The sequence below is a fragment of the Dryobates pubescens genome, chromosome 2 (genome assembly GCF_014839835.1).
Source record: "Dryobates pubescens isolate bDryPub1 chromosome 2, bDryPub1.pri, whole genome shotgun sequence".
Classification (NCBI taxonomy): Eukaryota; Metazoa; Chordata; class Aves; order Piciformes; family Picidae; genus Dryobates; species Dryobates pubescens.
The window spans coordinates 1,437,954-1,509,044 of record NC_071613.1 but is presented as its reverse complement, the minus strand read 5'-3'; the positions used below and the strand labels follow the sequence as shown (position 1 = coordinate 1,509,044).

The 71,091-nt window shown below is 43.6% G+C and overlaps 2 protein-coding genes and 1 non-coding gene across 4 annotated transcripts; 1 reads left to right on the top strand and 2 right to left on the bottom strand.

The window, feature by feature from the left end:
* Window positions 1–7,665: 7,665 nt before the first annotated feature.
* On the bottom strand, window positions 7,666–7,738 carry TRNAK-CUU (transfer RNA lysine (anticodon CUU)). The gene has a single exon. It is a non-coding gene; the product is annotated as a tRNA-Lys (tRNA).
* A 4,906-nt stretch (window positions 7,739–12,644) lies between these two features.
* TBCC (tubulin folding cofactor C) lies at window positions 12,645–14,698 on the bottom strand. Its single transcript, XM_054169173.1, has one exon. It carries the CDS (start codon window positions 14,654–14,656, stop codon window positions 13,619–13,621), a length of 1,038 nt encoding a protein of 345 aa, XP_054025148.1. The 5' UTR covers window positions 14,657–14,698; the 3' UTR covers window positions 12,645–13,618.
* Window positions 14,699–14,756: 58 nt separating this feature from the next.
* BICRAL (BICRA like chromatin remodeling complex associated protein) lies at window positions 14,757–69,266 on the top strand. Of its 2 annotated transcripts, none has more exons than XM_054169149.1 (12): window positions 14,757–14,845; window positions 45,410–45,458; window positions 49,475–49,523; window positions 49,606–49,674; window positions 54,727–56,430; window positions 58,152–58,251; window positions 59,477–59,574; window positions 63,196–63,257; window positions 63,380–63,525; window positions 63,658–63,752; window positions 65,184–65,286; window positions 66,912–69,266. In XM_054169149.1, exons 2-12 carry the CDS (start codon window positions 45,415–45,417, stop codon window positions 67,709–67,711), a joined length of 3,270 nt encoding a protein of 1,089 aa, XP_054025124.1. In that variant the 5' UTR covers window positions 14,757–14,845; window positions 45,410–45,414; the 3' UTR covers window positions 67,712–69,266. The 2 variants fall into 2 exon arrangements, with proteins under 2 accessions (XP_054025124.1, XP_054025117.1); XM_054169142.1 differs by lacking the exon at window positions 14,757–14,845 and adding an exon at window positions 23,933–24,269.
* The last annotated feature ends 1,825 nt before the right edge of the window (window positions 69,267–71,091 follow it).

Sequence of the window (71,091 nt, the reverse complement as noted above, 5' to 3'; positions counted from 1 at the left end):
CTGGCCTTCAGATTCATCTGTTTATTAATCACACTCTTCCTTTCACTCTCATAGGTGGCTTCCCAGCCTGCTTTTCCCATACCTCCACGATACAGTTTTCCATTACCCTGCATTCTCCCCTGTACTCTGAAGGTCAGTCTCATGTTCTTTTTATCTGCCAACTCTTGGTTCCCACAGATGTTACCTGCTACCCACTCATGCATGAAACCTGCTCAGAGCACAGGCTTGCACAAAGATTCCTGAACAAAGTAACTCCTTCCCTGTGGATCCCTGAGGAAGACGATTTTTGCAAGCTCTTCCTTGCAGGCTAGGCACAAAGTAATCCTGGCTCTTGGCCCAGAAGAGGCTGCCAGGTATTTTCTTCATGTGCCAGCATGTCTAATTGCTCCATGGGAAGAAACTGAGCATGAGTTGCTCTTCTTTCTCCAAGCTGCAATTAGCAGAGATATGCTCAGTTTGAGCTGCCAGTGTCCACTTGCAGCACAGAAAGCAAACTGTATCCTGGGCTGCATCAAGAGAAGCATAGCCAGCAGGTCAAGGGAGGTGATTCTCCCCCTCTACACCGCTCTCATGAGACCCCACCTGGAGCACTGTGTGCAGTTATGGAAATCCTGTTACAGGAAGGATCTGGAGGTGCTGGAATGTGTCCAGAGAAGGGCCACAAGGACAAGCAGAGGGCTGGAGCTCCTCTCTATGAGGACAGACTGAGGGAGTTGGGGCTGTTCAGTCTGGAGAAGAGAAGGCTCTGAGGAGACCTTCCTGTGGCCTTCCAGTATCTGAAGGGAGGCTGCAAGAAAGCTGGGGAGGGACGTTTTAGGATATTGGCTCTGACCAGGGGGGTGTTGTAGGTTAAGGGTTAATTGCTGGATGCTAGCGTGGAAAACCCCACCCAGGGGGTGACAAAGGATCATGTTATTCCCTTCCCTGCATACCCTCTGTTGAAGAGGCAGGAAATGCTGCAGAGTTCTCTCTTGCTTTTGCTTTTGCTGTGTGGTGGGCAGCTTCTCGCTGACTGGGAGCTGGCCAGGCCTACTCCATTGCTGATTCTGGTTTTGTATATACTTCTGTATCCATTTCCCTTCCCCAATATCTATGTACATCCCTTTTGCCTTAATACCTTTTATTTTTTGTTAGAATTACTTTTTTAAACTTCCAATTAGGTTCAAGTCTTTTTGTTTACCCTTTTACCTTCCCCTGCCTATCTTTTCCCTATGGGGGAAGAGGGGTGTGTGTGTATCCTACAATTCTGCCCAGTGGGTTTTAGCCCTGGAAGCTCAAACCAGGACAGAATTAATTGGTGCCCTATAAACATGGGGCTTGAATACAAAACAGTATCTTCTTTGGTTGGGAAAAAAGAATTGGAAGTTTCAAACTGCAGTTTCTGTTGACTCTGGCATTTCATGGTTTCAGTTTTTTCTTTTATAAGTGGCTGCCTTCCTCTGTGTATTACCATGTGCTTTGGTTTGTTTTTAACTGGGGGATGCAATGGCTGAAGGGTATGCCTGGTCACCTTCTTAGGATGCATTTCATGGGTGCCAGCTGCAGGGGGAACGTTACTAATAAGGTTTACTACTAATTTGGCCTCCCAGAGGCAGATGGAGAGTTGGCATTATGCATTTATTTTCCCACTATGCTTGAATGTCTTTCTAACATTATGCCTTGATGGGTTTTAGCTGCTCTGGCCCTTAAAGGGCTCCCTATCCCCGACGGTGCTGGCAGCACAGTAGCGATGACAGCGGGGGTGGGGGGCGAGCTTTCCCGCCCGCAGCAACAACACGGGGGCCACGGCTTTGGCTGCAGCCGCTCCCGGTGCGGCTTACGGTGCAGTTTCCGCCACGGCTCGCACGGCTCCAGCTGCGGGTGGAGGGGCTGCGTTCCCCACTGCACTGCCGGCAGTGGTGGCGCCAGCCTGGCAGTGCCAGTGCCGGCTGCTCCTGCCGTTCTGGCCATGTCTTCCCTGTCCCCAGCTGCTTCTGCTACAGCTTGCCTCATTCCAGTTACTGGCAGAAAAAGCCTATTAAAACCAGGCCGGTTAAAGATGCCTCAGACAATGAAGTGGAAGCAGGCACTCCTCAGGGGCCAGGCACTCCTCAGCAATGGCCAGCAGATGGCAGCGATTCAGACAGGGAGGTGATGGCAATGTCTGTGCCCGGACAGGAGCTGAGGCATCTCAGACAAGACTTTACACGGGGGGACAGCGATGACCTGGCTATTAAGATGCTGGGATAGAGGTGCAGAGACCCTCAAACTCGACAACAGAGAAGCAAGCAGCTGGGATCCATGTCCAGAGATGGGGGTATTGATAAGCATACAGGAAGGCTTGATGGAATCCACGCCCACTGGGCATGTCTTCTTGCTGCTGTAAAGCATTGTTATCCTTCCAAAGACGCTATGCTGTGGCACCCTTCAAAGTGGATCATCATAGAGCAGTGCATTAAGTGTTTAAGAGAGATGGCTGTGAGAGAAGTAATTCATGGAGATGGTCAGCTCCCTTTGGACCCTGATGAGATCCCTATGCAGAGGTCTCTCTTAAGGAAGCTTATTCTTTGTGCTCCTCCTACATATGCCCATACATTGGGAGGTAGGAACTTGGGAGGAGATGGGGGAAACCCCCATACTGTCAGTGACTTTGCCCACCAACTAAGGCAATTTGAAGACAGTGTTTCATGCTTTGCATTGGTCTTAGCCACAGAGGCTATGGCTGAAGACATAAAGGAGCCGAATGCATCCATGTCCAGATTGGAGAAGGGGAATAACACCTCCCTTTCCCCTTCTGAATGGATTCATGTCTCAGCTATTAGAAAGAGACATCCCCCTAGGAGACCAGCTCAAGCTAGACAAAGGCAAACATGAAGGTCATTGTGGAGAATCTTATGTGACCACAGTGGGAACATGGACAGGTGGCATGGCCAACCCACCTCTGCTCTCTGGGTGAGAGTAAGGGAACTGCAAGGGGGCAGCAATAGAGGTAATTCTTCTAGGAGAGTGCCTGCCTCAGTTTCCCAAGGAAATTCCATTCAACCATGTAGAAGGTCCTCGGAGACAAATGTAAATAGAAGAGATGGCTCTGGCAGTGACACAAGTCTGTGTGTTACCTGTGGACACCATGCTCAGCATTAGGGGGGGCCTGCCTCCAGCCAGGAGGAGGAGAGGGACAACAGAGTCTACTGGGATGTATTTGTTAGATGGCCTGGCACTTTACAAGTACGAAAGTACCAAGCCCTAATGGAAACAGGGGCACAATGCACCCTGATACCTTCGAGTCATAGAGGGGCAGAATCCATAACCATATCAAGAGTTACAGGAGGGTCCCAAGAGTTGCCTGCATTGCAAGCTGAAATAAGCCTGACTGGGAATGATTGGGAGAAACACAACGAGGTGACAATGTTCCTTGCATCCTTGGTATTGACTTTCTGTGGGAGGGAAACTTCAAGGACCTAAAAGGGAGTAAGTGGGCTTTTGTGATTGCAGCTGTGGAGACTGAAGGCAGAGACCAGCTGTCTGCTGCACCAAACCTCTCAGACAACCCTGCAGACACACCTGCAGGATGTGAAACTACCAACTGCTTCTCGTACTGTACACTGCAGGCGATACCGAACCAAGAGAGACTCCCTGCTCCCCATACATCAATTGACCCATGGACTAGAGAGTCAAAAGGTCATCCACAAGACTCACTCACCCTTCAACAGTCCAATATGGCCAGTGTGGAAGCCAGATGGTGAATGGAGGCTGACAATAGCTCACCACAGCCTGAACAAAGTCGCACCTCCAATCAGCACAGCGGTACCAGGCATATTGGAACTCCAGTATGAACTGGAATCCAAGGAGGCTAAATGCTGTGCCACAATAGACATTGCTAATGCTTTATTCCCATAGCAGAATAGTGCACACTGCAATTTGCTTTCACTTGGAGTGGCACCCAGTACACCTGGAATCAACTGCTCCAGGGGTGGAAACACTGTGATAATCTGCCATGGAGTGATCCAAACTTCACTGGAGAAGGGTGGAGCTCCAGAACATCTGCAGTACATTGATGACATCATTGTATGGGGTAACACAGCAGAGAAAGTCTTTGAGAAGTGTAAGATAATTGACATTCTGTTGGAAGCTGGGTTTGGGAGTGTGGTGGCAAGGTGGGCATTGTCACATCCCTCTGGATGTGGTGAGTAAGATAGCTACCATGGTGCAACCCACTAACAAGAAGGAAATACAAGCCCTCTTGGGAGTGGTAGCATTTTTGAGGATGCATATTCCCAGATGTAGTCAGTTTGTGAAACCTCTCTAGGACATAACCCGAAAGAGGAATAATTTTGAATGGGGACCTGAGTAACAATCAGCCTTTGACCAGATAAAATGAGAAACAGTCCATGCTATGGCTTTGGGACCTCTCTGAACAGGAACAGAAATTGAGAATGTACTTTATACTGCTGCCAGTGAAAACGGTCTGACCTGGAGCCTGTGGCAGAAGGCACCAGGGGAGACACAAAGTCACTTACTTGGATTCTGGAGCCAGGGATACAAAGGCTCAGAGACCAATCATACTCCAGCAGAAAAGGAAATTCTGTCTGCCTATGAGAGAGTTTGAGGTGCTTCTGAGGTGACAGGAATCAAGTCACAGCTCTTTCGGGCACTCAGACTACCAGTTCTGACCTGGATGTTTATTTAAAGGGAAAGGTGCATCTCCACACCATGCAATGGATGCCACTTGGCATAAGTGGATGGCTCTGATAACCCAGCAAGCTTGAATAGGGAGCCTTGAATGCCCTGGCATTGTGGAGGTGACTACCAACTGGCCCAACTTTGGAATGCCACCAGAGGAAGCAGTGACTTGTGCTGAGGAAGCATCCCCATACAATGATCTTTCTGATAATGAAAAGAACAATGCTTTGTTCACAGATGGATCCTGCCATCTTGTAGGAGGTAAGCAGAGATGGAAAGCTGCTATTTGGAGTCCTATATGGAGAGTTGCAGAAGCAAGGGATGGAGAAAGGAAGTCAAGCCAATTTGCCAAGGTAAAAGACACTCAGCTGGCCCTGGACATAGCTGAACAGGAGAAGTGGCCAGTCCTTTACCTCCACTCTGATTCATGGATTGTACAAATACCTTTTGAGGGTGGCTGAAGGAATGGAAATGGAATTGTTGCCAGCAAAAAGGGAAACCTATTTGGGCTGCTGACCTGTGGCAAGATATTGCTAGCCCTCTGAACAAAATGCCAGTAAAGGTACAGCACATAGATGCACATATACCTAAAAGCAGAGCCAGAGAGACCTGGTCAAAGTTTATTTCACTCCCACTTCCTGTCCACAAGCCTGTTTAAGAGGGGGTAATTTCCTGCCCCTTGGCTTGCTGACACTGTTGCTGTTAACTGTTAACCGTGTGCTCTGGCCTGTTCCACGCTGTTCCAGACACCTAAGGCAACTGCATCTAAAGAGAATCCATCTTATATCCAGAGAATCCTTTGCCAGCTGCATCTGGTTTTCTATATATTTTTATTTATCCCTTTTCCTTGTATCTTTGTAACCTTCCTTTTACTCAAATGCCATTTATACGTTGTTAAACTTACCCTTTTACTTCCAAATTGATTCAAGACTGCTCTTTCGTAGTTTTACCTCTCTCTTCTCCTTCTGCCTGATTTACTTTTCCCTACTAGGAAAGGGGAGAGAGGAGGCAACCTAAATCTGCTCTGCTGAGCTTTTTGGGCTCCAGGAAGAAAGCTTAAACTACAACACCCCGCCTCCAGCTGCGGAGGTTTGAATGGGGGAAGACAAAGGGATGAAATTCCTTTCCTCTTCCCCTGTGGGCTTGAATGGGGGAAAGTAAAGAGGCGTCCTTTCCTTCTGCCGGTAGCTAAAGTCCCACATGTGTATTCACTTGTGGAAAAGCCTGCGCTGGGATCTGGGATTGGGACTGGCTGGGTTCTTCGCACCCGGCGTATTTTGGCACTGGACACACTGTCTAGGGAAGATCTTACACAGAGTGACCAGAAAGCGCACAGGGACTTGTTTGGGGATTCGTTAGATTTGTTTGATTCGGAATTGGAGAGATTAGTCTGCAGCACCCGGACCTGACTTCCCCCAGGACCTGCACACCCTGGGCTCCCTACCCTGCTGGAGCAAGCCTGCCTCTGCCGTAATCTGCAGCTGTTCACTGGAAACACACCAGCAGTAAGGCTCTTCTTGCGCCGCTAAGGCCGCGCCGCTCCATGGGTTTTGCCACGTGGGAGCCGTGTCTGGAGACAATTTTACTTTGGCGGTTTCCATTTTATTTGGATTTATGCCACGGGATCCACAAACCAGATTATAAATTTACAGCTCCGGAGGCGGCCACTACGGAGAGATCCAGAGACCATCTCCAAGTTTCCACTTCACCCTCATGAGTAAAATCTGGCACTCTCAGATTTTCCCTAGGGTCCTGGCTTGCCTCTGATTTTCTAAGTGGGGTAAAGTTATCTTTGTGGCTTACCCTTTTCCATTTTCTGAATTCTCTAAATGGAACCAAAATTGCCCATAAGCATCCTTGTGGAATTCTTGACCAAACAGAACCTGTAAATAAATCTTACCTAGTTTTGTGCATGGTTTTGGGGTGGGGCTTTGGGGAAAAATAAAGACAACTATATCTTTATAATTCCCACCTCATTAAGTTACTCCAATCAAAACATTCTTCTGGTCACCAAGGAAGAGATACCACGTACCAATGGGCACACAACAGATCAGTGGATATACCTATGGATGCTATAGCACAGGTTATTCATGACTGTAGAATACGTGCTGCTATAAAGCAAGGTGAAACCTTTGTGGTAGGGGGGACGATGGTTGAAATATATCTATGGAGAGGCATGGGAGATTGACTGCATCACCCTTCCCTGAACTTGCCATGGTAAGCCATTTGTGCTGACAATAGTAGAGGCAAGCACTGGATGGCTGGAGACATATCCAGTCCCAAATGCCCATAACACCATTCTGGTCCTGGAGAGGCATGGTACTCCAGAGAGAATTGAATCATATTATGGAACCCATTTATGGAATAACCTTATATGCAACTGGGCCAAAGAACATGGTATGCAGTGGATATATCATACCCCCTACCATGCACCAGCTTTGGGAAAGATAGAGCACTACAATGGTGTGGCCGTTTGACGCTGTGCCTTTAAGAAAGGGGCACACTGGCTAAATGTTTGTAAAATATTTTGGTATTCTAAACGAATTTCATTGGTAGGATTGTGGGAGGTGAGATTGTTAGACCCAGGGTATCTGGGACTTTCTCTCAGTCTTCCTTCCTTCGCTGTCCCTCTCGGCTGGATCTGCTTCTGGGATTCTGGCCAACTAAGATAAGATACTAACTCCTGTACCAGGCCTTTCTTCCTTTCCTGCCCTGTTAACCGTCCACATCTCTTTTCTACCTCTTTTGGGGGAGAAGGGAGGTAGGGGGGTGAAGGGGGCACAGGGGGAAGCCCCCTCTGTGGGGGTCTGGTTTCTGGTTGAGTTCATTTGCTGTATATTCCTGTATATATTGTAAAATACCTGTATTTGTTGTGTCACATATAATCTGTTTCCTTGTAAAATATCTCATTTCTCTGACTGGGTTTAGCCGTGGTCTCTTTCTCAGTGGGGGAGGGAAAGCAGAGCCTTTCCTTTCAAACCACCACACTCCTTTTTTTTTTATTGGCGCCCAACATGGGGCTCAAACCCACAACCCTGAGATTAAGAGTCTCATGCTCTACCAACTGAGCTAGCTGGGCTTGCTGAAGACTACCCTGAAAGCAATGGGGGGTGGAACTTTTAAAAACTGGGAGAAACATACAGCACAAGACACTTGCTTGGTAAATAGCAGAGGATCTGTAAACTGTTCAATCAGACCTGTTGCAAATAGCAGAAGGAGATGGAGTTCCTGTGGTTTGTGAAAGAAATATACTGGGAAAAACTGTGGGGGTTTCTCCTCCTTTGGATGTGGGCAAACCTATCCTAGGGGTGGTTTCTGCTGAAAGGCCTGGCCATATGCAAGGAAATGGTGAAATCCAGTGTGTCTCACAAAGGAATTTAACTTTGGCTGAGAGAGTTTAATTTCCAAGTGTGTAAGTTACTGTGTAAGACTTATGAGTTTCATTTCCAGATAGCAACATGGTGTTCAGAAGACCCAGGATAAACCCACAGCACACAAGCATGAAACATATGTCACTTGAGGAACCCTGTATCATCTCACCTGATGAGAGAAAGGACAGATTCCTGATTTTCCCCACATTCCTGCCCTGCTTGGACACAACCCGCACCAACCTGCACCTGAGAGACAGCTGAGATGAAGAATGACCTGCAACTTGGACTCCATTATTATCATACAGAGATAGTTCCTAATTTGATAAGTGACTGGTGCAGGAAATGAAATGGGATAAAGGGGTGGAATGTTGTGGGTTAAGGGTTAACTGCTGCACCCTAGGGTGGAAAACCCCACCCAGGGGTGACAAAAGATCATGTTATTCCCTTCCCTGCATACCCTCTATTGAAGAGGCAGGAAATTCTGCAGAGGTCTCTCTTGCTTTTGCTGTGTGGTGGGGAGTTTCTCACTGGCTGGGAGCTGGCCAGGCCTACTCCACTGCTGATTCTGGTTTTGTACATAATTCTGTATCCATTTCCCTTCCCTGATATCTATGTACATCCCTGTTGCCTTAATACCTTTGATATTTTTTAGAACTACTTTTTTAAACTTCGAATTAGGTTCAAGTCTTTTTGTTTACCCTTTTACCTTCCCCTGCCCATCTTTTCCCTACAAGGAGAGAGGGAGAGGGAGAGGAGGTATCCTACAATTCTGTCCAGTGGTCTTTAACCCTGGAAGCTCAAACCAGGATAGGGGGGGCATTGCAAAGCCTTCTTGATCTGTGAGAATGGAGACAGCCTGGCACATCTCAAACCAGCTGCCACACAAACTCTACCCAACCTTCCCTCTGAAATTCTTAGTTGCAAGCTTCAGAAGGGGACTTTGGTAGCCTTGCTGCTGGCAGATCAGGGCATATCATGACACACTCCTTACTGTCTTTGAAGGACAACTTCTTCAGAGTGATGTATGAGATCAAGTAATCTAGACAAGACAGCACACAGTTCTCACTTACTGGAACCAGACTGTCTTAGAGAAACTATTTGGTTCCAAACTCAAGATGTTTTTGACCCATTGAAGGATCACCTGCCGAGAGGAAGCAATTTTTCTGATGCCTTGTCAGTTGAGGCAAAAGGGTAAGTGAAGAGACTGTGGACTACACTTTTAGAACTTCTGTGTTTACCATTTGTGGTAGTTTTAGGCTAGGCCTTTAAAATTTAGTTACAGACTTTGAGCAGAAAAATATAAAGAAATCACTATTGGGTGTAAAAAGGAAAACAAAAGATTATCCTAAACAAATTCATTGGATGAGTTGTACCAAACCAATTTTTCCTCTTCTTTCCTGATCTCTGCTGTTTTGCTTTGCTCAGGCAGGAGAGATTAACCTGCTTGTTGGCTGGCCCTGGCTGAAATTGTTTAGTTAAGTCTAACCCACTGCTTTGTCTCTGATTCTCTCTCTTTTGGGACAGGGGAGTAGGGGGGGGAAGAGGGGGGGCAGTGGAACAGTTTCCCCGGTGTCTGACCAGGGGCATTTTCGTGCTGTTTGCTAATTGTAAATATCTATATAATATTGTAACTCCTGTATATTTTGTACATCTTCATTGCATTCCATCATAATGTGTAGCTCTTGCTTGTAAATACAGCTTCATTTGCTTCTGAATGAGTTGATCTGGCAAAGTTAATGCTGGGGGGGGGAACTTCAACCCCCCCCCACTGTTTACTCCATAAGTAGTTCCACTGAAATAATACCGTACAACTCTGTAGTCTGGACATGCTGAAGTATCCCAGACATCTTATTTATAAAACATTAGTTTATGTGATGACATAAAAATATTTTTTTTTCCATCTAGAAAAACAATGCCAGGAAATTAGTTTAAGAAATAGCTGAAAAATTTTAAATAGAATAGACTAGAATAGAACAGAACAGAATAAACCAAGATCATAGCGTCCAAACTATCAAGCAACCCAGCACCACCTAAACAACTAACCCATGGCACCAAGCACCCCATTAAGTCTTCTCCTAAAAACCTCCAGTGATGGTGACTCCATCACCTCCCTGGACAGCACATTCCAATGTGCAATCACTCTTTCTGTGTAGAACTTCTTCCTAACATCCAGCCTAAACCTCCCCTGGCTCAGCCTGAGACTGTGCCCTCTTGTTCTGGTGCTGGGTGCCTGGGAGAAGAGACCAACATCTGCCTGTCTACAACCTCCCTTCAGGTAGTTGTAGAGAGTAATAAGGTCACCCCTGAGTCTCCTCTTCTCCAGGCTAAGCAACCCCAGCTCCCTCAGCCTCTCCTCACAGGGCTGTGTTCCAAACCCCTCACCAACTTTGTTGCCCTTCTCTGGACTCGCTCCAGCAAGTCAACCTCCTTCCTAAACTGAGGGGCCCAGAACTGGACACAGGACTCGAGGTGCGGCCTAACCAGTGCAGTGTACAGGGGCAGAATGACCTCCCTGCTCCTGCTGGCCACACTGTTCCTGATGCAGGCCAGGATGCCATTGGCCCTCTTGGCTGCCTGGGCACACTGCAGGCTCATGTTCAGCCTACCATCAACCAGCACCCCCAGGTCCCTCTCTGCCTGGCTGCTCTCCAGCCACTGACCCCAGCCTGTAGCTCTGCATGGGGTTGCTGTGGCCAATGTGCAGAACCTGGCACTTGGATGTGTTCAATCTCATGCCATTGGCCTCTGCCCATCTGTCCAGCCTGTCGAGGTCCCTCTGCAGAGCCTCTCCACCCTCCAGCAGATCAACTCCTGCCCCCAGCTTGGTGTCGTCAGCAAATTTACTGATGATGGACTCAATGCCCTCATCCAGATCATCAAATCATTATATACACCTAACTACACTGTGAAATATTTACATGTATTTACTCCTAACATGCTTTTAAAAGGCTTTTGTCAAAACTCAATGAGTATATCATTCTCAATACACAGGTGTTGCAGGATGTTATCACTTTCCACTAGCTTTGACTGGGAAATGGATTCTCAAACTGTAGTTTTAAGGTGTCAGCTAATATTCTGTAACTTGCATGGCACTTTATTTCTTTACTGTCTACAGGGGCTTGTAGAATACTGGGAGTTATAGCACAGGCAAGTAACATGTGAGCAGTCAGAAGGAAGCATTCTGGGACATAGAGGTAACAGCTTGCTAGTGCTTATACTAATTGTGACTTGCTTTTTTTCAGACTTGCTGTTTTCCAATTGAATTCTCTTTTTTTCATGTCATGCTTGAGACCCATATTCAGTTAACTGCTCTGTAGTACAAATAATAAATGATTAAGGGAAAGTATTATCTGGAACATCTTTAGCAGCCTCCCCCCAAAATCATGCTCCCAAAGCTTATTACCTAATAACTGTGATTTGACAAAGATAAGCAGCTAAAGAAAGCATTAGGAACTGGGATGTCAGTAACTGACCTCTGAAAAAATATTGTTAAGAATTTTCAGATTGAAACTGAAACCTACATTTCCTTGCTCTGTTTATTCAAGCAGTATTGAACACTGTGAACCAATAGCTAATACAGAAATGCAGTCACATGCCAGTTTTAAGTTTATCAAGAAGTGTGTATCTCTGACACCTCCTACAGCCTAATGGTGGCTTCTTTGCATCCAGATTTGCCAGCGTCCATCTACGCAGTAAGCAAACGTAAATGGCTGCAGCTTTTGGCTAGCAGAACACAGGAATTTCTGTAAACAACCTGCAGTCCCAGGATGAGAGCATGCAATGGGAATTGTTTTGTCACTACCAAGTGACAAGTGGGGAAAAATATTAAACCTTTTAAAATAAATATTGCACAAAATACTACAAAATGAAGTTTTGTACTAACATAGTGTGTTAAAGTACTCAAGGAGCCTCATCGGATCACATCCCCTAAAAAGAATGTTAAAAATCATGTACATTAAGGGAATGCTAAGTTTTTTCTTTATTAAATTATGATGCTGTCATTGCGAAGGGACAACTGAAACAACTCAGAACAAATATATTTGAAGTACAAAAATATATGTATTATGAGGAGGAAATTAACATTAAAGTGGTGAGGAATTAAAAAAACACCCCAACCAACCAAAATCAAACCCTTTTTTTCTCCCCTTTTAGATATGCTGACAACTTAGATGAAAAGTTTCTCTGCTCAAAACCAGTCAGGTACTCAAAGTTTCAAGTACTTCTCATAGCAACGGAGCAGTTTTGATGGTTTGGCTAGTATTCATTTTCTGTTAGAGACACAAGTATGATGGTAGGGCAGCATAAATTTGGCAGTTATAAAACCCCAAGGTAACTCTTAGGCAGGATAACAATTTCTTGTGAAATGTCACAAGTCAAGAAGTGGTTTTGGAAACCTAGAACTATTATGTGCACTTTATGTATGGGTGGCAGTCACCTCACCACAACTAATAAGGCATTGTAAAAATACTGTATTCAGTAAAGCTACTACTCTTATGTAATTTCATTTATCAGGAGTGAAAACAGGGCTTAAGGTACAGTGCACTGTATGCAAGTTTAACATGCAGGTTTGGAACTGGAATGTAGCACCACATATTCTTAACTTTAATTCCCTCTGCCAACACAGCACTTAGGCAGCAGCAATGCTGTAAATCAAGATCACAGCACCATAAAGCCTACTGCCTAGTAGACAGATGAAACAACTGTGATATACCTCAACATCTCTCCCCTGAAGTTTCAGACTGCAGCAGAGCTTCCATAATGTTAATCAGCACTTACTGTACGCCCCCAAAAGCACACTCAAAGCACTCACTTTACCCATTTCTGGTTAAATCTGTTAATGGAAGAAGGATCCTCTCACACAGTATTTCCAGACTGTAAAGATTTAGTATTTATATAGCTTCTGCAGGTGCGTTAAGCAATCATTAATATTAGGAGAGTATTAAACACCCATTAGGTCACTTTCTTTCCTTCAGGCTTCTCTCACTTGAAAGAAAAGCCTACGAAAATAAGACTTACAGATTTCTCCCACGTTGAAAGACCCTGGCTCCTAAATTTATCATAGCCTAAGACTCATCTCAGTCGGATACACTGTTCAGTTACAGCCTTCTGTCCCCATTACCTCACAGAAGTCCTCTCCCGTACTCACCATAACATACAGTGTACTGTTACCTGCAAGTTGAGAACAGAACATGACAAATGTGGTATTTGATCTTTATATTGTACTACCTGCAATTAACTCAGCTTCTATCTGGGTGAGCAAAAGTAGCACAACAGCTGTAATAGATGCTCACTGCTGTATGTGCATCCATGCCCCTTGCCCCACCAAATTAGAAAAGCTCAGCAATGAGGCACCGCAGCAGTTGGCAAATTCCACAGTGCCATATAAAGATTATAGCAGCAACTTGTAAAAGAACAGTAAACTGTATTTGACTGGTATTTAATTAAAAAACCCCACCCTAACCAGTCATACATTTCAATTCACAATTCAAATGCCGACTGCAATCATTTAATGGGATTAAGTCCCACAGTTTATGAATCAATGTGTTTACACCAGATTTCCTTGCTCAGCACCGAGCTGCCTCTCCAGTCTAGTCCCAGCAACTGATTCTCTCTTGCTCGGGGATCAGGCTCCAGTTGGGCGAAGGTTTGTCAGTCGCTAGCCAGTCAAAATCATCCACCAGATTCCAGTTGTTTCTGTTTCTGTCCAGCCCAGAAGACTCGAAATCTCCCTCGATACCAGGGTAGCTCCAGGTGTAGGGGGCAAAGGAGACCTTAGTGCAGTCCTCGATTACGGCTCGGCTGGTTACCTGCACGTAGAACCAGCTGTCACGGGTGCGATGAGTGCGGAGCTGCTGGCAGGCCAGCACTAGGACACAGTCGTTGCAGCCATCCACCAGCACCGAGGTCGAAACGGGCCCGCAGAGCACAGTGCAGCCCTGGCAGTCCCGCACCCGCAGCGTGTTAGCGTTGCCGCGGAGCCGCACCCGGCAGCCGCGCAGCCCGGAGAGCACCACGTCGCGCTGCAGCAGCTCAAGGGAACCCAGCTCCAGCTCTTTGTCCTCGACGCCGCTGAACCCGCAGAGCGGCGGCCCGCCCGGTTCCCCCTCGGCGGCGCCGAGGCCGGGGGCCGGCGCGGCAACTACAGGCCAGGCGGGCTCCGCGGGGCGCGATTCCCTGCCCGGAGCCGCTTCTTTCTTGAGAGCTCGGAAGGCGAATTTCTTCTTGGGCTGCAGCTGCTGGCGTCGGACCGCCAGGTCCCCCTGGAGCCGCGCCACGGCCTCCTGCCCCTGCCGCACCTCGTAGGGCGCCAGGAATCGCACGCTCTCCGTCAGCAGCTTTTGCAGCCCTTGCAAGCGGGCAGCCGCCTCCTCCAGCTGCCCCGCCACAATAAGCGCCTCCACGGCCTCTCGCTCCCGGGCGAAAGCGGCGACGAAAAACTCGCTCTGCTCCTCCTTCACCACCTGCGCCTCCTTCTTCTGCCGCTGCCGCTCTACGCCCTGTTGCCGCTCCGCTTCCCGCCGCTGGAGCCGCTCCGGCAGCACCACGGCGGCGGCCATCTCAGGCTGCAGCGGAGCCACGAAAGCAGCCGGCTCTAGCAGCTCCTGAGCCGCCGCCTCTCCCTCCATCTTGTCTCCTCGCCTGCCCTCCGGGCACTAAGCGCGGCGCCGGTTGGCTGCTGGCAGGCCGCCGTTACGTCGCCGCCCCCGATTGGTGCGCTAGGGGTCCCCCTGCGGGAAGGAAGGCGGAGGAGAGGAGGGCCGGAGGGAGTGGTCTCCTGTGGTTTTAAAGGGGCCGGCGCTTTTCCACGGGATGGGGTGAGTTTTATGGCAGGTGCTGCGCTCTGCGGGGCGTGTTATCCCACTTCCCAAATTAGCAGCTGGGCTATAAATAACCCACTGTCCTCCCTCACTTCCCTCCTGTGCGTGCCCGTTTCTTCTCTCTCCTAGGCCGCGCCCGCTACTGGTAACGCGACGGCCCTTGGCTTCGGGGCGGCCCTGGCTGCTAGGGTACCCCACTCGAGCCTTTCGCCCTTCCTGTGGGCGGTGGGGCCGGGGTCGTCATCTCTCCACCGCGAGGTTACGGGGGAGGGCGTCTCCCGCCGCAGGGGCCCGGCCGCAGCGCGGAGGGTCATTGAGGGCCGCAGACGCCTTAGCTGCGCTGCCTGCCAGAGGCGGCAGCAGCAGCAGCGGCTCTCCACCTGCTGTTAAAAATGGAATTCAGGTCGTGCTGGCTGCTCGGGTTTTGCCTGAGCTGGGTGTGTAGTTCTGGTAGGTGTCAGGCTACGCCATGGGCGAGTGTGGCGCCTGGCCGTGGCGTTCGCCGGCTCGGGTGGACTTGGTGGGAGTCGTCTGGCTGCGTAAACAGGAATGGCTCTGGCAGGCTCTGGCAAGGCAGTGCTTTGATAAACCTCCCCTACTGTTTCCTGTTCTGCAGTAAAGCAGTTACGAAAAAGGCTGCAGGTAACCGCCAAGGTGTTGCCGAGCGGGCTGGTCTTCTTAGGCGCTTGTGTTTTATATTGAGTAGTTTGTTCCAGAAGAAAGTTCAGGTCTTGAAGGGAAAACATGAAAGCAGTGCCTGTGGATTGGTATGCTCTAGAGGGAAGTTTGTATGAGAAATCCACGGAAGTCCATATGGAAACATGCTGGGAATACCTTCTTTACATGATTTAAGTTTTATAATTGGGATACATAAAATTTGCAGTGGGAGGAACCAGAAATTGGAGTATACCTAGATAAGAAAGAAGAAGGTGAGCATCATTCTGGTGTATTCTATTCACAGAATGTTGCTTTTTTTCAAAGTTAACACTAAGCACTCCTTTGGAAGCACGAAAAATAAACTTAATTCCTGTCCAGTTAGACAGATACCATCTCCCTTCTCTTGGCATTTCAAAATGTGCCATAATAACACAGGACCTAAAACTATCCATTGAAACACAAAGGTGGTAAATCCAGAGTAGGTATCTCAAATTTACTGTATTATGCTTGGTGATACCATGGTGGGTTTTGGTTTTTTTTTTGGTTTAATGGTCTTGTTTGGAAGCATAGATGGTTATGCTATTTAAGGTTGGCATTTGAAAGCAGCCTTAGCTTGTTTTCTGTTTCCTGAGACATACTTTTTGTGTTACACATGACAGAACATCATTAGAGAGTAAGGGAGTACTTGAATGTTACATGTGTTATTGTCAGCCCACTTAGGATGGCAGAAGAAAAGCAGTGAAATAGCTTTAATCCTTGCAATGCATGAAGGACTTGGATTAAAATAGAGATTATTCTTTCCTTATCACTGTTACAATATGAAATCAGGGGATTTTCAGGGGTTTATTGTATAATAGTAGTACTTTGGGGCAGGTTGGATGGGTGGCAGTAGGATCAGTTCCCAGTCACAGCTCTCAACACGCCACAGTACTTGCAGTGTTAATCTGTCCAGAATTTTGTTCCTGAAAAGTTAGATTTTGAATCTTAAAAATTAAAAGCTCTAACAGTGTAGAAGGGGAGAATGCCCAGTCATGACAAAGGAAGGATATCTTGAAGTATTCTTGACTTTTTTTTTTCTTTCCCCTAATGTGTTTAAATGATGCCATTAGTCTTAGGCATTTTTGCTAACAGTCAAATCCACGCCTGCAGGAATTGCAGTAATGTTATGTGGTGGAGCAATATGGTGCAATTAATTCACTGTAAGAAGAAAAAAAAAAATCCTTATTTCTGTTGTGTTTCAATAGAAAAATGTGTGTCACTTTATACAGCAGGCCTTTTTGCCTCGTGCTCCCATGAGCTGTAGGTAATGTGGAAGTAGCAATGAAGTGAAGTGCCATACATAGGAATATTGACAGAAAAATGCTTTTGCTGTTTTCCAGTATGCACAAATGTTACTGGAGTATAGCTTTGGTGTTGTTGCCCAGGTGTGACCTGGTAGATGAACTGTAGTAGGTAAAATAACTGTGTATGTGAAAAGATTACAAGAAAACAGTGTACACAGCTCAAAAGAAATGTTAAGTATTTTATGCTGCAGTACAATGATTACTTTTTATTACATTTGTGCACTTAGGTAACTAGGTATTCTAAGCATTTTTTTCCAGATGTGATTGGAGATCTAAATTAATGAGGACCAAATACATTTGGGAGTAGGATCTTCTGTGAGGCAAATTATTTCATGGGTTAGAAACAAAGTAACTCTAGGTGCAAGAAGGTGAAGTGTACGAACACTACGAAACATTAAAATGGGAGCAGTAAATTCTTCCTCTCATCTTGATATTCTAAAGTTACTTTCCACACTTAAGAGGTTGAGGTTTTGGTATAACTGATACTGATTTATATACGTAGAGTTTGGTTTGTGGTAATACAAAGACTGACAATTATCTTCCTGACTTTGCTGGCAGCAACTTTTATGTTTTACAGCTGCTTAGTGTGCTTGATTGTAAATCATCTGTTCTCTGTGGCTTACAATTTCCCAAACAGCAACCACCTGAATAAAATATAAGCCATCTAGCTCAGGCTTGGAGGCCTCATTTGGGTAAGCTGCAACAAGCAGTTTAGCTCTTTGAGGATACTGGGTAAAAGCAAGGTACTTTGTTCTGCCTATGTTTTCTTTTTTTTCCCTATTGCCTCCCCCCCAAGTGTTTTAGTTGCTCTCTGGTTTGAAAGTGGGTAGTAGTCATTTCAGTAAGACCTTTTGCTATTGCTTGGACTGTAGTGTCATTCAGTTTTACACAAAGTTGTAGATTGCGTCTATTTTAGGGTTTTTTTTGGATCTAGCACCATGAAACTCCAAACATAACCTCTGTTACACAGGATGCCAAGCTTAAAGCTGTATCTTGTGGTTATCACCTGAAAATTTTTTTGTACAGTTTTAAACTAGCCCAAAAGCATTTCACTCACAGCCTTCTGGAGTGTGATGTATTGCACGGTTCAGGTGAAGGTTTAAGGTCTTGTCTTATTTCATCTTTTTTTTTAAAGAAGAGTGGGGAGTAAAAGTGAGATCCACAGTGATCACTGGTTGTCTGGTCTCCTAATAATGATGTCTTAAACCAGAGGTTCTTGAGTTTGTGACAGCCAAGAGCCTCATAGTTGTGGCATGGCCTCCAGATGCAGCTTTGCACTCTCTGATGCAAAAGTAAATACAGTGACTCCGTATCGCCAAGATGTATTCCCAACATTCACTTTTTTTTATTCCAGGGGGTTGCACGTCACACACAAACCACTATTTTGTCTTCTAGCTGTGTTTCCAATAAAAGCAGCAGCCCCTTTGTCTTGCATGAAGCTCTTACCTGATAGATGTGATCTCTGCCTGTTAGATTGATTTTTTTCCCAGAAGACATTAGCAGATGAATGTAGTTACTTCTGGCTACAAAACAGGTACTTCAGTGCCTTGTGCAACCACCATATTTTACTGCTGGTTTTGGTAAGGGCTCTTTGAACGTCTCTGACACCATGACCAGGCACTGAAGATGTAAGCTGTATTGTGATTTAAGATACTGTAGACTGTACATTTTTCATGGTGGAATGGCTTCACTAGAAGTGACTGTCACATTACTGTATCTCTATGTTAAAATCCATTACCATTATGTTTGACATGCTGATTTTTTTTTTTAAAAGGTTTTGTTTGGACTAAAATGCTGTGCTTTATGTGGCCATATGGAAAGGCAAGACAATGTAAAATATGTATGTTTTTAAATCACTAATTAGAGAGCTAAAGCTATTAAATCTAACTTGGTGCATCTTAACTGCTGTGAGTAATGCGTAAGCTTTGAAATGGAATCCTTGGGAATGCTTATGATCTAATGATATTCCAACCAGTCAAGGTGCCTTTGTTGTGAAACACGTCTGAGCTAGTCCCATCTGAGAACTTGGTATTCCTAATGTCAAAAGTAGAGAAACACATTCATTTTGACAAAAATGAGTTCTCTTCCAAAACCAGGGACATACTTCAAAGGATGACGGATCATGAACAGAGGCACTTCAGGATTTACCAAGCAAGGCCCAAATAATCTAAACAGAGAAGCTCAAAAGCAGGAAAGCACCTAGGTGTGATCCAGGCCTAGCTGCTAACAGGTATTTAGACTCCTAAGCTGGTAATTCACATTCATTAAATTCCAAAGACCTAAGTATAGAAGCCACAGATACTGTTTTATGGACTCTCCCTTTGAGAGGGAGACTCTTTTTATCAGTTCTAAGAGATTTCTTTCAGTACTTTACTTTAGACTTCAGATGCTTTTTTTTTTAAAAACACTTTTCTTCCTTGTTTAAAAATATTTTTTTCCTTTACTTTTTCCCCTTCCCCCCCCCCCCCCCCTTTTTTTTTTTTTCTTAATTTTATTTTAAGATATTTCAGAAAATGGTGTCTGGTTATGGAACTAGCTAGCCCAATGGATAACCTAGGTTCAGTAATGTATCAGTGTTCTCCATTTGGGAATTGTGACTCTTCATTGCAAATACATTCAATTTATTTTTTTTTCTTAGTAATTTACCTAGAATTAACTTCCAGTCCTTGTATCCAAGTTTACTTATTTTCTGTTAGCTCTTCAATTGGTTAACAAAACTAAACTTGCATTCTTTTTGCCTTTTACCTCATGAAAAAAATCTCTCAACTCTCAGTTTGAAGGTGGGATGCCTCCTCCTCCTCCTAGCATTTGTTCTTTACTCTAAATCTGAGAGAAATAAATGATATTTTTAGTTACAATATTAAGAGTCATCTTTACAGCCATTTTTATTCATATCCAAATCTTACCCAGCTGGTTTCTAGTAGGGTCCCAGAAATACAGGACTCGTTTCATGTTCTAATCTGCTGGTTTTTGCTTGGGTTCCTTCTATTAAAATTTATTTTATTTAATAAAAAAGAATAAAATCGTCCATAGCAGCTCAGTTGTATTAGGAATGGTCCTTTTGTTAGCTTAATTGCTGGACTGCTGTTTTTAATTACTAATACTTTATTTAAAAGACCCTTGTGTTTGTCCAGTCATTAACATACTCTTCTGTATTTCTGTGTCCTTGCTTACTGATTTTTTTCTGAATCCATCTATGCTAACCAAATTAACCAGGAATATTATGGAAGCTTCTCCCAATTTCTGCTATAAAGTTTAAATTTGTTATAGAAATTTAGGTGGAGTTAGTTTCAAAGATTATTTCTCCTGATACTGTAGTAACGCTCTGTCTCCAGAGGTGGGTTTTTCCCCTTACACTTCAGTGGCTAAGTGTTTTAAGATTATTCTAAATTTGAAAGATTAACAGCTCTAACTTCCAACTTAATTTTCCTTTTTAAGGTAGTCTTAGTTGAAGAATATGAGACTATTGAAATAAACCTAGAGCATGCTATAGTTATTTTTGATCAGTTCTACTCGTAATTTTGCATTGTCACTTATTTCAGTGGGAGGTTTGGTCACCACATTTTCTCTGCTTTTACTGGACTGACTTCCATATATCAGATCCACATCCTGGAGAAGCATAGCTCTCCAAAAGCTGGTCTTTGAATTTATCACAGAATAGCTCCCTTGGCCTTCATGTAGCCTCCAGTCATAAGAAACTGTCTTCTGGTATTGGTGTAAATCTCTTGTTCTGAGGTTCAATTACACCCTCTTAAGCTCTTACCCATGCAGTCATCCCTTAAGACACATATTGGTTAGATAGTCCTGTGTTTGGTATGATGATTGATACTGGAAACATACAACTTGTTGCATCATGCAATTGTGACCTGGGTTTTCCAAGTACTAAGGCATGGTATCAAGCTGAAATTTATTATGTTTAGGAATTTTGACTGGTGAGTCATCAGAGTATTGGTGGCAACTATTCAAATTTTGACAGTTTATACAGCTATCAAGGCAGGATTTTTTATGTGGTGTGTTGTATATTCCAAGTTGAAGTCATTGTCTCCCTTCATGCCTTTTTTTGAGTCTCTGACTTTTAAAGTATTGTGACCTCTACATTTCTAATGCTTGTACCTTTCAATGAAGAGCTATTTGTCTTCAAGCTGATTTATTCTTAACTAAATTAGCAATTAATAAAGCAGTATGTAGTTGGATAAGTGGTGTGCCTGGTGAGCTGACACAAGAAAACAAGGGATGAAAAGATAAGTATGGGAGGAAGAAGTGCCATCGGTAGAGCTGAAGCGCTTGGTCTGAGGAGGCAGTGCTGCAGTGGAGTGAATGGAATTCTTCTCCATCCAGTATACCTCAGAGGGGATTCAGTGTGTTTAGGTTACAAAGCTATTCATGCAAGAATCTTGGGATGACTGTGGAATTCATTCCTTTAATTCAAATAGCTTAGCCCTTAAATTCTGTCTTATGAATTTACTGCTGCTTGACCTTCTTTAGGGGTACTAATGTATGATTGTACGAGAACTGTACATCTGCTTGTGATGCAGACCTGGAAGAATGAGCTGAATAATAATAAAGTGACTTGATCTGGGAGAAAGCTGGAGACAGAATGAATTGGGGGGGGGGGGGGATGTTTGGTACCCCCTTATTTTCTCCTTCTTAGTATCTAAGCCTAGTTTTCCTCTTCTACACAATCTGTACTTTCAGGGCTACATGTTTCAGCTAACTCCAAATGTCTGGTGCCTTTGCACACCTAGGAGAGTGGTAGTTGTTAAACAGCATGGTCACAGTTTGATAGCCAATGTCAAAATATAGCCAACTAGTATGTTGTGTGATAGGTGCACATAACGTTCCTGGTAGTTTCACTGAACAATTATTATGCCAACATCTGTCTTTGACACTGGTCTTGCCTTTCTTCTCATACTTATTTCCCGTTAGTCCTTCTGAAGCTGCTATAGGAAAAGGAGTAAAAAAATGAATGTGATTGAGAAGCAAAGAAAAGACAGCAACTGATTGTGCATTGTATTTAATTCAGAGAATAAGACTCTGGTTGAGAATGACAGCTCTGGGCAGGTGACCTTAGGGTAGTAGAATTTTGACATATTAGGGTTCTTTGTGTTAATTCAGTAAGGCAGTGAGAAGAGGGGCAACCTCCTGTGGCAACGACAGTTCAGAAACACCATATGACCCTCTTCAAAAAGCATGAGTACGTCTTGGCTAAAAGCAATGTTTCTTTATGAATGTGGTCTGGAAAACTCTGTAGCACACCAGAAAGTACTAACACTACAGCTGGAGACTGCATGTGAACTCCTTAATATTGAAGGTTATTATGGAAGTTTTCAAGGCCAGGCTGAATGGGGCTTTAAGCAACCTGATCTAGTGTGAGGTGTCCCTGCCAATGGCAGGGTGGTTGGAACTAGATGATCCTTGAGGTCTCTTCCAACCCTGACAATTCCATGATTCTGAGGTTACATTAATTTTAAGTGCTTACTTCCATCTGACATATAAAGTCAAATCCAACTCATAAGGTTTTTCGACTGTTCCTGCCTGAGCCAATTTTGCTTCTGAACAGGTACAGGAAAGACATAATCATATACAAATTTGCTTCTGCGTGTTCTGGTTTGGTTTTGTCCATACAGCGGCAATGCAAAAGGTTTTTACTCCTAAACTCACTGACGTGTAGAGCTGGAGAAATCTGTTTGCTTTGGGATGCTGTGCTGTACGGATGTTAGCTCTCATTCTCTTTTTGTACTGCTCCTGCTTAGCAGGGTTACTGCCAACACTGCTTTCAAACATCCTTCAGGGAAAGTAAATGTAATTATGGCACAATCATGGACAATTTATGTAGGCTTCCCTGTGATTCTTATGATAAGGGAGTCTATTGAAAATCATTTGTCCTCCTTCCTCTTATTCCTTCTTTGTATTACTGACTTCCTGTTTGTGGTTTCTGTAGGACTGTGAGAATAACAACAATATAGTGATCAGATGTTCTGCCTCACAACCTCTGAAGCAAAGTTCCTTCCTGTTAACTAAATCAGAAGAATACTTGTGGTGTCTCTCCAGCTCACGAGTTCTTATTTGAGCAATGTTCTCTAATGCCAGTGATGCTGAGCAGGCTATAATTCAGGGCAGTTTGGCTTCTTGAGCATTGGCTGAAGTTATGGACCTTGAATTTTAGCCTTTTTGATACTGTAATGCTAGTATCAGGAGTATAGGCTCTGAGAGCAATTAGGATGCAGAGCTCTTTGATATGAAGCATTTGTTGGCTATCCAGGTCCATAGTGTATTTGTGTTCTATGCTTGGACTGTATAAAGGTTCTATTGGACTCCTGCTAAGGCCTGTTTGCTGGGGCACAACCTTTCCATTTAATCCTGATATGAAACTTCACCTAAATTTTCTACTATAGATATGCAAGAAAAAAATAGACAAGGTTACAGTGTGCAAGTCTCTGTGAATTAAAAGGGCCTTAAAGAGATACTGTTTTAAGTGTTACCTCTCTCTTGAAAGCATGAATCTTTCTACATGCTGTTTTTTCAATTGCCTTTTAAAATAAACTGGGCTTCTCTTAATTATCCAAATCAAGAATTTGTAGTTATTTTTAATGAACAAAGTGTTTAATTTTGTATAACCAAAAAGAGAGCTTTGAACACACTTTCATCCTTTTAGCCAAATTGTAGACTTTTATCAATGAACTCTCAGTGCTGTAAGCTTTGACTCCGAATTGGCGTTTTCAGGTCACCCAAAACATGAAAGCAGCTGGAAATACGAAAGCACCCTTGTTTCTACCAAGGATGATAAGACTTTATCTAAAAATACTCAAAATACTGCAGCTTGTAAGAGGGTCAAATCTCTATTTTTCAAGGTGACTTTGCGTTTGTTTTTCTGGGGACCTCCCCACTTACCCCGTGAGTGTAGTAGTTTACAACTTCAATACGACGGAAATCAAGTTGTTAATGCTGGTTTTAGTAGGGGAAAAAATAGTTTCCTTTTCTGTAACTCAAAACACAGCCCAGCTATAACCGAAAGTAAACAGCCCAGGCACGTATGCACTGCCAGATCTACGGCTTTCTTAAAAGGAGGAAAAAAAAACCCCGCCGCTAAACTTTTTAAAGGGACTGCCTGTAAAATAGGCGAAACGAGGCTGGCGTTGGAGCGGGGGACCCATCATGTCAGGGCGGCGGTGCGTGTGCCCGGCGCCGGTCTGCGGTATTGTCTCCCGACGGAGCTGCGCGGCCGGGCCCCGCCGGCGCGGCGCGGTGCGGTGCCCGGCTCGGCTCCGCTCTGCTCTCGCTCTCTTTCTCTTTCCCCCTCGCTCGCTCTCCCCCCCCCTCCCTCCCTCGCTCTCTCGCTCTCCCTCTCTCTCTCTTACACTGCCAGCCCCTGATGTGATGGCGAAGAAACCCCGTTGACAAGGCACTGCTTTTTCATGACGGTGAGTTTCCCTTTGAGTGTATTATAATTTTGTGATAAAAATTTCAAGGAAAAAAAAAACACACAACCTCCTTCCTCCCTTCCTTCGGGGAGGGAAAAGAGAGGGGGGAAATCTATCTCCAGACAGACAGAAAAGAAAGAGGAGCAAATTAACAACCAGGAGTTGCCAAAACCAGGATATTAGGTTTCAGCCCAGAGAGCTATTGGCTCTGGGGCTATGTATATAAATATATATCTAGAGAGAGAGCGAGCGAGAGGGGAGACGAGGAGGAAGAAGAGGGATATTTTGTGGGTGGCTGTTGTTTGGGCAGATGTGGATCCACATGGAAATGAACTATATATTTATTATTTTTTTTTCTCCGCGAGGCTGGTGGTGGTGGCTGCTGAGGGCACTTAAAAAAAAAAAAGTTTCTTAAAATAAAGGCGGGAGGGGGGGCGTGGGGGGTGGTGTAGAAGGCAGAGATAAGGTTTCAGGTCCAGGCTGATAGCTGCAGAGAGGGGAGAGGTTTGGGGTGGGTTTTTTTGTTGGCTTTTTTTTTTTTTTTTCCTCCTTCCCTTGCTGATGCCATGCAAATTCAGGAGAGGAGGGAAGAAAAATCTCTTTTAATGACTCATTGATTGAGCTGGTTTAAAATTAGTTGTTGTTGTCTTTTTTTTTTTTTTTTTTTTTTTAATTTTCCGCCCCCTTGATGGCCATCAAGAGAGGGATGGAAAGAGGGAGAGGAGGGAGAGAGAGAGAGTGTGTGTCTGTATGTGTGTGAGAGAGAGAGGGGGATAGAGAGAGTGTGAGGGAGAAAGAAAAATAATCTTTTCAAATCTCCTCCCTCTTTTTTTTCCCCCCTCGTTTCTTTGCTTTTCTCTAAAGCTCTGTGGTCTGTGAAACACTTTTCCTCCTCGTCGGGAAAATGGAGACACTTCGTTTCTCTCCTGGCTGTAGAGCCGGGAAGGATTTTTCTTTTCTTTTTTCCTTTTTCAGCCCTGGTTTGATATTTTCATTTCCCCCGTCCACTCGCCACCACCCTAATCTTGTCATTTCTTTGAGCTCGTCTCTCAGATTTGTACCTTCTGGGGATTTATTTTTCACCGGTTTCCTCGTTTTCGGTGTCTCCACTAGATTTGATTTGACTTGTTCGGTTCTTTATTTGCAATTTCCTCTGAACTGCTGCGTGCTTCTTGCTTTTAACCAAGGAATGGAAGCGGTGCTGCTTTTTAGTGGGTGCGCGAAATGCTCGGGCGGTAGGTTTGGGGTAATGCGATTTTTTTTTCTTCTTGGGACCAGATTTTCCGCAGTGTTTGTTGTATTTTTATTTTTTAATTTTTAAAGTGCGTTGTGGTTTTTGGTGTTTGGTTTTTTTTTTTCCCCTTCCCCTTTGGAGACATAGTATTTAATGGCTCTTTTGAAAACACAATAAACCGTCATTTTCTGGAGTAACCTGTTTGGCTTTGCTGTAGTGGATGAGAACCTGGATCTTCCGTGTTGCTGAGATTATTTTCTGTAAAAGAGTGTTTTCTATGTAGTTTATCCTAGTGACTGAATGCAGTAGTCTTTTGTGGAGGGGATAATCTAAAACCCTCGCAGTTCACATATACTAGGGTATTGGGGAGGGGGCCGCTTGGTTTTTCGTATTAATCGCAAATTATATTTGCAGCGCATGGCAGGAAGCAGACGTTGTAATGTTAAAAACCGAGCAAAGCTAAACGAAGCATACAGGGCACCTTTGTGTTTATTTAGAACTGTTACTAAGCCATCACTGGGGGGAGGAAAGCGATGTAGAGGCCTTCGCTTTTCGCCGGTTCCCCGCGCCTCTCCTCCGCGGGACTCGGCAGTACGAGCGACCCAAGATTCGAAGGAGAGTATTGGGGTCCGGCGGAGGTGGCTGCAGCCGTGCTCGGAGCCCGGCGATTGCGATGCAGCTCCAGGTGCAAGTAGAAGTAGAGAGGGGGGAAGATGGCGGTGTCTGGCTTCCTGCCAGTGTTTGTTGCGCAGTTTCACTTTGACTCTCCTCCCCCACGGGCGCCATATTAAGGTCCTTTATGCTGCTCCGTGTGGGGCGTTGTCTTTCTCGGGCCATTTCTGTTTTGTGTCTCGGAGGAGTTGCTCTCTCGGGATCCTCTCCCCGAAATCCTAGAAGCCGCTTGCCTTTTTTCTCCCCTTCTTTCTTAAGAATGTAGCTGTGAGGGGTTTCTTTTGTGCGCGCTCTGGGAAGAGAGGTGAAGGATTCTTGGCAGCGTGCGCGGGGGAGCAAAAAGGGTGGATTGGCTTGGGCGCGGTCTGCTGGGGAAGGGCCCGGCAGAGACGCTTTGAATCTCTGCCTGCTCAGGCTTCCTCTGTCGCTCCAGTGGTCTAGGCCTCTGAGGTACTCACTGTGGCTTGGTTCAAAGAGGTCTGTACTCCCCTCTTAAGTCCTGGAAACACCCCTTCAGAGACTATTTTTATGTTTCTAAAACATGTTTCTTGAGTTGCATTGAGTGTAAAAAACAGAAAAGATTTGAATTCACATCCTCTGTAAAATGACCAAACAATACAAGATGTCATTAAAAAAGACATCTACGTTACGAATATTTTGTTGTAGCACATAGGGCAAAAAAAATCTTCCCTGAAGAGTCTTCAGTACCTTTAAGTTCTTTAAAAAATACAAGGGCAAGTAAGTTTTTTGTGGATAAGTATTTTTGTTGCTGTTAACTCCCATGGTAATTTTATTTTTCCCAGAGGGAGATGAGCACATTCTCAAGTTTTTATCAGTCCCGAGTGTGGCACAAGAAGCAATGCTGCTCTCAGGTGATTCCAATTTACCAGCTCCACTTGATAGGCTTTTTAAGTTTCACTTAGCGTTTGTTTGTGTTTTCTGGGGAGTGCTGAAAGTGGTGTCCTTGTTTTTTGATCAAAACTGTTTTTTCACGTTTCTGTGTAATTTGATTAATGATCATGGGACTCGATTTTAATGCTAACATCCGTGTCAAGGAACAGCAAGTATGTTGACAGACCAACTCATGCTTGTGCTCACTAAACAGTATGGAATGCTTATTTAGTTCTTAATTTTAGGCTTTTTGACAGATCAGAGGAAGGCTTCCCTCTGACCCTAGCTTGTGAATCTGTTTTCTAAAAACCCTCTTGGGGACAAACTTGTTAACATTTTAGTTTTCTGTAACAATGCACCTTTGTGACTTTATCTAACAATACCCTTTTAACAGTCCAAAAAGTTTAAAAAAATCTGAGTATGGAATACAATATTTGTTCACATATTTCAGAAGTCGTCCTAGTACATGAAATGCACTCAAGTGTTGATTTTATGCTGTCAAAAGTAGTATTGGGATCAAGACACTGTTTTCTTAATGGTAGTGTACAATAAAATTCAGTAAAATTTATGTGTTAAAGTTTGATAGATTGTGTGTATTTTTAAAATTAATTTGTGCAAATAATGAAGAAATAAAAATGAGATAGAAATGACAAAAAAGGGATGAAAATGACCAGTGTATTGTTTCTCAGGGCTTAATACTTGCCAAATGGCCGTGCACTCTCTGACCTGGTTGAATTGAAAGGAAATGCATTCTCGAGTTAAGATAGTCTTTTAGTATAACAGATCTATTCCTTTGGAGTCTGTTTATATATATGGCCATGTCTGAGCATAAGTGGTTTTTTGTTTTTATTGCAAGTAATACTTTGTATTTCTTGCAGCATGTTTACCTCAGTGGAGGAGTGAAGCTCACCATGTTGATGCACAAGCCCAGTTGTGCTTTAGTGTGTCTTGGCTTATTCACTAGTGTGATACTCACATACTTTTAAGTGTGTTCTTACTTTGTTCATACTTCAAGCACTTATCTTACATATTATACCTACTTTTGAGTTGTTAGTATTCTCAGTATATGTGTGGCCTCAGGTGAGGCCAGTGTACATAGCTATGCCCTTGACAGACATGGTTGATTCTCTACTGTAGTTAAAATACATCACCTTATAGATGTACAGTTTTCCTGCCCACCATGTGTTCTTTTCTAGTAGAGTGGTTAGTTTAATTGCACTGAGAGCAAGAAGCCCAAAGTCCTGCTAGTGTAGGGGCTTATTTCCAGTTTTGTCCAGGAACCTTTTCTGTGTCTGTAAAATTTTTCATCAGATGTAAACCCATAGTGTAGAATTGAAGAGCTTTGCAAGCATGCATGCGTTTGTATGCTACTTGGACATTCATTGTACTCTAGCTGTATTTCCAGAGTTTTCTAGTATACTGCCATATCAGTTCCAGAAAAGTTGTATCTGCTTAATTGCAGTTACATTTTATACTGTGATTCTAATGGTCAGTGACCATGCCTTTTCATGCTGCATTAGGCTGGTGATAAGTCTAATGGCTGGTGCTTTTTAGAGTAAACACAGCAGTGAGATTATGAAAGTGTGTCAGTCATCCCTAGTCAGATGTATTCCAGGCGTAAGAGCTGCTTTAATAACGTAGTTCTTCTACTTGGAAAGTTAGCATAATTTCTTCTAGTAGTTCGACTGGTATAAGTGACATTGTGTGTTAAGGTGGTGCTTGTGTTTTTCTTGGTGTGTGTTTTTTTCCCCATGGTGCTATATCTGGTGTAGTATGGACATGGGGGCTGTCAAATAAAACCAAGCGTGTTTTCCTTTCTTACAGGTGGGCAAAAGCATAAAGATTAATAAACTATTCTAATTTTAATTGAGCTGTAGCTGTTCTAATTTGAAAGCTGGAACAGGCTATATTGGTAAAGCCCTTGTTGTTGAACTGAAGTGCATAGACACGGACCTGAACTGCTGTTTTTTCAAGATCATCGTGTAAATGAATGGGTATTGTTATTTTTCTAATGTTCATTTACCCCTGCTTTCATTGTTGAAACAGTAACTGTCTATTATTTTTGCTCTATTTGGTAACTGCTGAGGTTTTAGATAAAGTAAAAACTAATGTGATTAACTATCACCAATAGACTATGAAGTTTTCTTGCCACTTTTTCTTCCACTAGTTTTAAAATGTATTAGAGCTACTTCCAGTGTTACTTGTGAGTAAGGCAGTGCTTACCGAAAGAAAAAGAAAGTGGGCAAATCATAGAATGGCTTAGGTTGGAAGGGAAATTAGATCAACTCCTCCAATCCCCCCACCATGGGCAGGGATGCCTTTCAACTAAACTCTGCTGCCCAAGACCTCATCTAACCTGGCCTTAAACACTGCCATGGAAGAGGCATCCACAGCCTCCCTGGGCAGCCTATTCCAGACTCCCACCAGCCTCATACTGAAGAACTGCTTCCTGAGATCCAGACTCTATTTTTTTCATTGAAAGTATTAAGAAAGGTGGTGAAGAAAGGCGGGAGTCCAGGAAGAAAGTTTAATTGTGAAAGACTGATCATTTTTAAGGGCTGCTCTTATGCCTTTTATCATGTAGAAGTTGCAGTACTTTTACTGTGGACTTGATCAGTGTGGAATTTAAAAATCTGGTGTTGAAGCTTTCATTTATGGAGATGTCAGCTACAGAAAATTCCTTGGACCCTGCTGATAGGGGTGGCAAAATCTCCATTGGCTTCAGAAGAGCCTAGATTGAGAAGACAGAGGTTTTTCAGTCTAGTTTTGGGGGCTTTGATATGGACTGCACTACTGAGTTAGTTACACATCTGTCAATGAACCACATTCAAATTTCCACTGATTGCCCAAACATAGTAACTGGAAGTGTAAAATCTCCATTTGGGTTAAAATACTGTCAGTGGTTAGCTGGTACTGGCTTGTGCAAACCATGCCTGTGACAAGGTAACCAGTTGTGTGGTATTTTTTGTCATTCAGTGACTGTGGGCTAGAGTGGAAAGGTTTTAAATTAGTTTATAAATTATTTGAGAAATGAGTTCATAAGGTGTGTTCTAGGACTGAATGTTGGGGTTTTTTTTCAGAATCTTGGAAAATTATATGCACAGAGTGAGAAATACAATACACTGCTATTTTCTAGTAGAAACACAGTAAAAATATCTGAAGAACTAACTTGACATTGTGTTGCACACTAGCCTGTGTTACTGCATGCAGTGGCTTCTAGAAGTACTTAAGAGCATCTAACTTTGAGTAGGCAAACTTCTCTAAGGAAAGATTGAGATTATGCTGCCTCCTTTTCCTCTTCTGGGATGAAACTAGGACCTTTCTAAATGCTTCCGTATCTCAAGGCTGCAAATTACACTGGATTTCCTCTGTGCTGTTTAAAACATCTCTTTCCAGATGAAAGCCTTACCCAGACTTCAGTGTTGTCAAAAGGAGCTCTGGATGCAGCAGGGAAAATGTGTATTGAATGAAAGGATTGATGCTCAACGTGTGATTGAGGGAAAACAGGTTTTAGACCACTGCACTAGGAGTTCCCACACGTACTCGGTGTGCTTGACTGTAGCTGCATTAACCTTTACTATTGTACATACTCTTACCAAGTGAACTGCGCATTTCCTTTTTTTCCCTGTTCACTGTAGTTTTTTGAAGCTTGATAAATTACTACATTTGCCACAATCAAGAGTCTTTCTGTGTTTGTGGTATACTAAAGGGAAATAAAATTTAAGAGTTGGATAAACAACCTATTGTGGGTTGTGCTTTAGTGTTTGTTTTTTGTTTACCCTTCTGTATGTGGAACTGGTACTTCACAATTGTGTAAAGACGCTGCCTGTCCTCTTAGGTGTTCATCTGCCAGATACTAGAAACTATGAAGATGCATAATACCACAGCTAGCAATTCATGAGAGGTAGTAGCTTTCATGTTTCTTATTGCTATTTATCAGACTTCTGAATAGCCCATATTTTGAGTAGTTATTTGTAAAGAAGCTTTGCATCATTCTGAATATTTAAAATTGCACATATCTCATCATACTCTGTTGAATACAGATTTCTGACATATTGACGATTAATTTCAGTTCCACAGCTGTTTTCAAGCATTCTAAATTCATCTTAGAATAGAATAGAATTAACCAGGTTGGAAAAGATCTTCAAGATCATCAGATCCAACCTATCACCCAACACCATCTGATCAACTAAACCATGGCACCAAGTGCCTCATCCAGGCTCTTCCTAAACACCTCCAGGGATGGTGACTCCACCACTTCCCTGGGCAGCGCATTCCAATGGCCAGTCTCTCTTTCTATGAAGAACTTCTTCCTAACATCCAGCCTAAACCTCCCCTGGTGCAGCTTGGGACTGTGTCCTCTTGTTCTGGTGTTGATTGTCTGGGAGAAGAGACCAACCCCCACCTGGCTATGGCCTCCCTTCAGGTAGTTGTAGACAGCAAGAAGGTCTCCCCTGAGCTTCCTCTTCTCCAGGCTAAGCAACCCCAGCTCCCTCAGCCTCTCCTCACAGGGCTGTGCTCCAGACCTCAGCTTTGTTGCCCTTCTCTGGACACCTTCCAGCAACTCAACATTAAAAGTACTACTTTGATTTAGAATCTTGGAATGAAGACACATTTTCATATGTCTAGGAAGTTGACTCTCTCCTATTGCATTACTATTCTAGAACCCTGTATTTCTTCTTTTCTTAGCTCTTTTGTAAAAGTACAATTCCTGTTAGATTTTGCAACAGTGTAGTAGTTGCTTTTTGATGATTATTTTTGAAGATAAAATATTCATAAGGAATAACTACATATTGTAGCATATAAGCACATCATGATTCACCAGTGAGCAGTTAAATCCATGTGTTTTATGAGTACATTTTTGACAATAATGTGGCTTTCTTACTCCTGCTGTCCTGAAATGACTGAATGACTTTGTGATAATGATGCCTTCTATATTTTTCCTGAGTAAAACGGAGAGTGAGATTTTAATTTGTAATAATTTTTTTTGGTCTGTACCTCTTTCCTGTTGAATACTCTGATGTTATTCTGCTGCACATATTTTTTTTTTCACAGCAGTGAGGAGGAGATTTTTTTTTTTATTCCATTTGTGTAAAAAATCAGTTTCTTGAAAATAAAGGGCTTGATGTGATGGGCAGCTCTTAAGTTGCATGTAAAGCACATGCCTGGTTACCTGCAAGAATCTGAAATTGACCACTTTGCATGATACTGCATTGTTCAAAAGTAGTATGGACTTGAACTCTGAGATTAAAATACATGGTAGTAAGACTTCGAGTTTTTCTGTTTTCACATGCCTGTGTTGGAGATAATGCAAATGAGGTCTGGTTGTTCCTGTGTAGGTAAGTCTCCTTCAATGAATCCAAGTGTTCCTATTCTTTAGGAACCTGAGGGATAACTGACAAAGGCAGTAGTTCCAGCACCTTGACAACCTGAAGTGTCTACTGCTTAAATGATAAAAGCTTTACCTAACGTGTAGTCAAATGGCACATTTTATTTTTATCTCTTCTCCCCCCAGTTCAGAAGCACACTGAGCAAAATCTTAGCACTGTGGAATTTGACAGGAGTTGTGGTAGAAATTCGTGAAGGAGGGACTTCAATGCCAAATGTTTTGCCTCTTCAGTCAGTGTGGAATCACTTCACACTGCCATGATCCTTTCACGTAATTTAACAAGGGATGGATGCTTGTGTTGGGCTAACAGCTATAACAAATTCGGATGTCATAAAGATGATGTAGCACACTCATCAATACCATTTTCTACAATGACTTCTTTTTGTGTTGTTCTGATAATTACTGTTACAGTGACAGTGTATTCCATAATGAAGTTGCTATTAATGTTGATACTGTGGATTAAAATTTTGGAGAATGATGTAGAGGCAACAGAACAGTACAGAAGATTGGTTGGCTCAGATCCTGTGTAAAGTGAGGGAGGTATTATCAGAGTTCCTGCTGGCTGGATGTGTGCAAAGTCTTCTGGAGCTTGTGAGGATTAGTGGGAATATCTTGTAACTCAAATGGTAGTTGCTTCAGGTGCTGTTTATGTTACTGCAAGCAAGTTTGATAACCTCCCACTATAAGGCAGTAACTGCAGCAGTCATTTCCTTGCTTTAAAGAATTGATTGCTAAAGGTCGGCTTTTACTCTCAGGAGTTACAGGCTAGTACGTGGTAGTTGCATGGATTAATTTACTTGTGTGGCTTGCCAAAGTTTGATGTTGATTGTATCACACTTCTGGGAATGACTCTTTTTAATGTTGCTTTTCTAAACTATTCATTGTCTTAGTGTTTGGGTGATTTTTTTGGTGTTTTGTTTAGTTTTTTTCACAAAATGTAAAAATAGTACTTTATTACCTTGTGTCTGCAGTTATAATTTCAGGCCCAGCCAGCATGGATTTAGGAAGGGCAGGTCCTGCCTCACCAACCTGATCTCTTTCCATGATCAGGTGACTGCCTGGTGGATGTGGGGCAGGCTGTGGATGTAGTCTGCCTGGACTTCAGCAAGGCCTTTGACACCGTCCCCCACAGCAAACTCCTGGCCAAGCTGTCAGCCCATGGCTTGGACAGCAGCACTCTGAGCTGGAGGGCCGAGCCCAGAGAGTGGTGGTGAATGGTGCCACAGCCAGCTGGCAGCCAGTCAGTAGTGGTGTGCCCCAAGGATCAGTGCTGGGCCCCATGCTCTTTAACATCTTTATTGATGATCTGGATGAGGGCATTGAGTCCATCATCAGTAAATTTGCAGATGACACCAAGCTGGGGGCAGGAGTTGATCTGCTGGAGGGTAGAGAGGCTTTGCAGAGGGACCTCAACAGGCTGGACAGATGGGCAGAGTCCAACAGCATGAGACTGAACACATCCAAGTGCCAGGTTCTGCACACTGGCCACAGCAACCCCATGCAGTGCTGCAGGCTGGGGTCAGAGTGGCTGGAGAGCAGTCAGGCTGAGAGGGACCTGGGGGTGCTGGTTGATGGTAGGCTGAACATGAGCCTGCAGTGTGCCCAGGCAGCCAGGAGGGCCAAATGGCATCCTGGCCTGCACCAGGAACAGTGTGGCCAGCAGGAGCAGGGAGGTCATTCTGCCCCTGTACACTGCACTGGTTAGGCCACACATAGAATACATAGAATAAACCAGGTTGGAAGAGACCTTCAAGATCACCGCGTCCAACCCATCAACCAATCCAACACCACCCAAACAACTAACCCACGGCACCAAGCACCCCATCAAGTCTCCTCCTGAAAACCTCCAGTGATGGTGACTCCACCACCTCCCCAGGCAGCCCATTCCAATGTGCAATCACTCTTTCTGTATAGAACTTTTTCCTAACATCTAGCCTGAAAAAAAAAACGGGCCTGGCACGGCTCTCCAGAAATACCTCTGCTGTGCTCTTAAAAGCGCTTGAGGCTTTATGGCATTCGGTGTGCTCTCACTGGAACCCTGCAGCAGGAAGAAGACCTACAGATGTATATCCATGTATCAGAAATCATGAACGAAGGCAGAAATGCCAAACTCGGAGCACTTCTTTTCTATATTCTCCCACCACGAGTCCTGTGTCCAGTTCCGGGCCCCTCAGTTTAGGAAGGAGGTTGACTTGCTGGAGTGTGTCCAGAGAAGGGCAACAAAGTTGGTGAGGGGTTTGGAACACAAGCCCTATGAGGAGAGGCTGTGGGAGCTGGGGTTGCTTAGCCTAGAGAAGAGGAGACTCAGGGGTGATCTTACTGCTCTCTACAACTACCTGAAGGGAGGTTGTAGCCAGGTGGGGGTTGGCCTCTTCTCCCAGGCAACCAGCACAAGAGGACAGTCTCAGGCTGAGCCAGGGGAGGTTTAGGCTGGAGATTAGGAAGAAGTTCTACACAGAGTGATTGCCCATTGGAATGGGCTGCCTGGGAAGGTGGTAGAGTCGCCATCATTGGAGATGTTCAGGAGGAGACTTCATGGGGTGCTTGGTTGCATGGTTTAGTTGATTAGATACTGTTGGATGATATGTTGGATGCAGTGATCTTGAAGGTCTCTTCCAACCTGGTCCGGTCCTGTTCTGTTCTGTCTTAATATATAAATTACTTTGAGAAAGGTAAATGATTATTTAGTGACAAGCTGAATATAATTTGAATTTAAAATTCAGTATTTAGAGTAGTTTTGAATACTCTCATTTTTTAGGTTCTGAAAATTGCATACAGGGTATGAAGCATGAATGAATAGCTGGACTGTTTATGGACAAATTCAATTTTAATGACTCTTCAGGTTGTAGACCCTGCATGTGTTTCATGATGCTGTGTGTTGTGAAGCTCAGTGATTAAAAATTAAGGCTGGTAAGGACTACTGGAGGCTATGTGGCCGTGCTCTTGCTGTGAGCAGAACTAGCTTCGAAGTTAGGACAGGTTGGTGAGGGCTGTTTGAATTTTGAAAATTTCCAAAGAGGGTAATTCCACTCCCTTGCTTGAGCATTCTTGTTTGTAAACTTCTTTTTACCTTTTATCTGGTTGGGATTTTCTGTGTTGCATGCTTTGCCTGTAGTCTTGTCTTTTGCTGTGCACTGATGAGAAGAAGCTGTCTGTGCACTTTAGTTGTGTTCTAGCTAGTGGGAGGCTGCAGGGAGTGCTTTGGTTAGCCTTCTGTTTTCCAACCTGAAGAAGTGTGGTTTCCTCAGAGTTCTGTCGTATGCCTGCACACTCTACTGGACTCAAAAGTGTTTCTGTATTGAAGAAGACTGTGTGGAGGGAGTGTGTGGCAAAACTGGACCTTGTTTCAGATGGGAGCTCACAAGTGCTGAGTGGAGCGGAATAATTGCTTCCGTCAACCTGCTGCCTGCACTGCAGCTAATGTAAGAGTGGTAACTATGTTAACTGTATGTGTGTGCCTACAGTCCATGAGCTGCTTTTTAAGCTGACTGAAGCATTGTGGCCTTATATTTATCTACCCAGTTCCCTCATTGCTCTCCTTTCTTATGCTGGTATTAATGCACTTGTGTAACCCTGTAGCAAAACCAAACCAACCCAAGAAGCTAATCCAGGTTGAAGCAGATCAGTGTATATTGTCAGAACAATTTTCTGTTCCAGTCAGCTTGTCAAAACTTTGAGCTGACTTGGAGAAAGAAGGTCACAGGACTGCTTTCTCCTCCTTTTGTTGGTCTTTGCTCCTTAGTAGGTGAAAGTATGGAAAGGGAGGCATAGGACAAATAATAGCAGACCTGCAGAGGATTAGCCTCCATAGCTGGGATTTTCTTGTCGGTTTCATTACATTCACTTTTTCCTGTGTTATGTTTGGGAATGCGCAATAGCGCACTCCGGTTATTTCCCCAAAAGGAGAGGTAGGCAGTGCTGGTTCCACAAGTACATGTGACCCAAGGTGGAGTGTATACTGGGTTTACCAGTGCAGTAGCAGAAGTATGAAATAGAACAGTAGAGGGTGTGCTAATAATGAATGGTAGGGAATACCTGTGCTGGGATTGTAGCTAATTAGTAAGGATTGCCCTTTGCAAATTAGTTGGGTGTACCAGCAAGACTGAGTTTGACCTACTTCTGATAAAAAGGTGTTTTCTGTGTTCTGTTTGGTGTGGTAGTGGTGGGGTTTTTTTTCTATTTTTTTCTTTCTTTCTTTCCCCAAGACAACGCTGTAAAGCAGTATTGATCATAACTAGGTATTTGTTATGCCACATTGTAACAGCTGTACAGCTTTCCAACCTGTATTTTAGAATATAATAGAATTAACCAGCTTGGAAAAGACCAGCCCATCACCCAACACCATCTCATCAACAAAACCAGTCTCTTCTTAAACACCTCCAGTGATGGTGACTCTACCACTTCCCTGGGCAGCACATTCCAATGGCTAATCACACTTTCTGTGAAGAACTTCTTCCTAACCTCCAGCCTAAACCTCCCCTGGTGCAGCTTGAGACTCTGTCCTCTTGTTCTGGTGCTGGTTGCCTGGGAGAAGAGACCAACCCCCACCTGGATACAACCTCCCTTCAGGTAGTTGTAGACAACAACCCTAGTCCTCCGTCTCTCCTCATAGGGCTTGTACTCCAAACCCCTCCCAGCCTGTAGCATTACCTGGGGTTGTTATGGCCAATGCATAGAACACGGCACTTGGATGCGTTCAGTCTTGTGCCCTTGTGCCTGGCAAGGTCCCTCTGCAGAGGTCTCCTACCCTCTAACAGATCAACTCCTGCCCCCAGTTCAGTGTCATCTGCAAACTCACTGATGATGGACTCAATGCCCTCATCCAGATCATCAGTAAAGATACTGAACAGGATGGGGCCCAGCACTGATCCCTGAGGGACACCACTAGTGCCTGGCTGCCAGCTGGCTGTGGCACCATTCACCACCACTCTCTGGGCTCAGCCCTCCAGCCAATTCCTAACCCAGCTCAGAGTGTTGCTGTCCAAGCCATGGGCTGACAGCTTGGCCAGGAGTTTGCTCTGGGGGATGGTGGCAAAGGCCTTGCTGAAGTCCAGATAGACTACATCCACAGCCTGTCCCACATCCACCAGGCAGTCACCTGGGCATAGAAGGAGATCAGGTTGGTCAGGCAGGACCTGCCCTTCCTAAATCCATGCTGGCTGGGCCTGATCCCTTGGCCATCCTGCAGGTGCACTGTGATTGCCCCCAAGATGACCTGTTCCATAACCTTGCCTGGCACTGAGGTCAGGCTGACAGGTCTGGAATTCCCTGTTTCTTCCTTCTGGCCCTTCTTGTGGATGGACATCATGTTGGTCAGCTTCCAGTCATCTGGGACCTCTCCAGTGAGCCAGGACTGGTGGTAAATGATGGAGAGTGGCTTGGCAGCTCATCTGCCAGCTCTCTCAGTGCCCTAGGATGGATCCCATCTGGTCCCATGGACTTGTGCGGATCCAAGTGGCTAAGCAGGTCTCTATTTCCTCTGGATTACAGGGGGGGAACTGTACTGCTCCCTGACTCCATCTGCCAGCTCAGGTGGCCAGTTGTCAGGAAGGCAACCTATCTTGCTGTTAAAAATTGAGGGAAAGAAGGTGTTAAGTACCTCTGCCTAGTCCTCATCTTTAGTTACAAAGACTGTTTCTGGTGTGGGTTCTTGTGAAGGCTCTGAGTGCTCCGATGGGCCATGATGGCTCAGACAAGTCTCACCTGAAGTCCCTGTCAACTGATCGGAGTTCAGAAGTGAGTTAACCTCTGAGAAACTAGGCTAGTGTTATCCAAATGGTTTTGATTGCAAACCTCTATTGGTAGAAGTCTTTTGAAGCATGTATACTTCATAAATTATGTACTGCTGAACTTCCTGTGCCCCAGTGGATTGTCTTACACACACCCTTTAGCCAGATTTGGTGGCGACGGAGGTTATTGGAATCAATACAGCTGACCAATACGATCGGGTGCTGATTCTTTATTGTTCCAGTATTGCAGGCCTATGGCTCAGGCCTATGGTGAGAGCATGGCACAGCAAAGTAGAGCATGGAAGGAGAAGAGATAGGACAGGCAGAAAAAGAAGTGCGTAGCAAGGAAGCTGCTACAATTTATATAAACTTGGTGTGCCTTGTTGGCATGGACTCATTGGTTCCCTATGAGTGACCACACATCACACTATTATAGATTATTGGTCCAACTACCGATGACACGCCAGGTTTGTTGATGCAGGTGCATGTCCTGTTGTCCCAAGATAACTTGCTATGTTTCTAGCTATTAGCATCTTGTTTTAGTTACAGTGCTGCAGGCACAGCACTGTTTTGGTACACTGCTAGCTGGCTCTGCACTTATGCTGAGCATGGCCTAGCACCATGTCAGGCTCTAGGCCTGCACTGCCAGATTGCTTACACTGCTCGTTGCTGGCATTCCTACAGCACCCCACTTTGGAGGTCACTGGTGTAGGCTTCTTGACTTTCATTCTCTAATTCTGCTCATGGTGTTGAGTTCCATTTTCAAACTGTCTTCACTTAATACAGTTTCTGTGTTTCATACATCAGTCACTGATTTGGCCCATTGTATGTTAACAGTGAGAAGGACGGAATTTGTGTAAGTTGTGTACAGGAAACCTGAAAAGATCGCAAAAAGCAGCAAACTTAACTTTATTTTGTGGTGTAGAAAAAGTGCTAGAAGGCTTGCTTTTGGTGACATGTTATTAAATGATCTTATGTGTCAATGTCATGTCCTGCTGAAGTTCCCCTCTTTTCCAAATAGACTGAACGAGTAGTTGCTTTTGGGTGTGCAAGGACACAATCTGATTGTGCACCTTGTCTGCTGCTGTCCTGAACAGGATGAAATGAAAATCTGTATCAGTTTGTAACATGTAAATCTGCAGGTATGTGCTCTTGTAGATCTTGGGTATGTGTGGTGAAATGGGGATAGAATTTAGTCTGAACGGGTAGGTCTGTGGCTTGATTGTGAACTAGATTGTTCTTCCACAGACCACATAACTCTGTGTTGTATGCTGATCCTGTCTTTTTTCACATGCAGCATCATGTTAGTGTTACCTACTCATAATTTGTGGATATAATTGAGATGGTAGCAATCTGTCTGTGCTTTATTGGCAGTTTGCAAAGTGCAGGAGCATGTAGGCCCTTAGCCTGTGAATGCTGATTGGAGCAACTGTGTATGGGTGTATTCTTGGCTCTGTAATGGTATGGTGACAAGCTGTATGAAGGAGTCTTTATGTATAATGTAAGGAATGACTTTATATAAGGATTAGCATTTTGGTAGGCTAGCATTAAGAAAACCCAACCAACTAAGCAAAAAAACCTGCACAACTTTCTTTTTCATTCTGCTAGTAATGACAAGAATTTCATTAAAGCTTGTTGGGAATCACAGCATGGCTTAGGTTGGAAAGGACCATCTACTCCAACCTCCCTGCTGTGGGCAGGGATACCTCTTTAGACTTGGCTGCCCACGGCCTCATCCAGCCTGGCCTTGACCACCCCCAGGGAGGAGGTACCACAGCCTCCCTGGGCAGCCTATTCCTGAGTCTATCCACCCTCATGCTGAAGAACTTCCAGTCTAAACCTGCTCTCCTTCAGTTTAAAACCATTCTCTCTCCAACCTTCCTGTAGGATCCCTTCAGGTATTGAGAGGTTCCCCCTGCCTCCTCTTCTTTAGATCTTATCCACATAGGAAGTGTGTTCCAACCTTTGGATCATCTTTGTGGCCCTTCTCTGGACGTGCTCCAGCAACTCTGTGCCCTTCTTATGATGGGGACACCAGAACTGGATAAGTATTTGTGGTGGCTGAGTAAAGGGTAAGAGTTGCCTCGACCTGCTGGCCACACTCCTCTTGATAGGAAGGTACACTTATTGGGGGGATGACCGTGACTATTATTCTGGTGTTAATCACAAAATGAACTGCTTACTTGTGTTTATTGCCTATTGTAACCTGATAAAGTGATAGTTTACACTGTTTGATAGATTTCTTTTTTTTCTTCTTGTATTTTATTTGTGAAATGAGGAAAACCAACAAACTATTTTTTCCTAATGAAGCCAACTGCATGTTCAGCCAATGGCCTGAATAGTGAAGAACATGTATTACCGTTGTGGTGGGCTGAAAGGCAGATACTTCCTTGCCTCCCACCAGGGCAGGGAAAAAATGAGACTCAGACAAACGGATGGCAGAAGTGGTGGAAAGTTTCAATGGAAAAGCAGGGAGTGTTTTACAGAGAACCACAAGCACAGTGACAAAAGGAGATCACAAAGCATACCCAGAATCATCCCAACACTCCCCTTTTCCCCCACCTGAGGGTACACCCAAAAACCCTCAGGGCTCTTTCTTCCCCCCCCTCCACTGTTAGGCTTATCTCAGCTGGCCAGATCTGAGACTGCCCTTCCCCCTTCTCCTCCTGGCATTAGGCCTGGCCAGGCCCCAAGAGGCCTGGAGATGACTCCCCCTCCATTTCCAGATAGGCAGCATCTCCATAGGAGCGGTGAGGGAAGAAAGGGGAAGTGTAGGACTTTGCAGGTGGTTTTACAGGGAGCAGGACGTTATGGGATGAAATACGTAGCTTCCTGTGCCCACCCACTGGGCTGGACCCTCGGGACACCAGAGGTGTCTTACGTGGCCACAGTAGGGGGGCACCCAGCCCAAACTGCTATGACCATTAAGATTTTTCTCTCATTGGTGTTTTCATGGAGTTTATTTTCCTTCTTTTCATGATGGAGGTTTTTAAGAGTATAGTGTACTTACCAAATTAGTTTTAATGCTCCCAGGAGTACTGTTTGCAGAACGTTCTCTGGGGTCACTTACCACAGAGAATATTTAGGTTGGTAAAGCAAAGACCTTTTTCTAAAACAACAATGCCAGTATTGTCATAGGCAGATGGGGTGGGATGTGCACAAGTAGGCATAAAGTGTGAAAGGTCATGTTGACTTTTGATAGAGCTGATTTTCACTTCTAGTTAGCTGGGAGTCATTGAAGCCATGCTCTTGAGAGATGGATGAGCTCTTAGAGGAAATAAAAGCTTTCTGTAAGTAGCAACAGTGCAGAATGCTAATCAGTTAAAATGAATGGCTTAATAATTTGTTCTTATTAATGCTCATTTACATTTAGATCTCGTGACATCATAAAATATTACTCATGTAGCATTAAATTTCAAGAACAGTGCTTGTGCTGGTGGTTGCATGCAAGAGTGAGCAGCAGAAAAACTGAATTATGGGAGAAATTAATTTCCTTAGGATGCATAATCACCTCATGAATGCTGATTTTTGTTGACAGTTGACATAGTTCTCAGTAGCTATGCTTTGTTTTCCAGTTTTTCCAGAGGGGTGTTACTGAGGGATCCTTAATGTGACGTTAGCTCTGGTTCTGCTTCATCTTCACTGTAAGTTCAAGTATAGGAGACTGAAGGGAAAAAGTCGGAATGTGGCTGTGCAGTATAGAGGACAGGGTACTTTCTGCTAGCCTAAAGTGTAAACCAGCTCCAGCATCAGTGACACACAGAAACATTTCAGGAAAGAGGTTACAAATCACAGGACAGCTAAGGTGGGAAGGGATGTCTGGAGTTCACCTCATTCAGTATCCTACTCAAAGCAGGCTCAGCCAGAGCAGGCTGCTGAGAGATGTGGTCCATCTGGGTTATGAGTAACTCCAAGGATGAGGACTCCATAACCTTGCTGGAAGTCCTGTGCTGGTATTTTACTACCCTCAGAGTTTGGTGGTGTGTTTTTATTTGTGTTGCTTTGTTTTTAATTAAAAAACCTCAAACATTTTAAGTAGGTTTGGTTGGTCGGTTGTTCCTTCACTGGATACCCCTGAGAAGCGTTTGGCTCAGTTTTCTTTACACCATCCCACTAAACACGTGGATGAGATATCCTCAAAGCTGTCTGTTGCCCATCTGGAACAACGAAGCCACTTGTTTAAAAGATGCTCCAATCCCTTCATTGCCTTAACTGTTATGGAGATCTCTGTGAGGGAGGGCCTGAGGAATGAGTTATGTGGATGTGGTCAGGGAGAGTAAGTTTCTATGTGGTATGAAGTAAGAGGGGAACAAAGTGAATTGAAGCCAAAGCTGTTACTAAATTTGATTGAGATAAATATGATAGCAAACTTTCCAAGCAAAGCTGGGGAAAAAACCATGCCCAGTGATCAATTTGATGTGATTAGAAGGTACTGTGAAGATTACATTAGATAACTAAATGGAGACCAGTGTATCAAGACATCTAGGAAATGCTTGCATCAATTGAAAATTGAAGTGGTGGAGATATGTGATCTTTACAGAGAGTAAGGGAGGATGACGCTATCCTTTGGAGTTAATGACAGGGAAAAGGAAGAAGGTACAGTCTCTGACATTGAGAATTACAGTGAACAGGAGAACCAGGAAGCTTTGAAGGAATAACCATGGAGGAGAGAGTGATGGAATGCGTTTGGTACCTGAACCAAATAGGCAGTGTGTAAGAGAGTTGGCAGTTGTGATATTGTGAAGCTAATAATGCTCTGTGTCCAATGAATGGAGAATGCTTATATTCAGTTTGTGTAACGCAAATGACTTCCCCACTCATTGCTAAAAGTCAAGTGATTAGGAAAAGGCTGAGGTACTCAACAACTTCTTTACCTCAGTCTTCACTGCAAGGGCCTCTAGCTGCATTTCTGATGTTATGGAAGACAATGCCAGGGATGGGGAGGAAGAACTGCCCATTGTAAGTGAAGATCAGGTTTGTGATCACCTGAAGAACCTGAAAGTGTTCAAGTCCATGGGACCTGATGGGATACACCCATGGGTACTGAGAGAACTGGCAGATGAGGTTGCTAAACCCCTCTCTATTATATTTCAAAAGTCCGGGCAGTCTGGGGCAGTCCCCACAGACTGGAAAAGGGGAAACATTCCCCCCATTTTCAAAAAGGGTAAGAAGGAGGAATCGGGAAACTCCAGGCCAGGCAGTCTCACCTCTGTGCCTGGAAAGATTATGGAGCAGATCCTCCTGGAGGCACTACTGATTCAGAAGAATAGTGAAGAGGTGATTGGGAACAGTCAGCATGGCTTCACCAAGGGCAAATCCTGCCTGAGAAACCTGGTGGCCTTCTTTGAACAGGTGACGAAATTAATAGATGAGGGGAGAGCAACTGATGTCATTTCCCTGGACCTGAGCAAAGCCTTTGACACTGTCCTGCACCACATCCTGGTCTCCAAGCTGGTGACACATGGGTTTGATGGGTGCACCACTAGATGGATACAGAACTGGCTTGATGGCTGCACCCAAAGAGTGGCTGTCAATGGTCCATGTCCCAGTGGAGGCCAGGGACAAGTGGAGTCCCTCAGGGATCAGTCCTGGGACCAGACTTGTTCAACATCTTTGTGGGTGCCATGGACAGTGGCATTGAGTGCACCCTCAGCAGGTTTGCTGATGACACCAAGCTGTGTGGTGCAGCAGACAGCTGGAGGGAAGGGATCCATCCAGAGGCACCTTGACAGGCTGGAGAGATGGGCAAGAGCCAACCTCAGGTTCAACAAGACCAAGTGCGGGGTCCTGCATCTGGGTCGAGGCAACCCCAGGCACACATCCAGGCTGGGCAGGGACTGGCTGGAAAGCAGCCCTGAGGAGAGAGACTTGGGGGTGCTGGGGGACGAGAAGCTCACCAGGAGCTCTCAGTGTGCACTTGCAGCCCGGAAAGCCGATCAGATCCTGGGCTGCAACAAGAGAAGTGTGGCCAGCAGGGCAAGGGAGGTGATTCTCCCCCTCTGCTCAGCTCTGCTGAGACCCCACCTGGAGTACTGCCTCCAGTTCTGGAGCCCCTATTACAAGAGGGATCTAGAGGTGCTGGAAGGTGTCCAGAGAAGGGCCACGAGGATGAGCAGAGGGCTGAAGCACCTTTCCTATGAGGACAGACTGAAGGAGTTGGGGCTGTTCTGTCTGGAGAAGAGAAGGCTCCAAGGTGACCTAATTGTGGCCTTCCAGTGTCTGAAGGGGGCCTACAAGAAGGCTGGGGAGGGACTTGTCAGGCTCTCAGGTAGTGATAGGACTAGGGGGAATGGAATGAAGCTGGAGGTGGGGAGATTGTCAGGCTGGATGTGAGGAGGAAATTCTTCCCCATGAGAGTGGTGAAGCCCTGGGATGGGTTGTCCAGGGAGGTGGCTGGGGCCCAGTCCCTGGAGGTGTTTAAGCCCAGACTGGATGAGGCTCTGGCCAGCCTGATCTAGTGTGGGGTGTCCCTGCCCATGGCAGGGGGGTTGGAACTAGATGATCCTTGTGATCCCTTCCAACCCTGACTGATACTATGATAATCACAAGTTTGTTTAAATACACTTCTGGGGAAACTGGAAATGGACACTTTAGCAATAGCTGAGAAATCTGCTAGAAAATAGTGGTGGTCTAACTGCGTTGTAATGCCTTGGCTATAGTTTTTGGTTCTAGCCTGTAACAGTACTGTCAGATACTCATCTAAAATGATTTGCCTTTTTGGCTGGACAGTATTACAGTCACTAAATTGTAACAGTCTCTGTAACTTTTGTTTGGTTATTCCCTCGCTGGGATTAGGTGGGAGTAAATTGACATAGAAGCATTTTAATTGGAATCTTGAGATTGTATTCTGTGTTGATTTCCACACACACACCCATACCACCCCCCACCCCCAGTTTTAAATCTTTTACTATTCTTAAAAATCATAGAAGTTCCATTTAATGAGTTTGGTTAATAATTTGTTTTCTTCCAGCTTAAAATTCTAAGAATCTAAATGGTAAACCATTGCATGGGATTTTGTATATTATTGCATGTAACTGAACTGGATTTTGAAATCTGTGGGCTTCTGTAGAACATGCAAGTTTAAGAACTTTGCCCCTAGTAGCTGTGTGTCAACTTTATAAATTGTTTGATGAAAACTTCTGAGATGCTCTAAATTGGTTTTATTGTTGAAAGTGATTTTTGTCTGATGCATACCAAATATCGTTCCTCTCCTGTTTTGTTGTAGTTGTCATGGATGATGACGACGATGAATCCTGTCTCCTTGATCTTATTGGGTAAGTTTTCCTTAAGCATTTCTTTCAGAAAAGTTGGTAACAATAACTTTGCAAAATCATCCTCTGAATGATCATCTCCACACAAGAAATGTTTGCTGTCTCACATGTAATAAATAAATAGGACTTGCACCTTTCTCATGCATGCAAAGCTTCCAGTGAAACGGGTGAGAGCTTTTACCTCAGTTTAGGGCCAATGGCATCCTGGCCTGTATTAGGAATAGTGTGGCCAGCAGGAGCAGGGAGGTCATTGTGCCCCTGTACTCTGCATTGGTTAGGCCACACCTTGAGTACTGTGTCCAGTTCTGGGCCCCTCAGTTTAAGAAGGACATTGAGACACTTGAACGTGTCCAGAGAAGGGCAACAAGGCTGAGGAGAGGCCTTGAGCACAGCCCTGTGAGGAGAGGCTGAGGGAGCTGGGGTTGCTTAGCCTGGAGAAGAGGAGGCTCAGGGGAGACCACATTGCCCTCTACAACTACCTGAAGGGTGGTTGTAGACAGGAAGGGGTTGGTCTCTCTCCCAGGCACCCAGCACCAGAACAAGGGGACACAGTCTCAAGCTGTGCCAGGGGAGGTTTAGACTCGAAGTGAGGAAAAAGTTCTTCACTGAGCGAGTCGTTCGTCATTGGAATGTGCTGCCCAGGGAGGTGGTGGAGTCACCATCCCTGGAGGTGTTCAAGGGGAGATTGGATGTGGCACTTGGTGCCACGGTCTAGTTGTGAGGTCTGTTGGGACAGGTTGGACTTGATGATCCTTGGGGTCTCTTCCAACCTTGGTTATACTGTGATACTGTGAAAAATCAAGAGTATCGCCACAGTGGTGGTCGTAATTTGGGGGTTACTCTGTAGATGCTACAGCGAAAGTGTCATTGTGATGGTGAGAGAAAGTTCAGTTCTCCCCCCACACACAAAGAAACTGCGGCTAACTCGGAGAAGCAAAACTGGATAAGAGCTATATTTACAAGCAGGAGGAGATGCAGTGAATACATACACAATATACAGTATTTACGATATATACAGAAATATACAGCAAAGAACATAATACAGAACAAAACTCCCTCCTCCAGCTAGGAGGGTCATCCTCCCTGTACCCCCTCTCTCCCCCTACCTCCCTTTTTTCCCAAAAAGGGTTAGAGAGAGAGAAAAGGGTAATTCTTAAGGAAGAAATTCTGTTAGTCTAAAGCGTATGCAAGAATTTTTCTTATCTGCTAGTTCAAGGTCAACTTCATCCTGCACAGCTGTTGCTCAGAGACAGAAAGAGACAGGCTGCAAAAGACAGACTGAACTGAGGTTCAAACTGAACTAAAACTTAAAGTTGCATTCTACCAATGAAACTCGTTTAGAATATCTTGTTTTCATTATTTCACCAAAACATTCAGCCAGAGTGTTCCAGCAGCTGTCCCTTTCTTAAAGGCACAGCCTAAAACGGTCACAGTCATGTTTCAGTTACATTCTGCGACGTATAGTGTGCAAGGTTACCGATTGTAGACATATGGAGACACATTGTGCTTGGAAGATGGTAATTGTTTGTAGGGGGCAGTTAAGTGTTTTTTCACGGGCAGGAATCGCAAGGATCTTTGTACAAGTTCACAGGTGGCCCAGAAAATGACGCGCTCTCCATACAGATGAGTGTTTGTGTGAAGAATTAGTGTTCTTCCTGCTGCTGGCAGCAATTACTGCCCCAAGCATCTAGAAGAATGGAAAAGAGCATTTTTTTAATTATATAGTTGTTTTTTTTACATCTGGTCTTTGATTTGGTAAGTGCCTTTTAAAATCCCTTCCTTATTATAAAGAATCTTTGAAGTGATGAAGTGTTCTTAATTTTTAATTGCTTTCTTCATGATTTAAAGCCAGTAAGTGAAATTAGTCTTAAATAACCTGCTTATTTTCTTGCTGGAATTCAGGAGTGCAGGAGAGCACTATATGAGATGATGAGTTCTGTTTTTCCTAACTAATGGTGCTTTTGTGTGATAATACATGCCATCACTTCTGTGCTGTAAACCTGATTGTACCATAGTCTCTTCTGAGCACTTCCTGTTGAACATGTCTTCTGTAAAAACCTGAATTCAGTTCAGTTTTTTAAATTGGGGGAGGGGGAAAAAAGGGAGAGAAGCATATTTGTGCTGCTGAGAGAGGTGTAAAACTGAAACACCCTTAACTTGTTCTCTCTTTATTTTCTAGGATGATGAAGAGAAAAGGAGAGATGTCTTGATTCTTTTTTTTTTTTAAGTTAAGAATCTCCTGCTTCTCAGAAACATTTTGTTACTACTTGTTAAGCAATAAAGATGTTTTTAAATAAAAAACCCTTCCGTGTCATGTTATTTTATGAAGGAGGTTGACTTGCTGGAGCATGTCCAGAGAAGGGCAACGAAGTTGGTGAGGGGTTTGGAACACAAGCCCTGTGAGGAGAGGCTGAGGGAACTGGGGTTGCTTAGCCTGGAGAAGAGGAGGCTCAGGGGTGACCTTATTGCTCTCTACAACTACCTGAAGGGAGGTTGTAGACAGGTGGAGGTTGGTCTCTTCTCCCAGGCAGCCAGCACCAGAACAAGAGGACACAGTCTGAGGCTGCGCCAGGGGAGGTTTAAGCTGGATGTTAGGAAGAAGTTCTACACAGAGAGAGTGATTGCCCATTGGAATGTGCTGCCCAGGGAGGTGGTGGAGTCACCATCATTGGAGGTGTTCAGGAGGAGACTTGATAGAGGGTGCTTGGTGCCATGGTTTAGTTGATTAGGTGGTGTTGGATGATAGGTTGGACGTGATGATCTTGAAGGTCTCTTCCAACCTGGAAGAGAGTCTGGTCCTGTTCTGTTCTTCCTGCTAAGGGGCATGTTGGAAAATGTGGCATAGTTGTTGTGTTAAAACAATCCCATGCAGGACAGCCTTCTAATGTCGTTTCCTTGGTCTGTATGTATGTACAGTTACAGTAATGTGTTTTTAATTTCTTCTGATATTTCAAGACTTGCCCTATTGGACCCCATTTTTAACCTGAGTTTTATTCAGTGATAGTGCTAAGTTAGTGAAATAACTTGAAATTGTATTTCATAATATTTGTGCAGTTATTTCTGTGGCTGATTTCACTTGGAGGAGGTGCTTTTTTTCTCAAAGTAAAGGGACTGGCAAGCTTAAGTTTTTGTTAATTTCTATTAAGGGTGGCAGAAAATGCCAAGGGTGGCTTGTAAATACCATATTGACTTAAGACACTAGCAAAACAGGCATTATAGTGCATATTTGCAGAAGAGATGGTGTCTGTTTTGGTTATAAAATTGTTTTGGATGGAAAAGACGTTGAACATCGAGTCCAATCATCAGCTTAACACCACCATGGCCGTCAATCTGTATGCCAAAGCACCATGGCCACGTGTTTCTTGAACACCTCCAGGGACGGTGACTCCACCATTTCACTGTGCAACCCATTCCAACCCCTGGTCACTCTCTCTGTAAAGAAATTTTTTCCTAATATCCAATCTAAACCTCCCCTGGCACAATTTCAAGCCATTTCCTTATCACCACTAGAGAGATGAGACTGAGCCCCACCTGACTACAACCAGGTAGTTGTAGACAGCAATGAGATGTCCTTTCACCCTCCTCTGTGCCAAATGATCCCAGTTCCCCTCAGCATTTCTTCATAAGACTTGTTCTCTAGACCCTTCACCAGCTTTGTTGCCCTTGTTTGGTAGTATTTTCCTTAGGTGGTGTACTATGCTGTTATTACTCCTTCTTTTAAAACACACAGTAATTTATACCTTCAAAAAAGGAAGTGGAATGGAACTAAAATCTTGTGGTGAGCATGGATATTGCTTAGAATGGCTTTGTACGGTGACAGTGGATATGATCAACATCTGAAAACTGTGCTGACAGAGAAACACTGATTTTTCAGATGGTGTAAACTTTCAAGTTTGCATTGCAGTCAGTGAAAGAAATGATTTGTATGAACCTAGTTAAAGCTGAGTTAAATTAGCCTCATTAGTAGAAAGAGCTCAAAAGTGATAACAATGTTTTCATTTTTTTCCTCCCCCCTTAAGGGACCCGCAGGCACTGAATTATTTTCTACATGGACCTAGCAGTAAATCTGTAAGTAGGATCCATTTGTGTTAAACATACATAAGCTTCCTGGAGTGTATTATTTCTAACTGTGATTTTTCTCTTTTATCAGAGCAATGAGGATTTGACGAATGCAGAATACTCTGTGGCCAACTCAAATTCGATCTTCGCCAACTCCAATGTGAGTGGTCAGGACATAAATTGTGTTGAATTTGCATGCTTTTGTTATGTCTTTACTTGGCTTTTATGAAACTGATTGAAGTAGATGTGGGGTTTGATCCTTTCTGCTTGAAAATTCTGAATGCTAACATAGAACCACCTTATATTTAACAATTTAAGTGTTTGGCTTTTCAGTGGGGGATTAGTTGCAAGTGTTGGGCTATGGTTTATAAAAAGGTAAATCAGCTTGCAGAGCAGTGGAAATGCTCTCAGCTGTAACTCATCAGTTAACTGGAGTTGCAGTTTTAGAATAAAGTAGAATTAACCAGGTTGGAAAAGACCTTTGAGATCGAGTCCAACCTGTCACCCAACACCATCTGATCAACTAAACCATGGCACCAAGCACCGCATCCAGTCTCTTCTTAAACACCTCCAGTGATGGTGACTCCACCACCTACCTGGACAGCACATTCCAATGGCCCATCACTCTGTGAAGAAGTTTTCTAACATCCAGCCTAAACCTCCCCTGGTGCAGCTTGAGGCTGTGTCCTCTTATTCTGGTGCTGGTTGCCTGGGTGAAGAGACCAACCCCCACCTGGCTACAAACCTCCCTTCAGGTAGTTGCAGACAACAATAAGGTTTCCTCTGAGCCTTCTCTTCTCCAGGCTAAGCAACCCCAGCTCCCTCAGCCTCTCCTCACAGGGCTGTGCTCCAGACCCCTCCCCAGCTTTGTTGCCCTTCTCTGGACACCTTCCAGCAAATCAGTATCTTTCTTAAACTGAGGGGCCCTCAGCCTCTCCTCATAGGGCTTGTAGACCTTAAAAGCTAGTTGTTTGTGCATTTCTTGCAGATGTTAGGATGGATTTATTTCTTACTTTTAATGTAGAATCTGATGAACTAGCAATTTTTTTAAATTAACACATGGCATTTTTTTTGTTCTTTAGACTGAGTAGCTAGCTTGGGATGTTTCCTTGCTGTAACTTCAGTGTTAGAGAAGCAATTTTAAATTCATTAGGTGGTGTCAGTAGAGTTCAGTATTCTTTTTATTTTTCTTTTTTTTTTTTTTCCCCCTGCCAGGAGTATATTGTAACCTTAAATGAAGTTTTACCCAATGGGGTTGTGGAATTCTCATCCCTGGAGGTGAAGCCCAGGCAGAGACCCCTTCTGGCCCATGTTTTTTTGATTTCATTAGTGTGGGTTTTTTAAAAGAAAAAACTAATTCCTCATCCCACAGTTCAGTTATTTGAATACATACAGTAGGATTTTCTTGGTAATTCTTCTTTGTTGTACTGTTAATTTGATTCTTGCATGTTTGTAGCATGTTCCAAACAGAAACATGGATATGCTTGTTGGTGTGCAGGGATCTTAAATCATTGGCACAAACAAATCTGTGAAACTGTTAATCTATGTGTAGAGACTTTTCTGTGGCTACAGTAGTCTGATGGGAAGTGTTTGCCCTGTTCTGCCTCTTTTAATATCATTATTAAATACTGTAGAAGAGGAATATCTTGAGTGGCAGTTCTTATTCCAGATAAGCTGGTTGACATAATGATGGGAGAGCGCAGTAGCGATGATAGGATGTGCACAATTTTCAGCTAACAAGGAACAATACAACTTGTTACTGGGCTAGCCAGTATCAGACAGCAGCTTCCTGTATGCAGCATTGCAGAGGTGGCTTTTGAGGACTCATCCTAAGAAAAAGGAGGTTATGGGGGGAAAAAAGGTGGCCTGCACTTGTCATAGCCTAGGCTTCCTGCTTGTTCTTTGTGGAGAGTGTTCTGATAAGCACAAGTAGGTGGGCTGGAGTCAGATGTGTTTCTGGTGTTCACTTCTTGAGAGTGAGTTTTTGGAGTAATTTTGTGAGGGAGCTGGAGATCCTGGGCAAGATGCAATTGTTGCATAGAGTGTAGCAGTTGGAAGAAACAAAAGTACTTGGTAAAAGCCAAAGAGCTTTTTAGTGTATGAGATTGGCAGGGGAGGTAACCTAAAAGGCAGATTGACTGGAAGAGCAGGGTTTCCAGCATGTGTTACTCGGATGGTTCTGTTGTGTTTTCATTCTCCAGCACTTACTCCTCTCATGCTCTGTTCTCATCCTTTTGTATCTTCATAATGACCGTCAGTGCCATCTTCACTTCCCACCCTCCCTTGTGTGAGAGCCCTGCGCTGACTTAAGAACAACTTCATTGCAAAGATAGATTCTCATAGTGCATTGTGAAGGAACAAGGGATATCTAAAATACACTGTTCCATGGTCCCTGCTTATAACATGAGATACCTGAAAAGGTCAAGCCTTCTGATGTTTTTGTCATTAAAGTTTTTGCAGATGCTATTTGTATATACTCAGAATTGCTACTGTGAAGTAGGATTGACTGTCTTGATGCCTGTCTTATGCCTTTCAGTGGCAGAGCATACAGATTCAGTGTCAAGGGTTCAGTGACTCAGCTGGTACGCATGCTCAGCTGTCACTCATGCTCAGCTGTCACTCAACACAAACAAGTTTGTGCACAAGAAGGCAGTGTCCAGTCTTGCATTCCACCTCTACTGATTCCAGATTGGTTTCCTTGGGCAATTAGTCTCTGCTATAACCCTGATGAGTGAATTCCTTTAATTTAACCACTACCCCGTTACCTAGGTTGTACTCAGTGATTGCTTCCACCTTCCTGTTACAGTAGAACAGTTTTAAGAAAGCAGAATATTCATGGAATCAGTGTGAATAAGTCTCCTGTTGGTAATCAGACCGATGAAATTGCAGTCACTGGTTTCTTGTTGAAATTAGTCTGATCTTTTGTGGCAGTTCTAAAGGTGGTCATCAGTCGTTAAGATGCTGATTTGGAAGGTCTCTGCTTCCAGTTTATGCATACAAAATTGGTTCTGATGTTCAGCAGTCCTGGGAGCAGGGAATAAAACTTGAGGTTCTTCATTCCAGTGAGAAGAGTTTCAAACTATTAATCTTTATGTCTTGCAATACTGTTTATTATTACTATTGTTAGTAGTAGTAGCTGTGTTGTTGGTAGTAACTGGAATAGCATTAAGTGGAGCTTCTGAATTAAGCAGTTGTGAAAGATTCTGGATTGGTTACTGTCACTGGAGACTAGTTGTGGATATACTAGGAAATGCTCTACAAGAACTTCAGTTACAAGTCCTAATAATACCCTAAGTTAAAGATTCCCTTTTGCTCTGCCTGCTGGTAGCTAGGTACAGTTGAGAACCTGATACATGATTTTAGTTGTTCATGAGGTGCAGACATCGAGACATTGAAGTGATAGTGTGGTGGTTTGGCCCTGGCCTAAGGGCCAGGTGCCCACCAAAGCTGCTTTATCACTCCCCTCCTTAAATGGACAGGGGAGAGGGGAAAAATATAACAAAAGCCAATAATAAGACAGAAGCATTTTAATAACAATAATAAGCAAAGGCAATAGACTGCATGGAAGCAAAAGCAGAGAGAGCAATGTTAGTCTCTTCTTCCCATCAGCAGGATGGTACTCAGTCTTGGGCAGCAGGGCTCTCTGAGCTTGGTGGTTCCTTAGGAGGATAGGCACCATGGAAAAATCCCCCCACTTTCTTCTTTCACTTCATTCTTCTATCTGAGCTGATGTCACATGGTATGGAGTACCCCTTTGGTCAGTCTGGGTCAGCTGGCCCAGCCAAGTCCTCTTCCAAGATCCTGCCCACCCCTCAGCGTACTCTTGGGGAAGGGAAATGTTGAAAAGACACAGCCTGGATACTTAGTCAACAGCAGCCAAAACACTGCTGTGTTACCAACTACTGCTGCAAAAGACATCACTAGAGAGATGCTGTGAAGAGAATTAACTCCAGCTCAGCCAAACCCAATACAGATAGCTTAATTCCTCCTGTTAACATAAATGTAAAAGTTTATTGTCATTTCAAAATTGCATTTGAAAATGTTTTATTGGGTTTTAAAAACTGTCTTTTGTCATTTTGAAATGACTGAAGTTTCATAAAATACAGAGACATGCAGAAGCAGATCAGGGTCAAATTTTGAGTAAATACACTTGGGGAACTGAAGTTTGGGTGGGGATGTTAACTGTGTGTGATATTATAGTTTGCAGCATCTTCACACTGTTTTTATGAGGTGAAAACAAGCATCTGCGACCTTCACAGAGTGAAGGCTCTCGTAACTTCAGACATATTTTGCATTTATCCTGACCAAAAAAGAAACTGGATGTTGGTTGTGGATGGTTGAGAGACGATTCTGCAATTTAGAAGGTGTACCCTAAACTTCAAACTCTGCAAGCTTTATGCATTTAAATCTGTCATTCCACCCTGGAAACTCGGTACTTGTGTTGTCTGGAGTTTCTGGATGTAATTCTATTTCAGGAAAATCTTGCTGACAGCCAGAGTAAAGCAGGTTCTGATTTTCCTCATCACAGTATTTGGGATGTAGATTTGGAGGCTTTTTTTTCATTGAAGGTGCCACTTGCTGTTTGCTGCAGTTTCAATGTTTATAGTTCTCTGTAATCTTTTTTACTAGCACAGACCATAAAGTCTCTAGCATTGACTTGCTTACTGCTTTGCTTCTGAAATGTCTCTAGACAAGAATTAGTGTAATTCCTTAGCCTTATGAAATGATTAGGACTGCAGAAATAATGGCAGGGTTTTAGAGTTGGATCTCATTTAGTAGAGGGAGTCGGTGCAAGAGCACCTTTGTCCTGTTCTTTCTCTGCCACTACTGTTGCTACTGAAACTTCTCCCCAAACTGAATTACCATAGGGGTCTTTTCACTCCTTTTTCTTTTATCCTTTTGTCTAGACAGTGCTGTGCTTGAGGGAGGGAAAATGGTACTTAAAGAGCAGGTCACATCCTCCTGAAAACAGTGCAGCTGCACAATTGGGAGGCTTGAGAAGCAGAGTGGTATCTGCAGCAGTCTGTTAGGAGGGCATGAGTGGGATGTAAGTAACGCACATGTTTATGCTGGCCCACTGGATGGAACAAAGGTCACTGTATGCAAAGAGTCTAATTTTATAAAGTTTGCTTGCATGAAAAAAGCTTAGGGGGAAACAAGGTTAGAGCTTGGAATTTCTGAAAATGTTTTATTTCTTGTTTTTATATTTCAGAACACTGATCCTAAGTCGTCTGTAAAAGGTGTAAGTGGTCAGCTTGGAGAGGGGTCTAGCGATGGACTGCAGCTGTCCACTAGCCTTCAGTTTCTTGAAGATGAACTTGTGTCTTCTCCTTTACCTGATCTTACTGAGGATCAGCCTTTTGATATTCTTCAGAAGTCCTTGCAGGAGGCCAATATTACTGAACAGACTTTGGCAGAAGAGGCATATTTGGATGCCAGTGTAGGTTCTAGCCAACAGTTTGCACAAGCTCAGCTTCATCCTTCTTCATCAGCATCCTTTACTCAGGCTTCTAATGTTTCTAATTACTCAGGTCAGACGTTGCAACCTATAGGAGTTACTCAAGTGGTACAGCAACCTGTTGGAGCATCCTTTGCAAGCAATACTGTTGGTGTGCAACATGGCTTTATGCAACATGTTGGAATTAGTGTTCCTGGCCAGCATTTGTCTAATAGCAGCCAGATCAGTGGTTCTGGGCAGATACAGCTAATTGGTTCATTTAGTAGTCAGCCTTCCATGATGACCATTAATAACCTTGATGGTTCTCAGATAATACTGAAAGGCAATGGTCAACAAACACCTGCCAACATGAGTAGTGGCCTCCTGGTTCATAGACAGACTCCAAATGGTAATTCACTGTTTGGTAGCTCAAGTTCAAGTCCGGTAGCACAACCTGTAACTGTTCCATTTAACAGCACAAATTTTCAGACATCATTGCCTGTCCATAATATCATCATTCAAAGGGGTTTGGCACCAAACTCTGTTAACAAAGTTCCCATTAATATCCAACCAAAGCCTGTCCAGATGGGTCAGCAGACTGCTTACAATGTGAACAACTTGGGAATACAGCAACATCATGTACAGCAAGGGATTCCGTTTGCTTCTGCAAGCTCACCTCAGAGTTCAGTAGTTGGTCCTCATATGTCTGTTAATATTGTTAATCAACAAAGTACAAGAAAATCAGTTACACCTCAGACAGTTAGCAGTGCTGGGGGTAGTATTGTTATCCATTCTCCTATGGGACAGCCTCATGCACCTCAAAACCAGTTTCTCATACCCACAAGTTTGTCTGTTAATTCCAATTCAGTTCATCATGTCCAGGCCATCAATGGGCAACTTCTTCAGACTCAGCCTTCCCAGCTGGTTCCCAGCCAAGTGTCCACTGAGCATTTAATGCTCAACAGGAACTCTACAAACATGCTACGAGCCAACCAGTCATATTCAGGACAGATGCTGAATAATCAGAACACAGCTGTTCAGCTTGTTTCTGGCCAAACTTTCACAGCTCCTGGAAACCAAGTTATAGTAAATCATGGGACATCACAAATTGTTGGTGGACAGGTGCCACTGCAGCAGGCATCACCAACAGTGTTGCATTTGTCACCCAGTCAAGCTAACGTTTCTCAAGGCAGATCGAGTTTCACTACGATGTCACCTGGGCAGTCTACAGTCTCAAATATGTCAGCCTCTAATCGATTTGCTGTTGCAAGTTCTTCTGGCTCAGTGCATCCTAGCTTGGGACCATCAGTTCAGTCTGTTGCATCAGGAGGAAACTTCACTGGAGATCAGCTCACACAAACCAGAACTCAAGTTCCCATCAGTACATCTCATCGTCTTCCAGTTTCCTCTTCCAAGTCTGTCAGCACCTTTAGTCACACCTCAGCTGGAGTAACACAACAACAGTTTGCCTGTGGTCAGGTATGAAAGCTGCTTGAGAATGTAGCCAAATAAATGCTTCTAAGCTGTGCCAAAATCTATTTAACAAACTATTAAAGTTGCTGCTAATACAGAGAACACTTATTTTGTATTGTTGCAAATACCCTGCAGCTGCTGAAACTCTCTGTAAACCAGAGAGATGGTGTCACTTGGTATATTCTGAGGTCTTCTGGCTGCTTGAATGAGTCTCACTTCCATTAATTCAGATTTTGTTGCTAATTTATAGTAATATTTTCAGAACTGCTCAGCACTGATATCATTCTGATCCCATTTAAAGGAATGAACATTGTAAGATTATGCAACTATGAGGTCTCTTGAAAATCTTAACCATAAAGCTAGATGTGAAAGCTTGGGTAACTTCTTTGCCCTTAGAAGCCTTTTGTCCTCACTAAAAGCTATGCATGTTTGTTCCAGGTTTGACCTTTTCAGATAACTGATTACAAGGCTTCATATGTTACGTGCCATCCTGGCATTTTGCCCACTGTTCTGTGTGTCTGGAGCAGTTAGAAGCTTTCAGATTTGAAGCAGAGACAAGGCAAGAGTGATATCTGGCAGTCCCTAAAAGGAAACGCCTTTTAAAGCAGTTTGTAAAATAATGTGTACAAATATTTTCTCTAAGAAGGGATCTGCTTAGTAATAAATGAATTTAAAAAGCTCCTGGATTTACTTTTTAGGTGAGAAGTGGTCATGTTTTATGCAGCTGATGTATATGCTCGGTTCAAGATTGTCTGTTTCATGAAGGAACTTCACAGAGTTCAATAGTCACAGCTTTTGATTTGTCACACAGTTAGCAACAAGCTTTAATTTCAGGTCTGACCTTTTTTTTTACCACCCCCCTGCTTGACTTGGTCATCATAACATACTGCCAACTGCCTCAGAATGCATTTGCACTAATTATCTTGGAACTTTCTTTTTTCTCAGTGATGTAATGGATTTTTTTCTTAGCCAAGACTGCAAAGGGCAATGAAATAACATGTCTTAGAAGATAACATGTACTTGAAAAATAAGGGCAAAGACACTGTGCAGCCACATTTTTAGTCTGCCAAAGCTGCTAGCACAGGTTGCAACATTGTGTTTGCAGATGAGTAATTTGAGGTTTGCTTGACTTTGTGTCTACATCTTCCTATTTCTAGAACAATGTGCTGGGCTAGTGAGTTTTGGCAGTGCTAGAAGCATAATAGTTCCTATTGCTGTAAAAAAAGTGTTTTGTTTTCCTGCTACAATTTTGGAGCTAAAGGTGGGAGCTACAGAGAACAAATTCTACTGATTACCATAATCTTTTTAGTTGCATTTGAATGTTTAATACTGTACTGCATTGTAAACCATATATATAGTTTAGTCACTAAACACTGGACTGCTTGTTCCACTGTGTATATTTTTTTGTTGCAGAGACAGCTTACTTAGTCGTCTTGCAGTTTTGAGACTCAAAAACTGAGCTTTCTGAGAACCATCCATCAGTCTTCTACAATGTGACTCATGTATACCTGTAGTTTCAGTGTCATTTCTATTCCTCCTTGACTCACTTCATAAAATTCCTGAACTTAGGAGGAATTGAGGCGTCTGAGATGTCTCCATTTAGGAACTGGAGGTTGAAAAAAGAGCTGAGTTTCAGTTGTCTCTTGAACTTTTTTCCTGTTTGTTAAAGCTTCTGGTAAATATTTGACAGCGTGTTTGTTTGTTTGTTTTAAATGTATGTGGCACAGAAGAAAAATCTGAACCAGACCTCACCAGTTCCTGCTTTGAAGATGCAAGATAATTTGCGACAGCCTCAGCTGAGCAGTCTTCTGAGCAACACGCTATCAGGTCAACTAAGGTCTTCTTAAAATAATTTTCTTAACTTTCTCCAGCAGTAGAAATTGATCCTTTGATGTGTCAGTCTTTCATTGATGGCTCACACTTACAGGCTCCTAAAGGTTATCAAGATTGTGTTTTTAGAAGAACGCAAACAACATTTTTTTTGCTTCCAAATAGGTTTTTATTTCTCCCCAGCCGTGGCACTTTATTTTGCGGCATGGGGATTTGAATCTCCACAGTAAGGATTATTTCTGCCCTCTGTAAAATGGAAAGGTCTACCTTCTTTCATTTTTCTTGCTTCTCCCATCCCACCCCACCCCCCCCCCCAAAATATGGACATCTGCTAAAAATTGTATGAAACTTCTAGACCCTCACTTGTGATGGGTGCTTCAGATACAGAGGAAAGAAAAACAGTGATTGCAAAGCTGTGTAGGCAGTCGTCACTTGGATTTGTTTCTGAATGTGTCACTTGGAGTTACAATAGTTATTGTGTCCTTCATGGCAAAATCCTGGGCTTTTCAAACCCAATATATTCAAAGGAAATGGCAAAATGCAATAACCTTCATATTTTCTTTGTACATAAGTAGCCCTTTTGAATAAGATCCTATTGTTTCCCTGCTCCCCCATCTTGTGTACTTTCCTGTGCTGACTATCCAGGCAGTTCTCTGCAATAAGCATGGGGGTTTTGTGTGTGTGGCTTTTGGCTTTTTTTGTTTTGGTTTGGTTTTTAAAGGAAAAATAAATAATAAAATCTGACTGATAGGATGCTGTTTGAATTCCTCAGCAAGGCAATTTCAGGCAACCTGCCTGTTCAGAATACCTAGAGGGGGGGGAAATGGTTCTTGTTGTCCAAATACTTTCTAGAAGCATTTGGTTTATATGGTCATGGGAGAGTTAATAGTGAAAAACCTGATAAAATGTACTGTGATTCTCAGTAAGTTGTTTCGACACACTACTTACAGTACTCAAATATCTTCTTATGCTGCAGTACTATGGTAGGGTGTTACTTATATCTGAGGATTTTTGTAGTTTCTGTCACAAAATATAAGTCCTGTTGAATTTCTATGAGTCAGTTACCCTGTAGGGTAGTTGCACTAATGGTTTTTTAGCATGAGACATGTATCTTTACCCTTCAAGTTAATTTAATCTAAGTAAAATCCTCAGGATAGGTCCAAGATATCACTCTGTTCTTGCTCAGGATGACAAAGAGTCTTTTTAACACTTTTTTTTATAGGACAGGACTCTGGAGGAAAAATCATACAGCAGTCTCTAGGAACAGCACAGCCACAAGAAAAAGTATTAGGATCATCATCAGTTCAACAGAGTATACAGGTAGAGAATACTTTCACTTCTCTTTCCCTTAAAAACTTAGTGAAATTAGGGGTATTTCAACATGATCATCTAGGAGTCCTTGCAGGTTTTTCTAGAGTATATAAAGTTGCTTAAGCTTGTCAAATTCTGCTGTGACACATTAGACATGGAATATTTTGAGATTTAATTGAGTAAGTGGGTTCTGACTGCTCCATAAAGATAACTTGATATGACATAGCAATTCTTCACTGACTTGGACACGTCAGACCTGCTGTTAGGACTGCTTTGAAACTCAGCTATTCGGTAGCTGATTGGAAGGCAATATATTGGCTGTGAGAAGTGGCAGAAAAATTCCCAACTGGTCTCTGTCTGGCTTATTCTTTACTGCGTTGTCTTCTTTCTTTTCTTAACCACCAAAAGTTCTCCTATACATTTAACACAATGCCCAAGGTCTAGGGCTCAAAGGGAGGCCACCCATTTTGGAGAGGTAATACAAGAATTTCTGGAGGGAGGGTACAGTTGTTATGCTCATGGACTGAATAGCTGAGAGCAAGGATCAAGGATTAGATGGAGGTTTCAAAGTGTGGGCTGCTTTGTGGATGCAACTAAACTAGAAAATCATGGAAGCAGACGGGAGGATCTGGTTTAGAATTGCTGTTCCTCACTGGCAGTGTGACGGGAATGATTTTTCTGCTCCTCATAGTTCTGTACGGTAGATAACAACAGTGCTCAGTTGTGAGCTCAGCCTGTATTTGCCATCGTTGGTTCTCCTGTGGTGGTCAGCACTTCTAATGCTTTGAGGCTAAAGGCCTTCTGGCCAGCAAGTACTGCTACAGTGTGCCTGCTTCATGCTATTCCTGCTTTGCTAAGAAGGATTCTCTCTGCCACATGCTTTCATGTTACTTCTAACTGTTAAAAGAGGTGCCATGCAACACAGAATACATAGAATAAACCAGGTTGGAAGAGACCCTCAAGGTCATCGCGCCCAACCCATCAACCAATCCAACACCACCCAAACAACTAACCCATGGCACCAAGCACCCCATCAAGTCTCCTCCTGAACACCTCCAATGATGGTGACTCCAGCACCTCCCCAGGCAGCCCATTCCAATGTGCAATCACTCTCTCTGTATAGAACTTTTTCCTAACATCTAGCTTGAACCTCCCCTGGCGCAGCCTGAGACTGTGTCCTCTTGTTCTGGTACTGGCCGCCTGGGAGAAGAGACCAACATCTGTCTGTCTACAACCTCCCTTCAGGAAGTTGTAGAGAGTAATAAGGTCACCCCTGAGTCTCCTCTTCTCCAGGCTAAGCAACCCCAGCTCCCTCAGCCTCTCCTCGTAGGGCTTATGTTCCAAACCCCTCACCAACTTTGTTGCTCTTCTCTGGACTCGTTCCAGCAAGTCAACCTCCTTCCTAAACTGAGGGACCCAGAACTGGACACAGGACTCGAGGTGTGGCCTAACCAGTGCAGTGTACAGGGGCAGAATGACCTCCCTGCTCCTGCTGGCCACACTGTTCCTGATGCAGGCCAGGATGCCATTGGCCCTCTTGGCTGCCTGGGCACACTGCAGGCTCATGTTCAGCCTACCATCAACCAGCACCCCCGGGTCCCTCTCAGCCTGACTGCTCTCCAGCCACTCTGACCCCAGCCTGTAGCTCTGCATGGGGTTGCTGTGGCCAATGTGCAGAACCTGGCACTTGGATGTGTTCAATCTCATGCCCTTGGACTCTGCACATCTGCCCAGCCTGTCGAGGTCCCTCTGCAGAGCCTCTCCACCCTCTAGCAGATCAACTCCTGCCCCCAGCTTGGTGTCGTCAGCAAATTTACTGATGATGGACTCAATGTCCTCATCCAGATCATCAATAAAGATGTTAAAGAGCATGGGGCCCAGCACTGATCCCTGGGGCACACCACTACTGACTGGCTGCCAGCTGGCTGTGGCACCATTCACCACCACTCTCTGGGCTCAGCCTCCAGCCAGTTCCTAACCCATCGCAGTGTGCTCCCATCCAAGCCAGGAGCTGACAGCTTGGCCAGGAGTTTGCTATGGGGAACGGTGTCAAAGGCCTTGCTGAGGTCCAGGCAGACTACATCCACAGCCTGCCCCACATCCACCAGGCAGTCACCTGATCATAGAAGGAGATCAGGTTGGTCAGGTAGGACCTGCCCTTCCTAAACCCATGCTGGCTGGGCCTGATCCCTTGGCCATCCTGTAAGTGCTGTGTGATTGCACTCAGGATGCCCTGTTCCATAATCTTTCCTGGCACTGAGGTCAGGCTGACAGGCCTGTAATTCCCTGGCTCATCCAACCGGCCCTTCTTGTGGATGGGTACCACGTTGGCCAGCTTCCAGCAACCTTTCTTTAAAAATTGTAAGTTATTCTTGCTCTGTGACCAATTTTTGTTGACTAAACCCCCCAACAACTTCATAAAGAATCTTTGGTCCAGATGGTTTCTTTTGGAGAGTACTTGGATTGCAGTACTGTCCACAGTAGGAATATCAGCCTTTACCACCTCAGAATGCCTCAAACATCAGTCATCTCTTGAAAAACTTTGGCTTCATAAATCCTCAAGGAAAGAAGATAAAGTAGATGTAGCTGATGGCTATATCTGTAGCATCAGCACTGAAACAGAATTCTGAGAACTGCTTCCACCCTCTACCTAGCTGTGGTGGGTTTAGAGGGAGACCCCCTCCCCACAACAACCATCCTCTGCTACCAAGAATGTGCTGGGTTGAGGCAGCCCCCTCTCTCCCCACCACGGGCAGGAATAAACACTCAGACAAACGGATTGCAAAAGTGATGAAAGTTTAAATAGAAAGCAGTGAATGTTACAGAAAACCCAAAGCACAGTGACAAAGAAAGATCCCAAAGCAAACCCAGAGGCATCCCATTCCCACCTGAGGGTACACTCAAGACCCTCAGGGCTCCTTCTTCCCCCTCCCTCTGCTGGGCTAGTCTCAGCTGGCCAGGCCTGAGACTGCCCATCCCCCTGCAGACATCTCCCCCAGTTACCGGCTGATGGAGGAGGAAGAAAAGAGAGAGAGTGCTAGACCCCGCACTGGATCTTATAGTGGTGCAAAGAATTATGGTAGGAAATACACAATTTCCTGTGTCCATCCCTCTGGGCTGGACTTCTGGACACAGGAAGTGAACACACCAGGGGGGCACCCAGCTCAAACTGCAACACTAGCCCTTATGACTTTTGAGAGTTCAAGTATGCAACCTTAGCCTGCTTTCCTGGCAGATATTCTAATCCATCAAAGTCAGGCAAGGTGGCATTAGGTGAGACATGTAGAGACAGTTCCTGAGAGCAGATTTCTTTGGAAAAGTTTAGTTGTGCCTTTCCTTCTTACTTGCTAAATTCAATACCATCCTCTTTCCTAGTGAATCATATATGTGCACTACAGTGGAACTGGCCTGCAGGAAGTATTTCAGACTCTTGGTTTGTGTAAGAGAAGTGATTTCCACATTTTCTTTGATGCATTAGCCTGTGAAAATACGTGACAGTTGAGAGCATGTTACTTACATGGTGATTGCACTTAGTGTTGGTGATACACTTGGCTTTCAGAAGGCAATGCTGAAATGGAGGCTCTGCAGAGGAGGAAATGCATTGTAATTTTTCTTTCATTTTGAACTTAGGTGGATGGTCATTTAGTTGGACAGAAAAGGCCTGCTGCGAAACAGTTAACTAAAGGAGCTTTGTAAGTCATTCTTTTGTAATTCTGTAGCAGATGTTTCCTCTAACCTTAATTTCTTTGTAGTTTTCATGCATATATCAACTTCCATTAGAGTATGTGTTAATTGTCATTCATTGTCCTCGTAGTATTCTGCAGCAGTTGCAGAAGGATCAAATGCGTGCTGTGACGCCAGATAAAAGCCAGTTCAGATCATTAAATGACGCAGTTCAGAGACTGCTTTCATACCACGTGTGCCAGGGATCGCTGCCCACAGAGGAGGACTTAAGAAAAGGTAATTTTCTTTTGTACCAATGTTTTGAGAGGATTCTTTATATGAGTTAGAGCAGTAAGGAAGGGGGAACATGTGAAAACTCTCACAGGTTACTGAAGAGCAGTGTTTGAAAGTATGCTCTTCTCTTTCCAGTGGACAGTGAATTTGAATCTGTAGCTACACAGCTTCTGAAGAGGACACAGGCTATGCTGAACAAATACAGATGCTTGCTTATAGAAGATGCAATGGTAAGGTCTATAAACCCAGGTGCATTTTATGTTTATAGGATGTGATTCAAGCTTGATAAAATAAAAATACAGCTACAGGAAGGTGAGAGCTAGCACTGAAATTCCTTCTGTTGATACTATTTGTCACCTTACGAAGGTTGAGCTGCATGTTTATAGCCAGTGTCCTTGTTACCATCCTAGCAGTCTCGGTAGCCAGCCTGTCTTAAAGGTATGCACACGTCTTAAAACTGGTGAAATGAGTTGAATTTTTATTTGACATGCCACCTAAATAAGGGTGCTGTTCTAGGAAGTTTGTAGTCACTGAAGGCACTTGAACTTCTGCTCTCTGCTTACACTTTTCTCTTGCGTTGAACAGGCTGCATTAGCCAGGCAAATGATTTCTGTGAGTAACAGAGCCTAAAAATCTCCATTCAGAGGTCTCCAACCATATAATAATTAGAGCCAAATCATATTACAGTTTAGGAAATCATTGCTTCTCCTTAGAAGCTAAATGGAGCCTCACGTTTTCATCAGAAATGCTTCTTATTTAAGTGCTTTCACAATCCCAGGCGTGAGGTAAAAAGAAAACTGTCGAAGTTACTTCAAGAACGTTTTGCAAGGATCAGAAAATGTGATTGTGGCTTCAGACATGCTAGACTTCAAGCCTGGAAAAGCTTTGAATTTGAGTAGAATAGACATTTAATTGCAAATCAATGGTTTTGGAATCTAGCAGTCCCATTAGAAAGCATACTAACTATGAAATATTTGCATGTAGTAGCAAGTGCAAAGGAGGGGATGGAGATTAGAATCTGTTCTTTTAGCATCTGTTACATTGTATGGTAAAATCCTGCTCAGTCATTTTGAAGAGGTTATTTCACATAGTGTTCAGATTTGGTACTAGCTGCCCATGGTGTGACTTTTAAATAGCCAGTGAACTTTGTTCTGTGATGGAAGGATCTACATGTCTTGAAGGCATTGTCAACAAAATTCAGCTCAGCATTAGCTAGTTATAACTAAGGATAGAAGAGAAGTGCAGGGAAGAGAGAAGATGATGGGTTGGTCCCATTGCGAGGTTCTTGCTGGCTTTCTCTCTAAAAGAGAAAGATGTCAAAAATGGTGGTGTATTTTGGTAAGCATACTCAGTCCTGAAAAGGCAGAGTTCCTGCAATTGGAATAGTGATTCCTTGTCTTACTGTCTTCAATAGATAATGTGCCATAAAATGTGTATAATAATTTATGGCTCATTTTCAGTAGTGGTTGGTGTTGCAGTCAAGATTGTTGAAGAGGCTGGGGAGTGGTAAACACTTTCTGAAAATAATGTTCTCTGGGGAGTAACTAAGGAAAAATGCTCTGCTTGGATACCAACATAGGAGGGACTAGGGATACTTTTGTTTGTTCTGTGTGTTTTGTTGTGCTTTTTAATGACAGTTGCTGTTTTTCCTTTTCCTGCAGCGGATCAATCCCTCTGCAGAAATGGTGATGATTGATAGGATGTTTAACCAGGATGAAAGGGCATCTCTGACCCGGGATAAGCGTCTTGCACTTGTGGATCCTGGTAAGGCATGGTTAACTTCACAGTCTTTTTAAAAGTATCACAAGTATCATAGAATCCCAGAATGTAGGGGTTGGAAGGGACCTCTAGAGAGCATCTAGTCCAACCCTTCCCCCTTCCCCCTGCCAAAACAGGATCACCTAGGGCAGTCTGCACAGGAATGCATCTGGATAGGTTTTAAAAGTTTCCAGGGGAGACTCCACAACCTCTGTGGGCAGCCTGCTTCAGTGCTCTGTCACCCTCACAATAAAGAAGTTTCTCCTCATGTTGAAGTGGAACCTCCTGTGTTAACAGCTTGTACCTGTTGTTCCTTGTCCTATCACTGGGCACCACCAAAAAGGGACTGTCACCTTCATCCTGACACCAACCACTCAGATATTTATAGACATTAATAAGATTCCCTCTCAGCCTTCTCAGGACTGAACAGCCCTGGTTGTCACAGTCCTTCATGGAAGAGATGTTCAAGTCCCTTGATCAACCTTGTAGCTCTCTGTTGGACTCTCTCCAGTTGATCCCCATCTCTCTTGCACTGGGAAACCCAAAAGTGGATACATTATTCCAGGTGCGGTCTCACCAAGGCAGAGCAGGAGAACCTCTCTAGACCTGCTGGACACACTTGATGCACCCCAAGATCCCATTGGCCCTTTTGGCCTCAAGGATGCATTGCTGTCCCATGGATAACTTGCTTGCCACTAGGACTCCAAGGTCTCTTCTCCATGGAGCTGCTTTTCAGCAGGATGATCCCTAGTCTAGGGATCCCAGATGCAGGACTCTACACTCTCTGGCCTGTCCAGATCTTGTTGGATGTCAGGGCAGTCTTCTGGTATACCAGCCAGCCCTCCCAGTTTCGTATCATCAGCAACCTTGCCGAGGGTACACTCAATTCCCTCATTCAGGTCTATTGAGTTTATCCATGTTTAGTGGGTTTCTAAACAGTCACAGTGAGGCTCTGATTGCTAGGGAATAAGAGTGTTGAATAAGCAATTGCAAGTTAAATTTTAATGATTCTCATAGAGAAACTGTAATTTTTAAGTCAGTTATTTGGGGCTTAAAAATAAATTAATTACCTGCTTGGCACAGAAATAGTTCTGAATTTCTTTCAACAATAGTCATCACTCCTGTATGGTCTTAGTTCTAGTGGAGAAGCAGCTGTGAGTTTGCTGGCAGCCAGTGTTGTATGAAACATGAGTACTCTTGTTCATCTTAATGAAGTGCTGCTTTTGGAATGCTAGATGGCAGCGTTTTTAACCAGGCTGTTGTTGAATGTAGCAACTGGAAACGTGTGAGTTCACAGTTACTAGGTTTTTAAGTGTTCTGCATATTCTGTGTATTTTAAAAGCTACTCAGAGATGGTATTGAAGGAGGTACCTGTCTTCCAGGTACCATATTTAGAATGGTGGGAAGTGTCCTTAGTCTGGTTTTACAGTGACTGTATGTGCCTGTATGCTGATTAATTTGGTGATAATCTCCTACAGTGGACCCAGTGGACACTTAAGCATGTGTATGTCTCTGAAGATGTGAATCTGCAGGCTGTGGATGCTCGGTGAACTCCAATTCTCAGAAATTGCATTGCAGTGCTATTGTGATGTGCAGGTAATTTAAGTAAAATGTTGCTGCTTATTTTTCAGATGGTTACCAGGCTGATTTTTGTTGTTCTGCCAAACAATTCGATAAAGCAGCTGAAGAAGCACAGCCCAGCAAAAGCGACCATCAGTCTAGCAAAACATTACCTTCTCGAAGTCAGACTACCAAAACCCAAGCCAGAGACCGCCCCAAACTGAGCGCAGCGGAGTCCACAAATCACAGTAAACTTCCTCTAGTGCCTAACAACATTCTGACACCACAAGAAGGAGTAGCTTCCGCTAAAAAATCGGAGAGCCTCAATAAAGCTTTAAAGTTTGAAAAAGCTAATTGTTCTTCTGAGAGCCAATACATGGCCCTTCCTGAAGAAAAGATGATTGGGAAAGATCTTGCCAAGGCCACTGAGAATTCTTCGAATTGCGAAGACTTGTCCAAAACGGTGTCGAGAGGTGGCCACGGAGCACACACCAAAACACCCAGGAACATAGTGCAGCCTTTCTCAAAGGTGACGTGTAATAATTCCCTCCAAGACAAAATTCTGAGGAGCTCTCCAAAGAACGAGGTTTTACATCCTGATAACGGAAAAGGCTCTGAAGAACCCCAGCAAGACTTACTGCTCAGCAAGAGTTTAGAAACTACCTTTAAAAACATCCTGGAACTTAAAAAAGCTGGGAGACAGCCACAGAACGAGGCCACGAGTAGTGGTGCGATTGAGTTAGAATTTCCTACTTTTTCACCTATTGCTTCACAGGAAAACTGCCTGGAAAAATTTATTCCAGACCACAGTGAAGGTGTAGAAACTGACTCTGTTTTAGAAGCAGCTGTAAATAGTATCTTAGAGTGTTAATAGTTACAGTACCATGGACAAGTTATGTTTCTCTTAGCAGAAGCAAATGTGAATGACACCACAAGTACAGCCTGACATGCATTTAAGGTTAACATTTCTAAACTAGATTCTGTTCTGTGTTTGAGAGCAATACTCATTGTGGTTACAGTGAGATACCCAGTAAAGTTAATCCTTTTTATAATGCAGTCTGTTAGGGCCTTCTATTTCAAGTATTATTATGATAGTGCTTTTGATAATTGTGCTGTACTGCAAGGTAAGAAGGTTGCAGGTTGTTAGGCCCTACGTAATCCGGTGAGATACTGACAATCACAGTCACTTGAAAGGATATATTTAGTAAGAAAATGTTTTTAAAAGGTGATGGAAGCAACAATTCTCCCATGCCCTTCTCTTCCACAAATCATCACATCCTCAGTTTTTCTTGGAACACCCGCTGTACCTCTATTCAGAAGTGGTTACATGCTTTGTTATCAGTCTGTGCTTTACAATTCTTAAGTTGGAAGGATATCATCAGTGTGTTTACAAGGCATCATCATTTAAAACTTAAAAGTGCTTTCCTATTGCTTTCTGAGCAGAAACTACTACTTGATATATTTGTAGTGGGTAAGTTTAGTCTGTGGGATGATACTCTATGATCTTAGTCACGGTGGCATGATATGAAGTAATAAATGCTTGACTAAGGAAGGTGGAATGGAAGCCAATGAATGGCAAAATGTACAGGATGAGGCCAAGTTAGAGCCATGAATTTATATATATAATACATATATATGTTAACTCTTGAGGAAAAGATTCTGCATTTTATACTTGGATGTAGTCGACCTTAAGTCTTTCTGAAGTGGTATAAATTTTTGTTTACTCTTTTTTTGTTCTTGTTGTTTTGTTTTCTTTAGACCAAGTGTCAAAAGCACTTTGATTTGAAAACTGTTATGCTATTCGTAGCTTATATTTTTAAGAGGACATTAGCCTTACTCTGGTTAAAGTTAAAGGCCAGTGTTTATTTTTGATGATTTTTGATTTGTTTTGCTTTTTTGCTGTCAGAGAATGTTAAATCATCCACCATAGCAGCTGTCATTATCAAGATATGTACAGACCAAAGTCGATCAGCAGTCCCAGTGTTTAAACATATCAAAACGCGTGTAATTATTAATTCATGTTGTAGAGCCAGGTGAAACCATTGCATGGTTTGTGTTTGGCTTTCTGTCATATTGTTAAGACAGAATCTTATTATTTTATTTATTTATTTTATTCTATAACTCTTTTGTTTTGCTGCCCATGCTGCTGCTTTTTTCCTAGTTTACTTTGGTCATGAGTGCTTTTGTGCACGTCAGTGTGCTGTCATTTGTCGCCTGCCTGTAGTACATGTGTCTGCTCAGGAGGGTGTAGCTTTTGTGGTTTCAAAAATGTTCCCATGTTCTCCCCTAGAGCTTTTCCCCAGGTTTTTACAAAGCTTACCAGTCGTTTTTCAGACTTGCTGATGACAATTTTCACCGTCTATGAGGCTCATTGTGACTAGCTGTGGTTGTCAGTCAGATTGCCAGGGAAGGAAACGAGAAGGCTTTGCCATTGCCTAATTCAGTGCATCTGAATAGTGCAAAGGGAAGCAGAGTTCGATCCTTGTGAAAGTAGTAAGTGCAATTCAGTATTGAGCTACAGTCCACTGTCTGACCACTAAGGGAAACCAAATCTAGAAAGCAATGGGAGAAAGATGAATTCAATGCAAATTCATTTCCCCTTCAGCGTGAATAGGAATGCTGGTTTTGTGTGTTACTAATTGCCATTTAAAAAGAAATTGTGCCAATTTTACATGTCTGTAAAAACCCAACATTCCCAAGTGTTGTGTAAAATATTCAAGGTAATAATAAGTATTGCCAGTTTTTAGTTGGGTGTCCCTAGAATAGACTCTCAGGAGGTTAGTTGTTTTCATGTGGGCAAAACTCTTCACCTTTCGCCTTTTTAGACTGGATAATATGCTCATGGCTGTGTGGCCTGGTGCATGTTATATCATTTTGGAAATGTAACTGTTCTGAACTATCTGGGAAGGAAAACAGTAAGTCACACAGCTGTATGTTAGCTAGTGAAAGTTTTTTTTTGTAGGGAAAAAAAAAAGAGTAAAATTGTGTACTTGTCGTTTCACTTGCTTTTGTACCACCTCAAAATGGGTATGGAGTTTCCAGCCTCTCTACAGCAAATGCACAATTGCAGTATCAGGCTAAGTGTCTTCTCTTGGCTCTCATTTGAGGATGGGGGACAATAGGTGGTAGAAAATGGCAGATCACAAGAAGTAATCATGGTTGATTCGGTCAGATGCATTTCTCTGAACTACTTAGGAGAGGAACCCATTGATCAATCCAAGCAAGAAGAGATTGTTAATATTTTGTTGTTCACTCCTTTGAATTCAATTCTAAAGGAATTCTGGTACGTGATGAAGCAGTAAAGAATTGTATTTTTGTTCTGCTTTAAAAGACAAACAAACTATGGACTTATTAATCATGTGGGCTTAAGGCTGGCAAAGTAATGTGAATGTGCGTGACTCGAAACATGTTTCCATTATTTTGCTGGATCAGCATGGTGATTTCAATGTTATTTAATACTGCCTAATAGGAAACCAGATTTTAAACTGGCAATTAAGACAACTATGTTACTTTTGAAGGTTTTAGTATAATTTATCTCTTAGATTAGGGAGGCCTTACAGACTGACTTCACTTAAAGAGGATGTGTCACTTATTGTCAGTGTGGTATGGACTTTATTTGCTTAAATACCTTCATTTGTAAAGTATGTCTCACTTGAAATTGCTTTGTATACATTTTGTAAAAATATTTATAAAATGTTTTGTAAAAAAAAAAAAAAAAGGTATAACAAATTGCAGTTTATTTTGTTATGTTGGATAAATACTGTTAAAAAACACAAGTCAGTAAATATATTGTTAATCCATGGATAGGAAATGTTTAGTTGAAGATTACAAATTGAAACAACCATTGCAATACAGCCAAAGATTTGGGAAAAAAAAAAGTGTCTACCTGTGGTTGTCTTGATTTAACCAAGTTGAGTGTTTACAGTGCCAGAAGAGGCTTGCTCTCAGTCTTAATGTGGTTGCAAAATATTCTTACTCCTGTGACTTTTATAATGCAGCACTGTTACAAAATATTTAATAGGCTTGGGTGGAAGGCAATGCAAAGGCTTTCAGGTTCTACAGGAATAACCATCTCGGGGCTTAGGCAGGTAGCAGCACAGCGTCACGCTACATAAGAGGTTGGAAGGGATCTCCAGAGATTCATCAGGTCCAACCCCCTGCCAAAGCAGGAGCACCTAGGGTAGAATGCACAGGAATGCATCCAAACTGGTTTTGAGTGTGTCCAAGGAAGGAGACTCTGCAACATCACTG

Excerpts from the sequence above, each read along its gene's own strand:
- BICRAL (XM_054169149.1), top strand. The coding sequence starts at position 45,415 with ATGGATGATGACGACGATGAATCCTGTCTCCTTGATCTTATTGG. Across the intron at positions 49,675-54,726 it reads CGATCTTCGCCAACTCCAAT|AACACTGATCCTAAGTCGTC; the intron begins GTGAGTGGTCAG and ends TTTATATTTCAG. Across the intron at positions 58,252-59,476 it reads TCTGAGCAACACGCTATCAG|GACAGGACTCTGGAGGAAAA; the intron begins GTCAACTAAGGT and ends TTTTTTTTATAG.
- TBCC (XM_054169173.1), bottom strand. The coding sequence starts at position 14,656 with ATGGAGGGAGAGGCGGCGGCTCAGGAGCTGCTAGAGCCGGCTGCTTTC.